Source organism: Xyrauchen texanus, chromosome 10 (assembly GCF_025860055.1).
Source record: "Xyrauchen texanus isolate HMW12.3.18 chromosome 10, RBS_HiC_50CHRs, whole genome shotgun sequence".
NCBI classification, from domain to species: Eukaryota; Metazoa; Chordata; class Actinopteri; order Cypriniformes; family Catostomidae; genus Xyrauchen; species Xyrauchen texanus.
Window position 1 is genome coordinate 9,998,879 of NC_068285.1, and position 72,089 is coordinate 10,070,967.

General features: G+C 39.4%; 3 protein-coding genes across 4 annotated transcripts in view; 2 read left to right on the top strand and 1 right to left on the bottom strand.

The window, feature by feature from the left end:
* Positions 1 to 31,700: 31,700 nt before the first annotated feature.
* LOC127650507 (transcription factor Sp4-like) lies at positions 31,701 to 46,654 on the top strand. 2 transcript variants are annotated; one of them, XM_052135959.1, is made up of 6 exons: positions 31,701 to 32,247; positions 32,572 to 32,654; positions 35,521 to 36,976; positions 38,980 to 39,184; positions 42,009 to 42,208; positions 43,787 to 46,654. In XM_052135959.1, exons 1-6 carry the CDS (start codon positions 32,241 to 32,243, stop codon positions 44,035 to 44,037), a joined length of 2,202 nt encoding a protein of 733 aa, XP_051991919.1. In that variant the 5' UTR covers positions 31,701 to 32,240; the 3' UTR covers positions 44,038 to 46,654. The 2 variants fall into 2 exon arrangements, with proteins under 2 accessions (XP_051991919.1, XP_051991920.1); XM_052135960.1 differs by lacking the exon at positions 31,701 to 32,247 and adding an exon at positions 32,331 to 32,413.
* A 2,964-nt stretch (positions 46,655 to 49,618) lies between these two features.
* On the bottom strand, positions 49,619 to 56,367 carry LOC127651007 (cell division cycle-associated 7-like protein). The gene is made up of 10 exons (XM_052136701.1): positions 56,255 to 56,367; positions 54,387 to 54,461; positions 53,897 to 54,016; positions 53,452 to 53,811; positions 52,742 to 52,804; positions 52,447 to 52,617; positions 50,513 to 50,656; positions 50,281 to 50,430; positions 50,053 to 50,189; positions 49,619 to 49,965 (listed from the first exon to the last, which is right to left on the bottom strand). Exons 1-10 carry the CDS (start codon positions 56,282 to 56,284, stop codon positions 49,944 to 49,946), a joined length of 1,272 nt encoding a protein of 423 aa, XP_051992661.1. The 5' UTR covers positions 56,285 to 56,367; the 3' UTR covers positions 49,619 to 49,943.
* A 14,255-nt stretch (positions 56,368 to 70,622) lies between these two features.
* Positions 70,623 to 72,089, top strand: part of LOC127650182 (hyccin-like) — a 51,294-nt gene continuing 49,827 nt past the window's right edge. Inside the window, exon 1 of the mRNA XM_052135433.1 lies at positions 70,623 to 70,757. The gene's annotated coding sequence lies outside the window, so the exon portion shown is untranslated. The remainder of the gene's footprint in view (positions 70,758 to 72,089) is intronic.

The following is a 72,089-nucleotide window of genomic DNA, read 5'->3' on the forward strand; positions in this document are numbered from 1 at the left end:
AACGTCCTGAATGGACATCCCGGTAACGTCCCCTAAACATCCTGAATGGATGTCCTATGTACGTCCCATTGAACGATGGCAAGGGGTCCCTACACATGGATGTTCGTGGGACATTCTGAGGACCTTTTTTGTTTTTTGTGTATATTGTTTTATCTTTTAAAACCTAACACATTTTTTGTGTCATGTTTTGCTTGTAAAGTGTGCTTTTGCTCTCTTTCTTTTAAAAAAACAAAATTTTATTACACACAAACACATTTATTTATGTGTGGCTTAAGAGTCTGAATACTTTTTGAAACCACTGTATAATGTTTATTAACGTGTAAACAGTGTTAAGCCAAAAAAGCTTCTTGAATCTTGAGCGAGAAACAGAGAGAATGCATGGAGTGGGAGGCATGACCGTTAAATATTCCACCTCACTGCAGTTGCCATGGTTTGGGGGTCAAGCCGCTGGGACACTTGGAGCCAATAACTCAAGAAACTTGTGTATTGAGTGAGTTTTGCTCTCTGGGCTTTAAGATCCTTGAGTTTGAAGGGTTGTTCCTCAATAACAGCTTAAAAATACCTCCTCTGTTGGTTGATTTCAAAGGGACGCAAGAAGTCACCTCCTCTCCTCTACTTGGTCTTTTATTCTGTCTTTTCCATCAAATGAGTCTGTACTGATATCAGAGGGTCTCTGTGATGTGTGCCAGGGTTGCAAAAAGTTTTTGTCGCCCCAGGCAGAGCTGGACAGGATGTGATGCAATGGATTAAGTTAAAAGCTAAACAGAAATACACAAAGACAGCTGGGTGGGACTGTTAAGGATTAGGAAGTTGTTTTGATGCTTCAGAAAGCCACTGATTGAGAGAGCGAGAGGATAGATGGAGAAATGGAGGCTGTCTGAGTAACGGCCGGTGCACTGGGCTCATAGGGTGCAGACTGAATGAACCTCAGCGCTCGTAATGGGCACAAATTGTCCCTGTGCTGTGTGACTAAACGGTGGAGTTTTGAGCCTTATGGAAGGCTTTTGTTTGGGGGCAGTAATGAGTCAAAAGCCCTCAGGGGGTCAATAAAAAGAAGGAGGGGGTTGTTGTAAAAGACGCCAGGGTGATAGAATTCATCAATCACTCTTCTGTCTTCTTCTCCTGTGTGGAATGAATGAAAATCTGTCGGTGAAGTCCTTAGAGTCAAGCATGTCCATTCATCACCTGCAACAGGGGTGAGGGGCTTGATATCCAAAGGGGTGGAACAGACATCCGCTAAATTCAGCTAATAATTAAAGACTTGCTTTACACCTTTTCTGCGAGCGATGCAACAAAGCTGTATACAAACTTATTGTGTGAACTTCCTTGCTGTCCGGCCCTGTTTACACCTGTTGTTCATATTTGTATCAGCTAATATGATTACAAGAGGTCAAACTGAGATGGATTTTTTTAACACCTGTTTTTTATGGTTGTCTTTTAAAACTCTGCCATGGCAGGTAAAGTTTAAAATGCTTGTTTTAATGCACATTTCCCCAGTATGTCTTGCAATGATTCACATTTATGCTGAAATACAATTATTACTCCAGTTATTGTTACTGCAGTAAAACTGGGGTAACTTGGGACTGACATCAAAAGACCGATAGGCCAACAGACAGATCGATAGACAGATGGACGGACCGACACACACAGACACATAGATAGACATAGATGGAAAGACAGACACATACACACACACACAGACAGATAGATAGAAAGACAGACACATAGATAGACATAGATAGAAAGACAGACACAGACACACACACTGACAGACAGAGACAGACACACACACACACACACACACACAACAGACAGACACACACCAGACATAGACAAACAGACACACGCGCACACACAATAGACAGACACACACACACAACAGACACAAAGACAGACAGACACACACAGACAGATAGATAGAAAGACAGACAGACAGAAACGCACAGAAACACACACCGACAGACAGACACACGCACACACATAACAGACACAGAAGACAGACAGACACACACTCACACAACAGACACAGACAGAGAGACACACAGACATACAACAGACAGACACACACAACAGACATAGACAGACACAACAGACAGACAGACACACACACACACAACAGACAGACACAACAGACACAGACAGACACTCACACAACATACACATAATGGTTTTTATACTGTACAAACTTTATATTCTATCCCCTAAACCTAACCCTACCCCTAAACCTAACCCTCACAGAAAACTTTCTGCATTTTTACATTTTCAAAAAACATAATTTAGTATGATTTATAAGCTGTTTTCCTCATGGGGACCGACAAAATGTCCCCACAAGGTCAAAAATTTTGGGTTTTACTATCCTTATGGGGACATTTGGTCCCCACAAAGTGATAAATACACGATCACAGAGACAGACACTCACAGACACACACACAGACAGACAGACACACACACACATATAGAAAGAGACACACACATATGCACACACACACACGATAAACACACACACACTCACACAAATACGCGCGCACACACACACACCCACACACACTGGCACACATAGATAGATAAACTATCTATAGATAGACAGACAGACAGACAGACTGATAAAAGATCTTCTGACACTTTTTATTATGACTGTACAGTTGAAACAATACACTGTATTGACTGTTTTTTTTCTTTGGCAGAAGCTGTTGGTAAATTGTTATTAAGGTCCTGCACCCACCCCAGCCCCCCCGTGTGTTAGTGAATGGAGTGTTTAATGTGAGGAATCACTGGAAGAGGGGCCATGAAGAGCTGCTGTTGTCCCTCACTGAAAGATTCCTCTGCCATTCTGCTGGAGCTCTTGTTAAGCACAGCTGTTTAGAGCCCAGCCCGACTGTTCATATGGATATATATGTTAATGAACCGCACTGGAAAAATACACAATCAATCTGGTTCACTGCTGCTCAACAAAGGGATGCAGTTAAGAGACCCGGTCGTGGTTAGGACGGTTCTGTGGAGTGTCCTGAAGGGGAGTTGCTAGCAAAACGTATTCACCTCTTATTAAGTTGATAAATAGGGCAGGTGGGTCACATGGAGTACATTTTCAAGTCCCAATCATACATGTTTTAATATACTAGATAAAATGATAATATCAACATATGTATAATATCATATAGAGTATATGTATAATGCCATTATATCATCATACACTGTATGGAAACATGGTGTGGATTTTAAAAGATTATATTTTGGTTTTAGCGTTCCTTGGGTGCTATATGCACTTTTTTTTTCATATTTCTGGTATACCCGTTTATAGCTTGAAAAGCTGTTAATACATGTATTTTGTCTTTAGAGATTTAGATGCTAATTGTGACTAATTTAAGCAGCAGATGGTGTTTGTTGTCAATATTTGTTACTGTAAGTAACCTGCGCTGGTGTTCAGTTTACTGTTTAGCATGTCTTTACAGCATCTCCTGCGATGGTAATAATCATGATCATTTTTCCCTTGAGGAATTCATTTCTCTCTTCCTCTAGAAACACTATAAATCAAACAGATTAGCTAAAACAAATTGAAAGTAAATGTCAGCTGCCTGAAATACACCACACAATGCTGATTTTGTTATTCTCGTTACAATCCAGGCTTGAGGTTTTCATCCGATTAAGCCCATTTTCGATTTGATTCAAGCTAACAGATGTGTCTCAATTTAACAAAATTGTTAAATTGACCAGAAAAATGCTACAGCAATTTTATGCTAATTGAAAGTTGGCTAATAGATTGTGAAAAGCCTGTTTTTGATTTTGGATGTGAAATGTATTTACGCTTCATTCTAAAAATGTGTTAGTCTTTCTTTGCCTAATCTGATCTCAGACAGTCTGAGACCACTATTCATTGCTTTAGTGTAAACCTATAAAACATTTATACCTTATAAGATACAGAAGAGAAAATATGTGTGTGGTAGCTGTGGTTCCTTGAGAAATTAGCTTCATGGTTCACGCATCTTAGTCAGGGATGCATTTGCCAGCGTGGGGTTTGGCACATCATTGCCTCTCTTCTTTCACCAGTACTCAACCATAATGGTGTAAATGTGTGTCGCTGTTGACCCCTACCCGGACTAAGACAACGGCCCCCCTGTGAGGCCAGCTGTGAGGGGTTAATGACAGCTGAACCGCCCCTCTGGGGGCCTGTAGGCTTTGTGTGTCAATCTACAGTTCACTCCCAGGAAGGAAGCCAAGCAGGAGAAATCCAGAGAGGAGAAATGTAAGACTGACCAAAAAGATGAGATTTTGGATTGGATTTGCCATGCAGCTCAAGCTCCCTTTATTATCAGTTCAGAAACACTCAAGCCTGTTCCTCACACAATGCTATCTTCTAAACACTTGCCAAAGCGCATGACATGTAATGTGATACATTTGAACATATGCGTTACATGACCAACTACATTTACAAGCTTGTTCGGAAACGATCAACTGACCTCGCGTTTGTCACAATCCCTTGTTATCTGCCCCATGTTTCTCTAGTCAGTTGTCACAAACTACAATTCCCGGCCCTCAACACTGCCTGCACTCAATCATTGTTCTCACCTGTGTCTCGTTTAGTCATTATTGTGTTTTTGTACTTAAGCCCGTTTGTTTGTTCAGTCTCTGTCGATCGTTGTTTTGCCGATGTTTGGATGTAGATGTCTTGCCTGTCTTGCCTGTCTTGCCTGTCTTGCCTGTCTTGCCTGTCTTGCCTGTCTTGCCTGTCTTGCCTGTCTTGCCTTGTTTGACCCAGCTCGTGTACCCCTGATGTTTTCATGTTTTAGTTTCAGTTTTCCCATCGTAGTTGTTTCCTTTGTTCCTGTTTGTCTTGTGTTCACCTTTGATCAATAAACCCGCGTGTAGATCCTCACTCCTCGTCTGCCTCCTCCAGCTAAACGTTACAGCGTTACACTTGCGATGCAAAGGACCAGGGTGCGAGACCGGAAGAGCACGCGAGTCGACACTTGAGCCAAAAGTGTCCTAGAAGCACCACAAAATGCTGTGGATGATTCGGTAACTTTATTATATTCTTTTGTAGCCTCTCTCTCTCACTCTCTCTCTCTTGCTCTCCCTCTCTCTCTCTCTCTCTCTCTCTCTCTCTCTGTCTCTCTCTCGCTCTCTCTGTCTCGCTCTCTCTTGCTCTCCCTCTCTCTCTCTCTGTCTCTCACTCTCTGTCTCGCTCTCTCTTGCTCTCCCTCTCTCTCTCTCTGTCTCTCTCTCTCTCTCTCTGTCTCTCACTCTCTGTCTCGCTCTCTCTTGCTCTGCCTCTCTCTCTCTCTGCTCTCTCTCTCTCTCTCTGTCTCGCTCTCTCTCGCTCTCTCTCTCTGCAGTAATTGTTCCCCTGGTGTCCTCAGTGTTGTTAAGTTATGTTTTTTTGTAGTGGTGAGTGTCAGAGAGTTTATTGATGGTTAAATGAATGGTAAAGTCGTTGGCGACCTGCATGTATAGATGTGGATTTATCGCTCCGGATACCTCAAACAATTTCATCAAAGGCCCATTGGCCTGTAGCGTCTGTGCTGTTGATAAATCAGCCTGGGGCGAGCAGTACGTGAGAAATCGATGAGAGAGCGGAGCAGAGGTCACTGTCCAACTTTCACCACAAGAACATGACAACTTTAACCGATTTTTTTTTTATAGATTTCTTTTTTGTTTTTGTATGAATCAAACGTGTTATAGGAAGTGTGTGTGTTTGGATCAAGTCAAAGTCTTTCTAGCAAGTCAGTCCACTGTCGGACATATTTGTTATGCTCTTGGGAGGCTATTTCCATTCGTGACAGTGCAGCTCCTGTATAACTGAATAGGGAAAGACCGAAATCTCAAAAACGGTTGGTCAAGATTACAATGATGTTTCAAATCGGCAATAAAATCGGACAATACTGAAGAATAGTGCTGAACTGGACTGAGCCGATGTTGAGACGGAGACAAAAAGAGCGAGAGGGCATTGTGAATGCAGGACAGGCAGCGGGCAGACCGGGCATTTGATGAGAGAGTGTGAGCAGCCGATGATTTACTGTTTGTGTGTGTTTGAAGTGGAGTGCTGTAATTGCCCCCCTGGATTCTCCCTGTGATCAGAGCTCAGCTCAAGAGATGGTAAACACACACCTGGAGAAATCACACATCAAATATAAACACAACTACTCACTACACCAGCCATTCTCAGATGGAGAGAGGGACATTACCATCTGACCAACAACATGGACAGACTCTCACAAACACAAAATATTCTATAGAAGACAAAGATCACAATTGTTTCTACTAGATAGAAATGTGATTCTGTAGAGAGTGATTGCAGAACGAGGACTGCCGATAGATTAAAATACTAAAATAAAGTCAAGATTCATTTTGTGATTCCAGAAGTTTCAGGAACTACCAGTGTACATGTTGCAGGGACTAAAAAAGAAATGTTTTTCATTTCGGCTCGTTCTGATCTAAAACTAATGTTTCAGAAGTTCTGCAGCCTCTTTTACAAAATGTGACCGGTTAGAACAAAATAAAAGAACGGTTAATATATATATATATATATCTATAAGGGGTGTGTGAAATACCAATTGTAATGTTGCCAGATCTCGCAATAGAAAAAAGCAACATTGTCTGGAAGAATAAGCAACTTGCATCACCAAAATAAGCGAAAATAAGCAATTTAGGGGCAGCTGTGTCTCAGGTGGTAGAGCGGGTCGGCTGCTAATCGCAGAGTTGGTGGTTCGATTCCCGGCCCACATGACTCCACATGCCGAAGTGTCCTTGGGCAAGACACTGATCCCCAAGTTGCTCCCAATGGCGTGCTAGCGCCTTGCATGGCAGCTCTGCGGTCATTGGTGTATGAGTGTGAATGGGTGAATGAGACACAGTGTAAATGCTTTGGTAACCTCTAAGGTTATATAAGTGCAGACCATTTACTAATATTTTTTTTATTTTCCTTTGTGGTGGATTTATCGGCATATAAATCATAACAAGCAGTTAACTAACAGTCAAGTATTATTTTCTTTACAGATCTGCTTCAGAGTCAAAACCCGGCAGCATGAAATCAGTATTAAAGCATCAAATCTAACAATAATTCAGTGAAGACTTGGGAACAATTGAGAAATATCCTTTTTACCTCTAATAATGTTGTCCTTGCACCTGGATTAGCCGTGCATGTATATGTAGTAATTATACAGTTGTTAAAATGGTCTTCATTCACTGAATGCATCATCAACAACGGGCAATTAGTCAAAGAAATGTGTGATGCAGCCGTTTCCTTCAGGTCCAAAACACATGTTTCATTTTTACAGGCAACATGAAGTGGTGTAATTACAAAATGTCCTGTGATAAACCCGTCGGCCGTTGGTTTCATGAAAAACTTTTCAGAACAAAATTGAACTGGTTATAACCAGTTATCAGCATTTAAAAATATAAAAAATTTCACTCCGGAACAATTGAAAATCACTTTGTTCCGGTTTTCGATTACGCTCTGCTAAACATTTAGTTCGTTTTCGGTTTCTGTTTTCGGTTTTCGTTGCTTGAACCGTTTTTAGTCCCTGATATGTTGTATGCAGCTTGATCTCAGTAAAATTACACGATTGTGGCGACATTTTTGCTTAATTATATTTCATGGTTTTTACTGTCCTCCCTTCATGTATTATCTTTACGAAGTTTGACAGCAAGTTAAACTCCATCCATCATAATCATAAAAATGCAAGTTGAAGTTCTAGCATTTATTAAATCTTGATGTCACAACATTACGATGGATCAGAGTGAAACTAAAAGAAAGAAATACAACCTTCAATTAGACTCATGACTAAACATAGCTTCAAATAACACAAATAATAATGCACAGATTACCGTAATACTGTTGATATCAAACACATATGCATATCAATATAGATTACTTGTGTATTTCCTAGAATATTCACTATTTGCATTGAAACTTAAGATAGCATGTCACATGCTTAAATTACACTTTCTAATAACTTCACATGTTAATGTCAAAATATACTTTTGAAATACTCAAGCAATTACATAAAGAAAACTTACAGTTATAGCTCTTCAAACTTCCAAAGCAAGGATTGATGAGGATTATCCACGAAAAAATAAAACACTCAGACGGAGCAACGTGAATCAGCCATGTGCCTAGCTGCACTTCCTGCTATAAAACCTGTAGTTTCTTTAAGGTCCACTAGATGGCAGTTCCGGAACAAATTAACTTAGACACATACTGTGAAACGGGTACAGAACATGGTTCATTACACATATTGCTGCAGTTCCAGGGTTAAATGTCCACTGTGTGCCGCTAAACGCGAGTGTGGGAGGGCGGGGCCGGGTCGGAATATCGTGCGCCCGGTCCCCAATTGGCCTGATGAGGCGCACGAGGGATAAAGGCGGCCGGTGACGACGGTTCCAGAGAGAGAGAATTACGGGCATGTCCGTCATGTGTGTGTTTGTTTATGCTTTTATCAATATAAATAATAGTTTAATGATAAACTTAAAAGAAGACACAAACACACACATGATGGACATGTCCGTAAACGATCTCTCTCTCCCGCACGATCCTCTGCAATCAACCTTTATCCCTCACAGAGGCTTGATTAGCCTAATACAGGACCGGGTGTGTAGGATCACGACTCGGCCCCGCCCTCTGCCCTGCCACAGCGAGTTAAATGTTCTCCCAAACAGATTTTTAAGTTTAATCAAGTTTTAAATCGACAAAACCGATCTCCCTACCTTAAACCTAAACCTCACCAATCGTTTCATAAACGTAATTGTGACATTAAAAAGCAATTGCTAAAGCAAACACGTCCTTTTGTGGTGCTGCTATGACACTTTCGTCTCACGTGTCAACTTACGTGCTCTTCATGACTGAACATCGGAAGGGTTGAACTACTGCGCAATTTAACGATCGTTAATGTATTTAATTATGTAATGTAAACGTTAAAATGCATCACCTTACAAGTCATTCGCTATGCTAAAAGAGTTTATATGTCATAAGATAGCATTGTGTGAGAAACAGGACAAAAAGTTAGTGTTTATGAACTGATAATCTGCCGTTTTACTGGTAATTTGTTCGAAAGTGAATAAAAGAAGTTGCTGTAGCTCAACCAGGAAACTGTCACGATACGTACACGAGCCATGTATATGTAGGTATAGTAATGTTTTTCTACGAGACCAGGTTGGCTTTAGGCCTTAATCTTGATTTTCAGCATTTTAATTACGTTTTCCGTCTTTGATGTTTGCTTCCAAGTTCCATGAAAGAAATGAGTTCAGAGTAAATTATGAGAGATTTTTCAAATTTGGGTGAATGCACGTCCAGACGGCATTTGAACGCAATGGTCAAATTCTCACGTCTACGTTTGTGCACTTGCAAAGTACTTGTTTCTAGCCTAATTCACCAAGACAAGTGCATTATGGTGTTTGAATGTGTGTTTTAGACAGACAGCACAGGAAAGACATTTTACAGGAGATGTAAGTGGTAGGTGCAGTGCGTATAATAAAGATCACCTTGAGATAAAGGCAGCGTGTGAGAGAGCAAGAGAGGAAAACCCCTCCTTTCTGTGTTAAGTGCTGTACAGGAATTGGCTTGCCCGAAGGGGTTGAGTACAAACGTCCTGACGCCAGCTCCTCCACTGTCTGTCTGCTTGTCTGTCACGCAGTGGCCACAGGCACTAACCTGGCTCCCTGCAGCCCCGGCCGGACGCGTTTCATCTCTGACAAAACCAGCCGTGGCCCACATAAAACACACTTCAAACAGCTCCTCCGCCAATCAAAGAGTCATGTAGAGTCCAGCGCTGGTGGACTTTACGGGCTGTAGTTTACCTACAGTATGTAAATAACAAAGAGGTTTCGTCTGCGCCTTTGTGCTTCTTTTTGGTCTGAAAATGTCTGAAGTTTACGCAATGACAGCCTGAAAGCATTTAAGCAAACATAAATTAAAATGCAAGTCACGTAAGTGACATTTTAATGCAATATGCAGAGTGTCGAGTCATCTGAACAGTGTTTTGAATTCGCCATGAAAACAAAACATCCACCTATAAGAAAGAATCATTTTGAATGGGTGTTTCTTCAACTTCAGGCACTTTTAGCACTTTGGACAACCATGTTCAACAGTGCAAGTACATGCATCAAAGGAGATCTATGTCATTTATTTTAATTTTTTATGGAAAGTCATGAGAATTCCCACCACAGTGTCATTTCCGGCACATCTCAAATTCTGCACTGTGTTTAATAGAATTCTGTGCTGGAAATGACACTGATGGAAATCACCTTTTAACGTTTTTGTAAATAAAATGATCAACTACTTTGTCTTGCTAAGGCTAATTTCATAGCTAACATTATATGTATCCTAAACACATACGGTTAAATACAATTTTCACACTATTTGTATAATTTGGCAAAATTACAGCTTGATTGGAAATATTGTGCTCACAAGTGATTTTTGCCTTGATTTGTTGTAGTATTCTTCAAACATCACACATCTCTTATTTTATCTCAAGCATGCTCTTTACTGACACTTTCGTTCACTTTGCTTTTATGCATTGGCAGACGCTTTTATCCAAAGCGACTTACAGTGCACTTATTACAGGGACAATCCCCCCGGAGCAACCTGGAGTTAAGGGCCTTGCTCAAGGGCCCAACAGTGGCATCTTGGTGGTGCTGGGGCTTGAACCCCCAACCTTCTGGTCAGTAAACCTGAGCCTCAACCACTGAGCAACCACTGCCCCATGTGTTAGTGTACTTTGTTAACAAGTACACTAACGTTTGAAAAAACGTTATGAGGGGCAAAATTGTTGGTGTGGTGGAAATGACGCCAAAACTGTCGTAATTGCTTAAAAATTTATTTATTTTGCACAATAAATATTGAAATGGTTTATGTTTACATCAGTCTTTGTTTAGATTATCATTGTTTTAAACATAATAATTTGTACTTTTTTATGGATTTTTATAGTTTAATATTGAAAGTCTGTGTCTGGGACAGGATAAAGCAGTCACATCTATGCATAAAAGGCATTTGAAAAGTACCAAAAATTATTATTTTCTGGTAAACGTTTCCAATGGAGTGCGTAGGAAAGGAGGTTTTGGCCCAAGTGAAGGAGTTCAAGTACCTCGGGGTCTTGTTCACGAGTGAGGGGACAATGGAGCGGGAGGTTGGCCGGAGAATCGGGGCAGCGGGGGGCGGTATTGCACTCGCTCTATCGCACTGTTGTTACGAAAAGAGAGCTGAGCCAGAAAGCAAAGGTCTCGATCTACTGGTCAGTTTTCGTTCCTACACTCACCTATGGTCACGAAGGCTGGGTCATGACCGAAAGAACTAGGTCGTGAGTACAAGCACCCAAAATGGGTTTCCTCAGAAAGTTGGCGGGCTTCTCCCTTAGAGATAGGGTGAGGAGCTCAGTCATCCGTGAGGAGCTCGGAGTAGAGCCGCTGCTCCTTTGCGTCGAAAGGAGTCAGTTGAGGTGGTTTGGGCATCTGGTAAGGATGCCCCCTGGCTGCCTCCCTAGGGAGGTGTTTCAGGCACGTCTAGCTGGGAGGAGGCCTCGGGGAAGACCCAAGACTAGGTGGAGAGATTACATCACTACACTGGCCTGGGAACGCCTCGGGGTCCCCCAGTCAGAGCTGGTTAATGTGGCTCGGGATAGGGAAGTTTGGGGCCACCTGCTGGAGCAGCTGCCCCCGCGACCCGACTTCGGATAAGCGGTTGAAGATGGATGGATGAACGTTTCCAAATCTGTTTAATGTGACCTTCAAATAACAAAAATGTTGAAATCTGTCCAGTCTGATCTCACAGTTAAATCAGAAACAGTAGGTTGACATTTCTTTAGGTAAAATCGGTCAGTGCTTAATGATTTAAGTAACGCTACACACATTCATTTTAAAATCTTTATACACTTAAGTCAAAAAATAAATCGCTTGTGTTTGAGAACTCCATTAAATCTTTTGAGCTGCAAAAGAGCAACATTTGAGCAACAGCATTTTCCTCTGAGCAGTGTTGAACCTGATCACAGACGTGTTCATTCATGTGAACTTACATTAGAAGGATGAATCAATTAACCAATTAAGGGCTTCATTACCTCCCTTTAAGCTTATGTATTTCCCGTCTTGCCCAGAGGTGAAGCAGCTTTCTCGTCCAGTGAGAGTCACACTGACGCTCTGAACAGTTGCTCAATTATTGAGATCAAAGATGCACCAAATTTGTAATTTTCTGAGGAAATACTCACTTTTCTCATAAAGAGGTTGGATTTTCCCAAAGATGGGTCTGATTCTTTGGGGCACTGACCTCCGTTTGACCTATTTTCTTTGTTCTAATCTTTCAGTTTCATCTCAGGACAAAACGTGTGAGAGGTCAGACCACTTTTAGGCCTTCAGGGAAACAAATTACCTGTGATTCTCATCTCAAGTATTGTAGTCTCTACAGACATGGACGTGGGTTTTCTCCTGCCTTACCTTTCTGTACTGCATGTCAATACAAACATTGGCTAAAGTCTTTCATGTGGATAGTTGCTGGTTTTTCATAGTTAGGCACACGTTTGTATCTGAAGCATTTTATAATGCATTCAAGCTGTTGCATTAAGGGCTGTTCAGACCAAAAACGTTATTGCAGCTCATATAAAATAGCACAGGTGTCTAGAGATGTCCTTTTAAAAGTTGACGTTCTGTTTATCCTGACAAAAAGCCTAAAAACGCGCCGGTCTTGCACGAGATGCCGAAAAAACTGCCGGACGTGGCGCAAAAGTCATGGACATCTGTCTTGCACATGTTTACATGGATTATTTTTTTTTAAATAGAGCAGACGAACACAAAACATGTCCAGTGTGAACGAGGCTTAAGTTGGACTTTTTGAGCTAGTCCAAGCTGGTCATTTATGGTCTTTAGCTGGTCTAGATGTTTGATTACTTGTAATATCGGCTGGCCATTTTTCATCCCAAAATCTCATTAAAATTACTTTGTTTTATTATTATTAATTTTGTTTAAATACTTTTTTAAAGTACTTTTTTAAATAAAGGAAATACATTTTTGCATTGTTAAATACAGTTTTATTTTTGAGTTTTTTGTAATTCCTGCTGTTCACTATTACTATAACAAAGTAATTGTATGTGCTTAAGTACAATGATAAAATACAATTATTAGCATGTAGTGCAACACTTACAACTATGATGTACAAATATTACAATGATGTACAAATACTACAATGATGTATAAATATTACCATAATGTACAAATACAACCATGATGTATAAATACTAGCATGAAGTACAAATACAGCCATGATGTACAAATACAACCATGATGTACAAATACTACCATGATGTATAAATACTACCATGATGTACAAATACTACCATGATGTACAAATATTACCATGATGTACAAATATTACCATGATGTATAAATACAAACATGATGTAAAAATACAACCATGATGTATAAATATTACCATGATGTATAAATACAACCATGATGTATAAATACTACCATGATGTACAAATACAACCATGATGTATAAATACTACCATGATGTACAAATACAACCATGATGTACAAATACTACAATGATGTACAAATACAACCATGATGAATAAATACTACCATGATGTACAAATACTACCATGATGTACAAATATTACCATGATGTATAAATACTACCATGATGTACAAATATTACCATGATGTATAAATACAACCATGATGTATAAATACTGCCATGATGTATAAATAATACCATGATGTATAAATAATACCATGATGTATAAATACTACCATGATGTACAAATACAACCATGATGTATAAATACTACCATGATGTACAAATACAACCATGATATATAAATACTACCATGATGTACAAATATTACCATGATGTATAAATACTACCATGATGTACAAATATTACCATGATGTACAAATACTACCATGATGTATAAATATCACCATAATGTATAAATATTACCATGATGTACAAATACAACCATGATGTACAAATATTACCATGATGTACAAATACAACCATGAGGTATAAATACTACCATGATGTACAAATACTACCATGATGTACAAATATTACCATGATGTACAAATATTACCATGATGTATAAATACAAACATGATGTAAAAATACAACCATGATGAATAAATATTACCATGATGTATAAATATTACCATGATGTACAAATACAACCATGATGTACAAATACTACAATGATGTACAAATACAACCATGATGAATAAATACTACCATGATGTACAAATACTACCATGATGTACAAATATTACCATGATGTATAAATACTACCATGATGTACAAATATTACCATGATGTATAAATACAACCATGATGTATAAATACTGCCATGATGTATAAATAATACCATGATGTATAAATACTACCATGATGTACAAATACAACCATGATGTATAAATACTACCATGATGTATAAATAATACCATGATGTATAAATACTACCATGATGTACAAATACAACCATGATGTATAAATACTACCATGATGTACAAATACAACCATGATGTATAAATACTACCATGATGTACAAATACTACCATGATGTATAAATACTACCATGATGTACAAATATTACCATGATGTACAAATACTACCATGATGTACAAATACAACCATGATGTATAAATACTACCATGATGTACAAATACAACCATGATGTATAAATACTACCATGATGTACAAATACAACCATGATGTACAAATACTACCATGATGTACAAATACAACCATGATGTATAAATACTACCATGATGTACAAATACAACCATGATGTATAAATACTACCATGATGTACAAATATTACCATGATGTATAAATACTACCATGATGTACAAATATTACCATGATGTATAAATACTACCATGATGTACAAATATTACCATGATGTATAAATACTAGCATGATGTACAAATACAACCATGATGAATAAATATTACCATGATGTATAAATACTACAATGATGTACAAATACAACCATGATGTACAAATATTACCATGATGTACAAATACAACCATGATGTACAAATACTACAATGATGTACAAATACAACCATGATGAATAAATACTACCATGATGTACAAATACTACAATGATGTACAAATACTACAATGATGTATAAATATTACCATAATGTATAAATACAACCATGATATATAAATACAACCATTATGTACAAATACTACCATGATGTACAAATATTACCATGATGTATAAATACTACCATGATGTACAAATATTACCATGATGTATAAATACTACCATGATGTATAAATAATACCATGATGTATAAATACTACCATGATGTACAAATATTACCATGATGTATAAATACTAGCATGATGTACAAATACAACCATGATGAATAAATATTACCATGATGTATAAATATTACCATGATGTACAAATACAACCATGATGTACAAATACTACAATGATGTACAAATACAACCATGATGAATAAATACTACCATGATGTACAAATACTACAATGATGTACAAATATTACCATGATGTATAAATACTACCATGATGTACAAATATTACCATGATGTATAAATACTACCATGATGTACAAATATTACCATGATGTATAAATACTACCATGATGTATAAATAATACCATGATGTATAAATACAACCATGATGAATAAATACTACCATGATGTACAAATACTACAATGATGTACAAATATTACCATGATGTATAAATACTACCATGATGTACAAATATTACCATGATGTATAAATACTACCATGATGTACAAATATTACCATGATGTATAAATACTACCATGATGTATAAATAATACCATGATGTATAAATACAACCATGATGTATAAATACTACAATGATGTACAAATATTACCATGATGTATAAATACTACCATGATGTATAAATAATACCATGATGTACAAATACAACCATGATGTATAAATATTACCATAATGTATAAATACTACCATGATGTACAAATACAACCATGATGTATAAATAATACCATGATGTACAAATACAACCATGATGTATAAATATTACCATGATGTATAAATATTACCATGATGTATAAATACTACCATGATGTACAAATACAACCATAATGTACAAATATTACTATGATGTATAAATACTACCATGATGTACAAATACAACCATAATGTACAAATATTTCCATGATGTTTAAATACTACCATGATGTACAAATACAACCATAATGTACAAATATTTCCATGATGTATAAATACTACCATGATGTACAAATATTACCATGATGTTTAAATACTACCATAATGTACAAATATTTCCATGATGTATAAATAATACCATGATGTACAAATACAACCATAATGTACAAATATTTCCATGATGTTTAAATACTACCATGATGTACAAATATTACCATGATGTTTAAATACTACCATGATGTATAAATACTACCATGATGTACATATACAACCATAATGTACAAATATGTCCATGATGTATAAATAATACCATGATGTACAAATACAACCATAATGTACAAATATTACCATGATGTTTAAATACTACCATGATGTATAAATACTACCATGATGTACAAATACTACCATGATGTTTAAATACTACCATGATGTACAAATATTTCCATGATGTATAAATAATACCATGATGTATAAATATTACCATGATGTTTAAATACTACCATGATGTATAAATACTACCATGATGTACAAATACTACCATGATGTACAAATATTTCCATGATGTATAAATAATACCATGATGTATAAATACTACCATGATGTACAAATACTACCATGATGTACATATACAACCATAATGTACAAATATTTCCATGATGTATAAATAATACCATGATGTACAAATACAACCATAATGTACAAATATTACCATGATGTATAAATATTACCATGATGTATAAATACTACCATGATGTACAAATAAAACCATGATGTATAAATACTACCATGATGTACAAATACAACCATAATGTTATTCCTGGTCTTCATGAGAATCATGAGAATCTGACCTAGTTTTGCCAGCAGGGGTTTGATCAAGTTTTCTGTATCCTAAATTCTTCCTGGAAGGTCCGGATGAGTCCGGCAACAACCGTTTGACATTGCACAGGATGAAGGTTAAATGCCTGCAGGGTAAAAAACGAGCATAAGATTGATTGAATACGTAGCCGATGCTTCAAAACACGGTTCTCGTAGTAGATGATGACATGACGTATGACTGCTGGAATTCTGAGAGATTACTGGACAGTCATTTGTCAGAAGATGAAATGACAACAAGAGTTTGGAAAAAATACAGCCGTTTTAATACAGAGCCGAGAGTTATTCAGCACTTTTTGGAGTTGACATCAGGGATCAGGCTTCAATTGGTGGGTTGCAACCCAAAGAATGCAAAAGGAAAGTATCAAATGTTTTGGGGAGCTTTCTCTTTAATCCATTTCATCTCCACTTGATGTCCAATGTAAAATCCGGATCCTGAAGCAAAACCGGTTCAGAGCCACTGGCTTATGTGACCTCTAACCCCCTCACATTATAACATCAGAGAGAAGTCTGGCGGCGACCCAGGCTTGCACTCTGTTCCTCTGTGTCTCTTTTGAAGTGGGTCGGGTTCAGATTACTGCTGTAAAATAACAGTTTGACACCCCCACCGCACCCTGTCTGTCAGGCTAAAGACCAGAAGGTGTCTCATGAAGAGCATGTAATTAGTCAAAGCTTTACTACCCTTTAGCGTCACAATGGGCACTTAACTTGTGAAAAGAGCTCATTGTTTCGGGATCGCACACTTGTCCAGATCTCCACAGCACCAGATTGCCTCTTATTGTAAGCGGAAACCCAGAAGTGGAAATGTACTTTAAAGCATGAGTCCTCTTCACACCCTGGGTCTTCGAGTCCTGTATTTACAGGATACAGCACTCTGGTTTTGTGAAGCGCAGGTGGAATAAACTGAAGTCTTACTGATCATACTACATAGTTACTGATGGAAATGTTTTTGAAATAAAATGACAGACATACATCGTTAAAGTCTATCATAGAAAAACAGCATTTACAGCGCAATGTTTACATTAGAAGTCAACCAATATTGGATTTTGCCGATACCGATAACTATGGTGGTTGGGGCGGTTGATAACCGATAATCATTACTATTAGTTACTAGTGTGACTTCTGCACACAGCTGTAATGTTATTAGGATATTATTATATCTCGTCTACCCGATCGAACATGTTTCTAATCAATAGCAGATCTGTGCATCTTAATATGGCCACTTTATCCCAATCTCAGCTGTAACCGAAGTTCATCAGAACATTTCCACCTGGTTTCTTTCTTTATATCTGGTATCTGTTTGTCCTGCTGGGGAGAGAGGCTGTTAGGACTAGTTCAGGTGCGTTCCCAGAGCAATTGACCAATCATGCCTTCACCTGGGGCTAAAAGGTGTCCCGGGGTAAAGAGCCCCCTGTGAACTGTAATGGGTGAGGAAGGCTTTTACTTGCATGTTGGACTGCTCTACAGATTTTTGTTGTTTGATCTAAAAATACCTCCGCTGATGAGGTCGCAGCAGCATAATTTGCACGCTTAGATTGGCCTGGCGGGAGTAATGGTACAAGATTGAGCCAAGTTTTCGCGAGCAAGTGCTCGTTCACCCTTCACACGGCGAGAGAGTTCAGGGGTGTGATTTTAAACTCATTTGGCTGATAACATTGGAACTGGTTGGTTTGGAGCACAAAGGACTGAGCTGTGTGTTTTTGGTAGCTTGATTTTTTTTTAGTTTGACAGATGCAGATTGAGGTGGAAGATGCATTCACGTTTGTGCGTTTTATATTTTATATTTTCAGCATAATAACTTAAGTGAAATGTTTGATTTCAAAACATCTTAGTATTTAATGACAGCATGCACTCAAGCAAGCATGAACAAAACCTGATGATCATGATATCTAAAGAGTTGACAGTAGTCAACATGGTCAATGTCCCAAAAAATAGCTCACATTTGATTAGTGACATAGAAATCGATTTTTCTTCTTCCTTTGATGTCATCATCATCGTCGTCAACTTTTCTTTGTTCTCCATTTTTCAAAGCCTAAAACTTCCACAGTCATTTTTTGATTCCCAGTCTTGCATTGTGGTCTTTTTGGACCCAACTGTATATTCAATTCTTGCATGTTCTCATTTATATTTATGAAAATAAATATTGTAAACAAATAGTTTCAACTCTGAAATCTGAAATCAAAGATGTGGCTAAACATTATGCACTTAATTACATAATCATAACAACTCCAACAGAGTCTCGTGACAAATCGTAATAATTAATACAAATATTGGTGACAATGTAAGATATTGTACGACTTGTGTACTAACCTTTATTCCCATAGAGACCAACCAATCAAGACAGATTTGGTTACTCATTGCATCATTATTTAATGCAATACACATGACTGATGTGTGTTAATAACCTGTAATACGCTTCCCTCGTCTCATTCCAAACCATGATGTTTTCTTTCTTCCATAGTACAATAGTGATTTTCTATTAAAATCATGGTTGGGTTTATCGTTTATGTACACTCAAAAATATATATAATTTATTTATTTATTTATCGACTTTTCAGCATCATTACAGGTTCTTCGAGACGTTTGTCAATGAATAAGAATAAGTGTCATTAACACTTATAAATTTAAGTCTATGGATTGTTAGAAAAATTAGTTCAAGGAACCTAGAAATTTGAGTTATGAGCCTAAAGCTTGACATTTCAAGTAATTTTATTTAAAACAACTTGATTTTGCCAGAAATGACAACATTAGGGTTTACTATGTGTTTTGATAGTTTGTGGAGTGGGGGCCTGGGTAGCTCAGCCAATAAAGATGCCGACTACCACTCCTGGAGTCACAAGTTTGAATAAAGGGTGTGCTGAGTGACTCCAGCCAGGTCTGCTAAGCAACCAAATTGGCCCGGTTGCTAGGGTGGGTAGAGTCACATGGGGTAACCTCCTTGTGGTCGCTATAATGTGGTTCTCGCTCTCGGTGGGGCGTGTGGTGAGCTGTGCGTGGATGCTGCGGAGAATAGCGTGAAGCCTCCACACGCGCTACATCTCCACGGTAACGCGCTCAACAAGCCACGTGAATAAGATGTGCGGGTTGACGGTCTCAGACACGGAGGCAACTGAGATTCATCCTCCACCACCAGGAATGAGGCGAGTCACTATGCCACTATGAGGACTTACAGCACATTGGGAATTGAGCATTCTGAAAAGGGGAGAAAAGAAAAAACCAAACATGCTAAACATACATTATTCAATTTAAGGTAAAAAAAAAATGCATCAATTACTCTCTGACAAATGCACTTGTCAAATAAAATCATTCCAGGCAATCATTCTGAGACACACCTCTTGGCCTGAATTCACAGCGGAAAGACAGAAAGCACTAAACATTTATGTTCAGCTGATTTGACGTCATTCACACAAGAAACATTAGTCAGCTCAGACAGATTGGAGACAGTCCAGCACCCAGGATACCAGGACTTTGACAAGAACACACACATACTCACACACACACATACACGCACACGCACACACTCACACACACACACACACACACACACACACACACACACACACACACAGTAGTGTTTCCATGTTTTATGGGGACTTTCCATAGACATAATGGTTTTTATACTGTACAAACTTTATATTCTATCCCCTAAACCTAACCCTACCCCTAAACCTAACCCTCACAGAAAACTTTCAGCATTTTTACATTTTCAAAAAACATAATTTAGTATGATTTATAAGCTAATTTCCTCATGGGGACTGACAAAATGTCCCCACAAGGTCAAAAATTTTGGGTTTTACTATCCTTATGGGGACATTTGGTGCCCACAAAGTGATAAATACACACACACACACACACACACTCACACACACTCACACGCACACACACACACACACACTCACACGCACACACACACACACACACACACACACTCACACACACACACACTAACAAATACAAACACTCACACACTCTCACACACACACACTAGCAAACACACACACACACTCACACACACACACACACACAAACACACACACACACACACACACACACACACTCACACACACACACACACACGCACACTCTCTCACACACACACACACACAAACACACACACACACACACACACACACACTCACACACACACACACGCACACTCTCTCACACACACACACACACAAACACATACTTCTATTGTTGTATACAAAGCTAATTATAGTGACACAAGACAAGTTGTACTTTTAGCATTTTAAAATAAAAACATTACACTTAATTATTAAAAAACATTATTATATTAATTGTTTTTCCAATCAGGGATGTCCCCAAATTTGCCCAAAAGAAGGTTTGGTCAGATTTTGTCCCGAAATTATAGCTCAGTAAACTAACAAGTCGTAATAAAAGTAAGAAATCGAATGAGTAGGCTTGCACAACGTTGTATAACTTTTAATAAACAAACAATGTCATTATGATCTTCCACAAGTGCAGTACAACCCCTTGTACTGCACGCTAACCCTAAACTAGGATTTTAATAGAAATTAACTTTGTGTGTCACAGATGAAAGAAAACTCCATAAAGGTATGGTGGTGTAGTGGTCTAAAGCACATAACTGGTAATCTGGTAATCAGAAGGTTGCTGGTTCGATCCCCACAGTCACCACCATTGTGTCCTTGAGCAAGGCACTTAACTCCAGGTTGCTCCGGGGGGATTGTCCCTGTAATAAGGGCACTGTAAGTTGCTTTGGATAAAAGCGTCTGCCAAATGCATAAATGTAAATGTAAATGTAAATGTAAGTTGCTTTGGATAAAAGCATCTGCCAAATGCGTAAATGTAAATGTATAACCAAATTTGTTCACTGGCATTTTCTTTCTTAAAATAAAGAGTTCAACCTTGTCTCATGGAATGAATGTTACTATAACTACATTTTTGCAAACTTATATTGCAAACTGAAAATATGCTTTTTTATCTCGTGTTTGCTTTATGACACTATCAGTAAGGTTTAGGTGTTGGTTTAGGCAGGGTAAGGATGTCTGTTTACCTCTGATATGCCATTAGGACACTATTTGTTGGGATTAGGTTGATGTTTTAGGTGGGTTTTACTGATTAAAACCATCTAATATTCACCTTAAAAACCTCGTTTGAGTACTACAGCATTTCACTCGCTTTTGGCGCCCCCTGCTGGACTTTTCACTGGCACATCATTTGTTGCATGCAATGTTCATGAGATCAGCTGTTGTAAGTGTTGGATAGGAGGCGTATTACAAGATGTCATGCATTAGACTATGTTGTGTGTACGAGATAAACAGTAGACAGACATTTAACACGCATTCTTTATTTTCACTTTAGGATGACTTCTGTTCCATAATAAATCACAATATTAAATTCCTGTGGTTACTGTCCAAAAGATGTGTCTTTTAACACCTTGCAAGCTTCCGTGTGTTCTTTGTCTCTCTTGCCTCAGTTTCTATGTCAGATATGAGCTTTCTGCTTCCCTGAGGGGCATAACTGTCTTATTACATCATATGGACTCTTGCATTTACAGGTAAAGTATGTTGAAATAATAAAAAAGCTCTATTTTAACAACATGATCACACGCAAAGTCGGCATGATGTTTCCGATTGTTTCGGTACCCATCGGCGACTGTATGCCAATGCTACTTTTTATGCCAACATTACTTTTTTATGCCACTAATGGTTAAAGTAATGTTTGGGTTGGGGATAGAATCTATAAATTAATGCTTTTCTCTACATTGTATAATGTCCTGTAAAGCTTAAAACAACTTGCTTCACGACTAGCTTTTGGCGACCTCTCCTGGACATAAATGGAGCTCACACGTGCCCTTATGCCCTACAACATTTACCGCTTTGGCCACTGGGGGCAGTGTTTCGACATTTCGGTCAACGTATACCGTTTTGGACGAAAGAAAAGTCGGTCTACTCCAAGGCTGGACTGGTAATCTGGCATACCAGGCATTGTAGCGGTGGGCCGGTCTACGCCAGGGCGGACTGGCCATCGGGAGAACCGAGAGGGACGGTGGGTCAGCCGCGAAACGGGCCGAACGGGCCGTGAAAATCTCAAATGTGCCACCACGTTAAAATTATCCCAGGCCGATTTCTCTTCCCAGTCCAGCCCGGGTCTACTCTTTCCGATTTCACTATGAGATCAGGCTGGTTTTAAACAATTGTGTTGAGGGATTTGAGTGGAACATAAAATCTGTTTTAATCTGAATTAATCTGAATTAATTTGATCTCCACTGAACAGAAAAATCCACTCATGAACCTGTTGACAAGATCAACTACACAATGAAGGTGAGACTTCTGACAAGGGGGTTTTTGTAGTACATTAAGGTTTAAAGGGGCAATTTTGTTAGCCTGTCAACACCTTTATGAGTGAGTAAACGCTCACTTTAGTGTGGCATGCCAAAAATCTCATTCACTAGAGAGGCAGTAAATCTGTCGTAGCTACACCCGCAGGATATAGAGACACTGAGACGCCTGTCATACACACGCAACTACAGCACACACAAATTAAAACACAATTTACAGAGAAGTGCACAAGATAACTGAGACTTTAACTAGAAACCTGTAGTTCTGTACAGGAAAGAAAAGTCACAAATGAGATTCAACGGAGAGATCTCAACAATGTTTCATATTTGTGCTAAGACTTCCCAAGACAGCAATAACACATCAGAGATCTCCATATGAAATCAATCATTCCTCGTGAAACTCTTCCAAGAGGAAACAATCTGAGCTTTGGTATTCACATTGGTTTTATAGCTCTATGCTCTTACTGAATCCCGAAAATGGTTTCATTTGTGTTTATTTCGTTTTTTTCCCCCTACAGGAGGTTTGAATACCATCATTCTGAGAGACTCTTAATGTCAAAAAGTACCTGGGAAAAAAGTTTTTGGTGACTTGCAGACAGCGTTGTGTGCTATTACCAATTCATCTACTGGCTCCTAGTGGTCACGAGTGCAACGCAACTGCCAAAACAGGTCTGGAATATTATGTGGGCATCACTTTACATCATTGGAGTCATTAATGCTACAGGATTTAAAATAATGTGGGCTGTTTTTTACATTCATAAACAAGGCATTACAAGACTTACAAAGAAAGTATAGACCTTATTCACAGCGGCGCCATCTTTGATTTTGAATGGGAATGGCAACGAGGCTTTGAGGGATAGATGTACAGTCTCTTCAATGGATTCTACTGCAGTTTATAGCGTATTTGGATCATTCTGCAGACAAAACATTGGGGGGGGGGACTCTTTCTGGGAACAAACAGTGGGACATAAAAACTCCAGACAACATGAGTTGTGGAAAATCAGAATTGATCAAGGAGCTTTTTACAAGTTTATAACATTCGTGCCATTGGAGAGATCACAGCCTCGTTGTCGTTCCCATTAAACATCAAAGATGGCGCGTGAATAAGTTCGCCAACACTTGCATTTTTTAATCCAAACTTTGTAGGTTGAATGCACAATGTTTCACACCATGTTTATGAATAAGCTACTTATCAAAAGTAGATATTTACAGCATATTAGATTAAAGGTTAACTCACATTTTTCCTCATTAAAACATTTACTCCTATATTTTGAATCATATGTATATAATCATGATTACTCTCATAAAATGAAGACTCCAGTAATATCAGTGACCTTATAAAAGCTGTTTTATTCCACAAGGGGGTCCCCTTAAGCGGGCTGCCATGTTGAGATCTTCTGCAGAGGAAAGTCATGCACACCTGTATGTGAGTAAATAAGAATTTAATTTTCATTTATATGTGAACTATTCCTTTAACCTGTTGATACACGCCCCCTTTTTGAGCACAAACCATGAAAATGACACACCTGAACTGAAATGGTTGTATTTACGGGACCCTTTGGAGTACGGACACAGTTGTGGTATCTTTTGAAAGAAGACACTTTGGGCTTTATTTCCCAAGTTTCAGAATTAATAGATGTTGTTATTTTGTAAAGTTAGAGAAGCTGAAGTTTATAGTAATGGAAATATTTTGTGCTGAACATGTTTTTATAATCTAAAAAACAATAATAAATGTGCCAATGTAGTGGTGTTTAATCGGTGTTGTGTTGTTGTCATATGAAATAAACTTCAAACTCAGAAATTGTTGTCTTTTGTCTTCTTTTAATGCCTGTTCAAACACATGAACAATCTTTGAGCACCTCTGCAGTACTTACATCACTCTCTCTGCATAAAAAAATATATATAAAAAAATAACATACCAAAATACATGACCTTAAACTCATTGTCTTAAACACAAAGAGTTACCCAGAGAGTTATTAATAAGATTAAGTATATAACTAATTAATTGACCACCCTTCAAATGCGACCTACCTGGGAAGCAGAAGAGAGCGCAGACTCCCCTTAGTCTACGTAGTGGGTGGCAGTGGCTCATGTGGTAGATCGGGTTGGCTGCCAATCGCAGGGTTGGTGGTTCGAATTCCTGGCCCACACGACTCCACATGCCGAAGTGTCCTTGGGCAAGACACTGAACCCCAAGTTGCTCCCAATGGCGTGCTAGTGCCTTGCATGGCAGCTCTGTCCCCATTGGTGTATGAGTGTGAATGGGTGAATCCAACACAATGTAAACACTGTGGTAACCTCTAAGTTTAAAAAAAGCTCTATATAAGTGCAGACCATTTATGTAGAGTCCCCAGAAGAAGAGGAAGTCTAAATATGGTTATGACAAGTGGAATCACTAAATCATACTATTTAATTATACCTGTTACACCAATACAACCCAATGTTCAGAGCCACAAGTCTAAATAAGTTACATTTCAAATTTGAAGATGATCGAACACAAAATGAGGTTCCTGCAGCTTTTGTCTCTGTAAAATCGCTGGAAGCGTACAGAGTAAAATTAAGGCTCCGCCTCTCAAGACAACACTAAACCTGACGGCACTGATCAGCTATTCTGAATAAAACTACACCACATTTTTAAAAATAGACTTTGCAGACGGCTGGTTTTGTTTAAGAGACTCTAATATATCAGATCATACACAGTTTTACAACATGAATGCTGCTCAGATTGCAGTTTGATGAAGAACGATGACGAAGGGTGATTCTTTCAGGAGAGATCTCATGTAAACAATATATCAATATTTCTCAGATTTATCACTTTTATGGACAAAAAGTGCTATTGGATGTTTTACAATGAACGCTTGTCATGGACGATTGACCCAAGTGTGTTGAACTGGATTCATCTGGCGATCGTGTTTTCATAATAAAAGTCCTGTTTTGATGTTGCATGTTTTCATTTGTACTCCTGCACAAATAACTCAATCGCTGTTTCTGGAGGATTGCTATCGTGAAACAGAGATCGGATATCAATGTTGAACCCTTAGACCTTTGAAAAATCATTAAGTTAACATTAATGACATTTATAGATGGTATATTATATATTAAATGTAAGCAGAGTGACGTCACCACCGAATGTGGGCGATTGCGTATCAACAGGTTAAAGCTGTAAAAAGTGTTTAATATCTGCACCACTTGTAGCGCCATGAACGGAAATGCAAAAATAGACATTCAAACAGCCTTCCGCATATGCCCCTAGTCTCCTGTAAATCAAACCACCAGATAGTCCTGTTTTATTTCAGGAGTAAAACAGTTTTTACTCATTCCATTGGTCGTTAGTTGTTGTCGGCCTGGATGGTTCATTCAAAACAAACAGGAATTTTCATAGAGCCACAGAAACACAGTATTTACGGTTTTCCAGAAAATTAACCTTTGAATCTGATCTGCATATCAAGTAAGGATAGGAGGAATTATTTTAACACTGAAAAAGTTACACACTTCAGCTTTAACAAAACTTTGGACACTGTTGTTACTGCCCTTGTGAATTTTCACCTTATGCCCAAGGTGCAATTTTTTACACAACCACCAGAGAGCATCAGTGACACCAGTTTCAGCTATAAAACACCAACCACAGAATTCAATGCAAAATGCTTTTATGTAAATGTCTTCTAATTGCAATATATATATATATATATATATATATATATATATATATATATATATATATATATATATAATTATTATTTAGTGCACAGGTAAAAAAAAAAACAAAAAAAACAATAAAAATAGATTGAAACACTTAATAACAAAATTAAGAACAATTGGTGACAACAAGAACAGGATATGTTTTAAGAAAAAGCAGTTAAAAATAAGTGGGTCTTTAATTTATTTTTAAAAACCTCTATAGACTGTGAGCCCTCAGGTGATTAGGAGAGCATTCCACATTCGAGGCAGCTACCTGGAAGGCCCTATCTCCCACAGTACGGAGTTTGGACTTAGGAACCTGGAGTTTGTAGCTGTCAGAAGAGCGGAGATGTCGGTGTGGATTATGCAAAGTAATGAGTTCTTTAAGGTACACTGGTGCGCTACCGTAGACACACTGATAGGTCAGGAGATAATCAATCCTGAGTCTAACAGGGAGCCAGTGAAGTTTTTGGAGGATGGGTGTGATGTGCTCAATTTTACGAACCCCCATCAGGACCCTGGCAGCGCAGTTCTGAATGTACTGCAATCTTTGTATGCTCCTGCCAGGGATCCCAACAAGTAGTGAATTGCAGTAGTCAAGCCTGGAGGAGACAAAGGCATGCACCAGCATCTCTGCATCAGAAAAAGAGAGGGAGGGGCGGAGTTTGGAAATGTTCCGGAGATGAAAAATTGCAGTTTTACAGGTGCGTTGGATGTGAGTGTTAAATGATAGGTGGGCATCAAATCGAACCCCCAAGTTTATTATAGAGGACGTCAAGGAAATATCGTGGCCAGCAAATGAGTAGACTGTCAGGGGGGAAGATCGGAGTTGGTGTGGGGTCCCAATGAGGAGACCTTCAGTTTTGGTGCTGTTTAACTGGAGGAAGTTATCCATGCCCTTGTCTCCTCCAGGCAGGCATTTAAAGTGGAGAATGAAGTTGTAAATGATATGGGGTCCAGCTTGACATAGAGCTGAGTATCATCAGCATAGCAATGGAAGGCAACGCCATGCTTGCTGATGATGTGGCCCAGTGGGAGCATATAAATGGAAAAGAGAATAGGGCCGAGAACAGAGCCCTGGGGCACTCCACAAGTAACTGTGTAGGGCCTCGACCTGGCTCCCCCCAGGGCCACATACTCAACTCTATCAGTCAGGTAGGATCGAAACCATTGAAGTGCTGTATGTGAAATGCCAATGAAGTGTTGCAGACGATGGAGTAAAATGGTGTGGTCAACAGTGTCGAAGGCGGCTGTGAGGTCCAAGAGAATAAGGAGAGATGGAGAGCCCTGGTCAGCAGCCACAAGAAGATCATTTGTGACTCTGACCAGGGCTGACTCTACGCTGTGGCCGGAGGGGAAACCAGACTGAAATTTTTCATAGAGACTATATGAATGAAGATGATTATGAATTTGAGTTGAAACAACTTTTTCAATGACTTTAGAGAGAAATGGAAGGTTGGAAATGGGCCGATAATTTGAGAAGATATCCGGATCGAGGGATGATTTCTTAAGCCGAGGGTTGATAAGCACAGTTTTAAGCGAGATTGGAAAATGACCCGATTGCAGGGAAGAGTTAATGATAGTAGTGATGCGAGGACTTAAAGAATTAGTATTTGATTTGATCATGGCAGTGGGAAAAGGGTCCAATGAGCACGTTGAGGGTTTCATACTGTGTATGAGAGTCTCAACCTGTCTATGTGTGGGAAGAGTGAAATGAGAGAGTATTGGTACAGAGGTTGGGGTGATGGATGGAATGACATTGCGTTGTATTAGGTTAGCGCGGATGGTAGTTATTTTTGTGGTGAAAAAATCAAGGAATTTGTTACACTGGTCGTCAGTATTGTTTTTATGCGTCAGGGCAGGTGGACTGAGAAGATCATTTATTGTTTTAAAGAGCTGTTTTGGATTTCTTGGATTATTGTTAATGATATTGGAATAGTATTGTGACCGTGCCTGACTGAGTAATTTGGAATATGATCTTTGGTGCTCTCTATAAGCGATTTTATGGACAGTGAGCCCAGTGGCAACATAAGCCTCTCAAGGACCCTCCCAGCCGCCTTCTGTCTACGAAGCGCATCAGTGTACCACGGAGCAGGGCGTGTAAATGTTACAGTCCGTGTCTTGAGGGGCTATGGGCATCAAGTATCCCTTTTAATCCACTATTATAATGATCAACAAGAGCGTCAGTAGTAGAGTGATCGGCTGATATGATTAGTTTTCAGTAGATCATGTGACAGATGTTCAAGGTTAATTTCTTTTGTTCTCGCGAAAGCAGATTTTGTGATTAGGTTTATTGAGTGAGGTCAGCAATGAAAAGTCAAATGATATGGCATTGTGATCAGATATGCCAAAATCATGTACATGAACATTGTTAACTGGAAAATTTGTTACAATGAGATCCAATGTATGCCCTTTGGTATGTGTAGGGACTGTCACGAGTTGCCTGAGGTTGAGTGAATCAAAAAGTTGTAGTAGTTCTGTAGTATGTAGACTTGTTGGAGAGTTAACATGAATGTTAAAATCTCCAAGAATTTCCACATTGTTTGATGTGGTGCAAACTGGCAAAAGTAACTCAGTTAATTCTGCAATAAAACACGGGTGTGATTTTGGTGGTCGGTATATGAGGATGGTTGTAAATGGAATGGGTAACTCACATCTAAAAGCCAGACATTCAAATGACGACAGCTTTGGCAAGGTCACCAAAGATAGGTGAAAATCAGAGCGATGAATGACCGCCAAACCCCCTCCACGACCATTACCCCTAGCTTTTTCCAGATAAGTATAGCCAGGTGGGCAAGCTTCATTAAGTGCAGAATACACTTCTGATTTATGCCAGGTCTCAGTGAGGCACATAAAATCAAGCTTCTGATCAAATATATAATTGTAAATGAAAGATGCCTTGTTGGTAAGTGACTGACAGTTTAACAGTTCCATTTTAATATTTGAAGATGGAGTCCCCTTTATCAGAGAGCGCAGCACGGTAGAATCCACTCTGCGTTTCTCAGGACGCACAGTGCATAGTTCCTCCGGCAGGGGGCGTGGGTGTGGTCGGTTACAGTTTTTGAAACGTGAACCATAGGCGCTCTGATGACGCTGGTTGTGCAACCAAATACTTCTGATAACGTGAGATCAGTCTTTCACAACGCTGTGGGGGAATTTTGTCCCACTCTTCTGTGCAGAACTGCTTTAGTTCAGCCACATTGGAGGGTTTTCGAGCATGAACTGCCCATTTAAGGTCCTGTCACAGCATCTCAATTGGGTTCAAGTCAGGACTTTGACTAGGCCACTCCAAATTTTTACCACCACCATCATGCTTGACCGTCCAGTGTGTTTCTGATAGTGGAGTCATGAACAGTGACCTTTATTGATGCGAGAGAGGCCTGCAGTTCCTTGGCATTTTTGTGACTTCCTGGATGAGTCGTCGCTGAGCTCTTGGAGGAATTTTGGAAGGTCGGCCACTTCTGGGAAGGTTCACTACTGTGCCAAGTTTTCTCCATTGTGATTTAATGACTCTCACTGTGATTCTTTGGAGTCCCAGAGACTTTGATACAGCTTTGTAACCCTTCCCAGACTGATGCATTTCACTCACCTTTTTCCTCATCATTTCTGGAATTTCTTTCGATCTTGGCATATTGTGCTACAGTGTGAGACCGTTTAGCCGACAACATGCTGCTGAAAAACAGAAGAAATCAGGGGGCAAATACTTTTTCACAGCACTGTATTTTGCTAATTGTTATTGTATGTACACACATCCCCATTCTAGACCACCACACCTCCCAAGAGCAGATTGTGTGCACACACACACACACACACACACACATACAGACAGACACACACACACACACACACACACACACACACACACACAGACACACAAATGAACAGAAATCTATTATCTTTCTGTGATGTGCGACAGACATGAGCCTAATCGGCAGATAAGGTCTTTATTTTTTGTGCAAATGTGGATGTGTGTTCTGAATATTACAAGAGACAACAGTTTTAAAATATGTATTTGGAAGAATAAGAAATGATCTTGTCAGATAGCTTTCCATTGAAAATGTTGGTTTTACCTGGTAAAGCTCATTTCAAGGGAACGTAAGAACCAGATACATTTTCTTATATTTGTGTTCTGAACACTTTTTTATAAGATATTTTCATGTTAAGTGTAGGCCTACTAGTGCTGCTTTTTTTAGTTTTGCACATTTTTAAGTGTCCTAATGCATTTTGTGGGCATCTGAGGTGCAGCCATGAAACCTATGTATAGCAGTCCTAATTATATTCGACAGTTATTTGCAGTGTTTGTTTATTTCCGTTATTTAACAATTGTGTTGGGCTGTGTGTTGTTAAGGGCGTGTATTTTGAGTGGGTTGTGTGTTTATTCGACCGAACTGGGCCGGTGGTTCGTGTTTCTCCACCCGTTTCCACTCGCCCAACCCCCACATGCCACAAGAGCCCGCCCTTCTTCATTCCAAGCAACCGAACGTGATAACACCCCCTTACGGAACGTCAAGCACGTCAGCGTAGAGCGTCATTGGAGTTGTAGTCCTCTTGCAGCTGTAGCAAACGGGCTTCGCGTTCTATTAAACTACAAGCCCCATAAGTCACCGCGCCGGCAGTCGGTTCGCATCCAATCTGAATATGTGGGCGGGGAGCATCCGCCCACAAAAGCCATAGCAATTTTTAGTGAGGCTCCAAAGGCAATAGTGCACTAAAAAGTGAAATTTCGTGAGAGAATTCCGCGGAATAATCCCCTTCAAACTACTCCTGGGCCGATAGAAAAGACAGAAATAGACCGGACGTGATGGTTTGGCATTCGTAGATATTTAAATGAAAGTGGGTGGGCCTTCGCGCGCACGGAGCTCTCTGACAGACCTGCAAATATATATGCGGAGGAATATCATTTAATTCCGAGACGCGCAGCACAAGTAGGGCGGATTATAACGCGCACAGGACCGGTTCTGTTGGACCCGACCGCTTGGACTCCATTGGCATTTTGTGCTCCGTTATTGAAGGGTGTTTTTGCATTGGCACCGCCCTTCCTGGCGGGGTGGGTCCGTGCGTCAGAGCTGCGCCACAGTCTGCGGCCGCTGGAGAAAATAGGCCGTCCTTCTTCTGGGCCGCTGCCTGCCTTCCTTCCACTGCGTCCGGCCTTTTTTCTCTTAAACAACTCCTCTCCGGGTTTTATTAATGCGGAATGAGTGGTACGTACCCTCCCCTCCTTATGCGTCTCCACCCCTTATTTCTCCAAGCGTGCATCTGTGCCATCTATCCATCTGTGTCCCACCTTAGGTTCATATGGGATCTGCTGTTTATTTGTGCCCATTGATCAGTTTGGGGGCTTGTGCAATGCTTGTTAAGGAGATGCATGTATGTTTAGATATCTAGGAAGGTTTTGCATTGTAAAACTTTATATTTTTATCAAGTTGTTTGGTGCTTTCTAAGTGTAATGTGTTAATTGCATTTATTTAATGTACAGTTCCCCCCACACACATTTCTTTGAGTCTGACATAAAACTCTTTTTACAGAGCCCAAGAAGGAAGCAATGGCCACAGATGGGGGGGAAACCAGTGGGGAAGGGGGTACGAAAGGGAAAAGTTCTGGATCACAGGTATTAGAAATGCAAAGTTTTGATTGAAGGGTTGTTGCTTCTGTGCCAGCTCAGATTTTGCACTGAAAGCACTTCCTGATTATAGCTTAGGCACAGTTACATGCTGTTCCTGTCTTGACTTGTTATGCCTTGCATGTGCAATTATTATTTAGTCTTAGATGAAACATTTGTGAACTGTTAGTTACACTTTTAAGCATTTTAGAATTGGTGCACAAACATTGAATTGTGATGCATTTGTACAAAATGTGGAGGCGCTTTTTAAAATATAATCCTGGAAATAAAGAAAGTTTTAGGATTTTGAAATATTTAAAACAAAGGTTGAAATGTAAAATGAATTAGAAGCAGTATGCACTGATTCTAGATCACTCATCTAAGCAAACTTGTGACATGTTAGCTAGTGGTGCACCGATCAGGAAATTTGGGGCCGATACCGATCTGCATTATTTAATAACAGTTCTGTAGTTAACATAAACTAATGAATTAAAGTCAAAAGTTGTATTAGTTAATGCACATGAATGCACTATAAGCTAACGATGAACAATTGTATTTTTATTAACTAACATTATAATGAATAAATGCTGTAAAAATATGTTGTTCATCGTTTGTTCATAATAACTAATGTTAACGAATGGAACCTTTTTAATAACTGTCAACCAAATTACATTAAAATTACATACATTTTAAATTGCTAACATTTATTTGTATTAAAAACAGTTATGCACTGTTCTGTTGTCAATATCAAAAGGTCATCGTGACATACTGGCAACCAGTAAAAACCATGAGAGCATCACACACAGCAGAGATACATTCAAAAATACGAAAATATATCCATTACAAGCTCTAATCTTCAGTGAGAAATCATTAATATCTATGATATGGTTACTGTCATTGGCGTTTTGTAACACAAGTCGCTAATTATTAAGCAAATGCGTGAAGCCGCGGTGCCGTTATTGAAGGTGAAACAGTGCGTGCATGTTTGATTGATACCGCAAGTGAGCATATTAATTAGTGATTGGTTGTTCATGAACGATTCGTTCATTTTGAACAAATCTTTTATGTGACTCAGACGAACGTGTACTCTCAGAGAGTGATTCGTTCATTTTGTGTTAGCCGTGCATGCACATTGCGCAACCTCTGTTTCTTTGATACATGAAAACTGCATTGGCGCTGTACATGAAACAGTCACGTGACCGCCGTATACGCTATGCATTGCTCTCACAGGAAACAGAAATGATTAGTTCACTTCTCGAGTCATCTGGTACGATTCGTTCGTTCTTTTGTCACGTGACCGCCGTATACGCTATGCATTGCTCTCACAGGAAACAGAAAGGATTAGTTCACTTCTCGAGTCATCTGGTACGATTCGTTCGTTCTTTTGTCACGTGACCGCCGTATACGCTATGCATTGCTCACACAGGAAACAGAAAGGATTAGTTCACTTCTCGAGTCATCTGGTACGATTCGTTCGTTCTTTTGTCACTTGACCGCCGTATACGCTATGCATTGCTCTCACAGGAAACAGAAATGATTAGTTCACTTCTCCAGTCATCTGGTACGATTCGTTCGTTCTTTTGTCACGTGACCGCCATATACGCTTTGGTCCTTAAACAGCTGTCACATGACAAAAGAACGAACGACTCGGACAAGAAGATTCCAGAGGTGAACTAATCTTTCTGTTTCTCATAATTTGTTCTTGATTGCATTATAATTTTTTCCTTATTGGGACAATAACCAAAGCTTGCGTAAGTAGACGTGTTGGGGGGATTTGGCTATTGAAAATGTTACATTTTAATTTAATTCTGCTCAAATGAACGAAATGACTTGAATAAAGATTCATTAATTTTGCTGAACAAGACTCAAAGATCCAAGTCAGCAAAATTATCCGATGTTCCCATCACTAATATTGAAGCTGAAAGTGCTCATGATCGCACAAACAGTCTCTTATCGCTTCACACGCCTGATTGTCACGACATCACGAGTCACATGTTTATATGTTGTTTAATTCGTTTCTATACCCGTTAAAAACGGGTTTTTACTACCGTAATGATTCTAGAAAACACGCAACTTAATGTTCATACACGTGTAATTCTTACACATTTTTAAAACCGAAATGGCATATTCATGTGAATTACATTATATCTGAAAGTTTAATTTCGTGAATGCTTAGAATTGCCAACAGCTCACCAACCAAAGGCCACTCTGTCATGCTTCAAGGGCTGAGCAAGCGCTCATTCATTAGAGTAGCGGTGTATGTGTGATTAACTGCATGCTGCAAATAAGATCAGCTCTGTTTCTAGGCACGATCGCCAATCACGGATTTAAGACAAATATCGGCTGATTTCGATCAGTGGCCGATCGATCGGTGCACCCCTAATGTTAGCTTATTTGTACAGATGGTCGTATTTCTATGCATTTTTTAATCATACAGCATAACTTGATTTTTTATCCATACCAGCTCAAGTGCATATTGAAATGTTTGTTAACCTTACAATTCAACTTTGCACAAATTGTTATGCTGACAGTATATTTTGTAATGAGAAAAAACTGTATTAAATTCGAAAAATGCTAAAAAGAAGCATTTTCACTTGTAGCCCCAAACTTTTAGGCCGCACTGTACTTAGATTGTTGGATATTGTTATTTATAATAACTTGGTTTTATCTGAAACGTCTTAGAATTAATTTTGCAATGAAGAGATTCATTTCTAATGATTGTCTATCGAACCTGTGAAAGAGAAATGGAGAGATTGTGGTTCATACGCCCACCAACTCTTCCTGTAAACCCGCCCACAACTGCTGAAACTGTCATCACACTTATTTTGTGTGTTTATTTGTGTGTGTGTGTGTGTGTGTGTGTGTGTGTGTGTAGGATGCACAGCCGTCCCCCCTCGCATTGCTTGCAGCAACATGCAGTAAAATAGGAGGTGTTGGTGGCGACAGTCAGAGTGCCACACCACAGCAGATAATTATCGACCCGAATCAGGGTCTGCTGCAACTCCAGAACCCTACGCAACAACTCGAGCTAGTTCCTGCGCAGTTAACAGGAAATGGCTGGCAGATTATTGCAACTTCCCCTGATGCTGCGACCACAACCAAGGACAACGTTCAGCAGTCAGGGGTTGCAATCAGTGAAGGCACAGCTGGACGAAAGATCAAGGCGGTCACTTCGAATAATGCATCTTCCGGACAGCAGCAGCAACAATTTCAAATCATCCAGGTGCAGAATTTGCCTAACTCAACGGGCGGAATTCAGTATCAGGTGATTCCTCATTTGCAGACCGCCGATGGACAGCAGATCCAAATAAATCCAAATAACCCAGCGACCTTAAGCGTTCAGCCGGAACAGATCCAGCTCATCTCTACTGGAAACAATCAAGCCATTTTGGCCACGCCCCAGAGGGCGGGGTCGGCCAGCATCGTCACGCAGAATCCAGCCAATCAGACGATTCCGCTTCAGATCAGGCCATCATTCCCTCTCCAGTTGCAAACCATTCAGGGTACGCAAGCGCCCATGGTGACTACGTTGCCCATCAATATTGGTGGCGTAACTTTGGCTTTACCGGTTATCAACAATGTTGCTGGAAGTGGTGGGTCTGTTCAACTAGTCCAATCAAGTGACGGAAGTATTTCGAATGGCAGCCAGTTGATAACGTCAACCGTCGCTAGTACTGCCGAATCTTGCACAACGACTTCGTCGGGATCCGATTCAATTGTTGCATCCTCTACGGACGGTATGACGTTAACAACTGCTGCCGTGGTGTCCACTGGATCTACAGAGGCCCAGAAGGACAATCAAGGCCAGTTGAGCGAGACGGACGCCCAGAACATTGCTCAATCCAACGGGCTTCAACTTGCAACAGAACAAGCTGGCCAAATCCAGCAATTCCAAATCGTGGGCCACCCCGTTTTCCAACAGTTTCAGATCCAATCGCCCCAGCAGCAGGTGGTCCAGGGATCCATACAGATCCAACCGGGCCAGACTTTACAACCAGTTCAGCAGAACCTCCAGCTTCAGGCCTTCCAGAACCCAACGCAGGTTCTGATCCGAACGCCAACTCTTACGCCCTCAGGGCAGATCAGCTGGCAGACCGTTCAGGTGCAGAATGCGGGTGTACCCCAGCAGCTGACTCTCGCCCCAGTGGCATCAAACACGAGCGGGGGCACTTTCGCGAAAATTGCCCCACTGACGCTCGGGGGGTCGCCCATCACACTGAGCGCAGCACAGCTGTCCTCCGGGACGGGGGTGCAGATGTTGAATATTGCGGGTTTGGGTACAGCTGGAGTCCAGTTGCAGAGTGTACCGCTCACCATCACCGGTGTGCAAGGTAAGAGCACGTCTTAGCATATGGCCTGTTCGAAAGTACCGATACTTTGGTACCAAGTCAATACTTAAATAAAGATTTAACAATGCCAGTGTTTCTCCAGTACTGGTAGCACAGAGCACCAAATAGTAGATGACAGAAGAGAGCGCACATTTACTGTAAAGCATGCAGACTATATATTTAAAGAACTAAATCGCAGCATTCTGCACTTTATTAATCACACTTATACGCCAATAACCAACGTCTTATCCGGAGGTGTGAAACTACCGTCAAAAACACAGAATGGAAAAGCCTTCTTATCAAAATAAAAGTTTGATTCAAAATAAAAATGTAATTGAAAATATAAGCTTGATGGGAGAGTTGAAGAAATGTATAAATATATTACTACTGCATAGTACATTGTAGTATTTACTGTAATAATAATAATTATTTTTATATTTAAGGAATCTCTCACAAGCTATTGTATGCATATATATACGTTGCAATACATATTGCATGCATGCATAGAAGTTTAGGTCCTAATTAAACGTGAAGCAATGTTCGCCTAATTGAAGCTCTTCAAGGACGCAAGCAGTTGTTTGAATTTATACATAAGCTATTTACATATTATTTACATTAGCTTTACATTAAGCACAATCAACAGCATTTGTGGCATAGTGTTAATCACTGCAAAAAAACTACATTTCTAATTGTCCCTTGTTTATTAAAAAAAGAAAGAAGCAAAAATCGCTGTTACACTTACGATAGAAGTGAATAGGACCAGACAATAAATGTTATAAAACACATTGTTCTAGCTCAAAACGTAAACATTATTCATGTTCATTTGAGTTTAGTGTGACAAAATCACTTACCAGCTTTATCTGTGTGAAGTAATATCAAGCACCTGGATTACAGGGGTTCATTGTCATGACAACGAAGTTGTAGTTTTTACTATAACTTTACACAGATAAAGTTAATAAGCGATGCTATCATAATAAAACCATGTAAACGTGTGTTATTTGTGTTGTTTTGCATTTATGGACTGGCCCCCATTCACTTCCATTGTAAGTGTCCCACTGTAACAGCAATTTGTGCTTTTTTTTATTATTAAAATGATTATTATTTGTTTCGTAATCAACATTAACCCCACATATGCCGTTAACTGAGTGTAACTTTTACTGAACGCAGATCCTTCCTTTAATGTGCTTTGATAAATAAATGTTTATTTAATGGTTTAATTGGTATTATGAGTCACTTTGAGTCAGCATGAAAATAAAATGTGTGTCTATATATATATATATGTATGTATGTATGTATTAAAAGTTTAATATAAGTTCCTATTTTTATTGTGAATGAATCATCGGAGCATGTTATCCCAAATGAAACATTTTATATTTTCATATTATTTCATATTACATCCAAATTCCTCTGGAATGACTTTTAGGATGACTTTTTCACTTTACCCCGTCCCTTTTACAACCTGTCATTTATAGACCATCAATTCCAGATGGAAATAACAAAGTCCGGCCCTACATTATGAACTCTGTTTCATGTTGACTTCATGAAACATGGTTGTGAAATTCTCAAATAATATTAATGCATTTTGCAAGAATGATCACATCACAAACGTATTCTTATTGGTGTTATTTCCTTTTCTTTTCCTGTAAATCAGCTGTATATTAAAATGCAGTTATGTCTTTTTCCATGGTCTCTTTTGAACTTGTGCAGCAAATTAAGACATTTATATTTTATGAGTTGGAGTCTGAATGTTGTTTCCGAATCCTTCGTTTGGTGTCAGATTTCAGACTCTTTGTTCAAGTTCGTTCCTACCCTTCTCTGGTTTTAACAGATTCCTGAGATGTACTTTACCTAGGTAGAGGTCTTTTTGAGGTCTGAATAAAATCTCTTTTTTTTTTTCCCTAAACTTGCCATTTATTGTTTTCATCCATTTGACATTTGAACCAGTTCTTTCATTCAACCACTCAGAGCATGATTGAATCACCTGCACTGTTTCATCATTCCCACAGGTCAGCAGCAGGGTCAAGAGGGGGTCAAAGTTCAGTCGGCCCCAATGACGGTCACCGTTGGCAACATCAGCAGCACGACCCTGAGTGCAGCGAGTCCGGATCAGATGGGCCAGGTCCAGAGCCCGTCTGACCAGGAAGGTCAACCCAGCAAGAGACTGCGCAGGGTGGCCTGCTCCTGCCCGAACTGCAGAGATGGAGAGGGGAGGTACGGCCGAGAAGAAAAGAAGAGGGAAAGTGGGAGTAAATGAGTGTAATATGAGAGTTTTCAAGAGGAGGAGTGGTACAGAAATAGATTAATAGAACGGAAGTTAATGTAGTTTTTGGTTTACACTCAAATATTTGGCTTTTTATACAGTTTTATGTAAAAGAAAGTATAAAAATGCCAAGATGTACTTACACTGTAAAATAGTGGTGTTTGCAAACTAGGGCTGCAACTAGCGATTATTTTTGATAATCGATTAATCTAACAATCGAACGGTTATTTGATTATTCAGGCGATTATTGCAACGATTAATCATTAGCTCTTAACCAATTATTCAGCTTGTGCCCCGACTTAAAAGGTTGTATTAAACGTGCTTGCTAACAATAAAGAGGACAAAATCATCTTTTAGAAATGCCCCTAAGGGGGTGTTCACACTTGGCAGGTTTGGTTCGATAAAAACTAACTCTGGTGCGATTGCTCTGTTAGTGCGGTTCATTGAACATGTCACCTGAACCTTGGTGCGCACCAATCAAGCGGGCCGAGACCACCTGAATAATGGGTCTCGGTCCACTTCAAAATGAACTCTGGTGCGGTTCGACTGATATATGAACGCAACATGGACCAAAGACGTCTAAACGGACCAAAAACAGGAAGTAATTTGCCTAATACTGACCTCAAGCATACCTGGGTCTTCTCATCATAGGAGCTATGTTGCCCATTACAGTTCGGGACAGGCGTCTGGACCACCATCTCCTTGCAGCATATCTTCGTTTGTGTGTACAACGGAGGAATTCCTGGCACTGTTTTGACTCCTTTACACATTTTATTAACTCTTCGTTTGTTCTCAGCTGGTAAAGATGATACATCCAACGAGCGCATTTCGCCCAGCAGCAGCATTGTTTTGGATGATCGGTAAGTTACGTCACAAAATATACATCATCATAGAAGCTGTCCAATCAGGTCGTGACTTTTCCCTGATGCCTTTGGTTTTGTATCATGAGGTTTGGTGTTAAAAATGCCAGTGTGGACGCTAAACGAACCAGGACTAAATGTATCATTTTCTTTTTTGGTCCGTACCAAGAGAACCGAAATACAAGTGTGAACACACCCTTAATGACATTCACGGAAATATAGGGGGGAAAATACTTTTGATTGTATAATAAATTCACTGAAAAAATTATATTGTTATCAAGTGTTTTTGTCTACAAATCCTTAAAACAAGCTACATTTGCTTGAGAAGCAACACAAGATATTTAGACTTAGAATATATGTGTATTTTATATATAAGTGTATTTTTCCACTTGTTTATATATGCAGTAAAGCTCAAATATACTTATATTCAAGATCTATTCTCTAAACGCATGTCTAAATATCTGATATGCTGCTTCTCCGGTGAATGCATCTTTTTTAAAGGATTTTTAGATATTTAAATATATTGAATATAATGTTCAACATTGTCAGATTACATTCTTTTCATCTGCAGTATAGCGGCTAAAGTAAATGCACGTTGTTTTAAAGGAGTTCTAGATATTTAGATTGGAAAACAAGCCAAAACAACAACAAATCAAAAACTCATCCATCTTTAACTTTCTGTTCTCTTATGGAGCTGCGTATCGCCGATTTCTTCACGAGAAGATTCACACCTTGACAAGTATATTATCATTCAATACGGCGTGAGCCATCACTTTATATTCTAGCCTGCAGCAAGAGTATTCATCAGCCGGGTGAAGTCTCAATCCCCCCCCCTTTAGATCGGGTCACTTCACGCGACTTATAGAAGAGGCGCTAACCTCAGAGAGAAATGCCAGAGTTTTGTCGGAGTTTGTCCGTATTTACATTACATGCGTCCTAATCATTTTAAATTTAATAAAGGATGCATTAAAGATATAATGCCGGGGTGTTGCCTTTAAAGACACTTTGTATTGTAAGTTTTGCCTAAGCTCTGGCTCCACTACGAGAGTATTTACTATATCGTACTTTGCGATCTACATCACCTGAAGCGGTTCGGAAAGTTTGGAGTCATCTGGACCGAGCTGTGTTTTCTTCCTCTCCTCGATCAGGTGTGAGCTGCAGTGCTGCTCTCACGTGTCATCATTACATTTACATTTACATTTATGCATTTGGCAGACGCTTTTATCCAAAGTGACTTACAGAGCCCTTATTACAGGGACAATCCCCCCAGAGCAACCTGGAGTTAAGTGTCTTGCTCAAGGACACAATGGTGGTGACTGTGGGGATCAAACCAGAGACCTTCTGATTACCAGTTATGTGCTTTGACCATTACACCACCACCACTCCATTAGAGTCTAGTGTGATCTCACCTGAAGTTAAATGAGATTAAACGACTATTCGACAACAAAAAAATGTGTTGTCAATTTTTTATTGTTGATGTTGTCGATAACGTAGATGAATCATTTCGGCCCTATAGCGAAGGCGTCACTACAAAAGCCCTAACCCCAAGGATTAAACTTCCCATAACTTGTGCAGACATGTGTGTTAAGGTCAAATCAACTGGACTAGCAGATGATAAAACAAAAATTCAGAGACCTAGCAACCACCCAGAACACCCCAACAACCATCTAGCAACTGCCCAGAATACCCTAGCAACCACATTGCAACGTGCATGCATCCAGTCAACGTACAGTACATGCAAACTCTTAACAACACCCTGGCATCGTGGAGCACCACTCAACTTTGCAAAATAGTCAAATGCAAAAGACCCGTTTTTACATACACGTTTCGAGTCATTTTAAAGATTTATTGCGGGTTAAATGTGTGTTTGAAAGGGTTCTGTAAGTCCATTTTCTGTATTGTGCTCTTATAACAGAAACAACAGCGACCCCTCAAAGAAGAAACAGCACGTGTGTCATATGGAGGGTTGTGGGAAGGTTTATGGTAAAACATCTCACCTGAGAGCTCACCTCCGCTGGCACACAGGAGAGAGACCTTTCGTCTGCAACTGGATCTTCTGCGGAAAACGCTTTACAAGGAGCGACGAGCTACAGCGACATCGCAGGACACACACAGGTACACACACCTGAACAGATCAATAAGCATTTAGGAGTGTTAGCATGCTTAACAACTGCTAAAAGATCAGTAACTCGCACTAGTGATGGACTGTTGTAGCGTTAATTTTGAGATGATCTGCTTCATATTTACCTCATATCTACAATCTATATCCTAGTGTGGATAATGCACGTTTTTGTTTTCATATATTTTAAACAATTTTAAATAAATGCTAGCGCTCTTCCATAACCTAGTGAGAGGCCTTGTTGTCTACTGCATATCTTCTTAGGGGCCGTTCAGTCCGAATGCATCCTTGTGTAACAAATATAACAGTGTCTCCAAAACTCGCTTTTAAAAGTTTACATTATTTTTACCTGACATGGTGTTAAAATCCATGGCACTCCTGCACAAGATGATGAAAAGTCGATCAAAGGTGTCCATCTAGCCCGTTTAGACAGACAAACCGTTGGAAAGCGGCCCCTAAAGCCTCAACATAAATGAAGTGTGTCCTCATGAGTGAAGTGAAACGCACAGGACACTCGATTCACTATTGATTCCAATAAGATGACAAAACTCTAATATGCATACACATAGTACACACAAGCATTTATAAAAATAGACCATTTTTAATTAGAATAAACTACCTGTTGTTAGTTTTCAGTATTTAATAAAATTGAAGTATAATTATAATCGAATTTCAAGCTTTTCTGCATAGGAATAATGCAACTTTTCTTTATAGTTTGACCAGAAATGGTATTATAATTGTATTATAGCTTTATATAATTTTACAAAACTCAGTTTTAATAAGATTGAACTATTTATGGATGGACTTTAGGATTGAATAAAACTGGTGTAATTATAAGTGAATCTCAAACTTATCTGCAACTGTTCCTTACAATTTAGCCAGAAATCTTATTATTATTTATCATACTGTAATATATTTATATAGATATAATATAATACTAATTAAATATAGATTATTATATACAGTATTTTGTGTTATAATTTAGAAATACATTTTTATTTTTATATAAGTTGATTATTCTAAACAGTATATAAGAAATTGTATATATATATGTATATACAACGATCAGCCACAACATTAAAACCACCCAGAAATACTCAAATTAGCCCGTCTGGCACCAACAATCATGCCACGGTCCAAATCACTGAGATCACATTGTTCCCCATTCTGATGGTTGATGTGAGCATTAACTGAATCTCCTGACCCGTATCTGCATGATTTTATGCACTGCACTGCTGCCACACGATTGGCTGATTAGATAACCGCATGGATAGTTGTTGGTGCCAGACGGGCTGGTTTGAGTATTTCTGGGGGAGCATTTACAATATTGGTGAGAAGAATAGCATCCGGGTTGGTGCTGTTTTGGCGGCACAAGTGGGACCTACACAATATTATATCGGTGTGTGTGTGTGTGTGTGTGTGTGTGTGTGTATCAGAATTAAAGTGGCCACCCTGCTCTCTAGGTGTCAGCAATGGGCATTTAAATAACAGTATCTGTCAATCACTAACAGACACAACTATTGTCTTTTCTTGCTTCAGTCTACATAACTAACCATTTTCCCCGTCCTGCTCAGGTGAAAAGAGGTTTGAGTGTCCAGAATGTTCCAAGAGGTTCATGCGGAGCGACCACCTTTCAAAGCACATCAAAACCCACCAGAACAAGAAAGGTGGGGCGGCGCTTACCATCATCACCACAGAGGACATGGAGGAAGAGGTGGACGAGGTCCTGGGCTCGCCGCAGATCGTGACCGTGGCGTCACTGTCGCAGGATTCAAACCCGGCCACGCCCACGACGTCAAATAATTTAGAGGAGGAGTTTGAGTAGTTTTCCCTGCAAATATTATTAGAAAAAAGCACCACGATATTGTTTGTTTGTTTATATATGTTAATTTGTTTGTTCTTTTTCTATTGAGCGTAATCAATTGTTGTTGTTTTTCTCAAATGGAAATTTATTACTATCAAATATTATGACAAAGAATAATCTAAAGAAAGTATGGAAATAACAGCTGTTAGAAGACATTACGCATCGAATGATGGAGTCTGTTTTTATTTCGAGTAGCACAAGAAGTTCCCAGATGACTGAAAATGTGTGGCTATGCACAAAAAGATGTTTTCAAAATCGCTATGAATTTAATATACACTTCGTTCCAGTCTTGGAGCCTCGCATTTCACAGCTGCAATCGTGCATTGATCTGCCGTTTTGCATGCGATCTGGCTAGGAAGTTGCACACGACCTGTGTTGGTAGCGACCAGACACGTTAAAGGGATAGATCACCCCCAAAAATGTAATTTGTCATCATTTACTCACCCTGATGTTGTTCCAAACTTCTCAATTCAACTTTCTTGCACCTATATGTTCCATTCAATGAAAGTGAATGGTGACTGAGGTTGTCGTTCTGGCTAAAATGTCCTAAAAACAACATGAGGCTGAGTACATGATTTCAGAATTACATTTTTGGTTGAACTATCCCTTTAAGAACCTTAGCACAAGCTTTTTGAGTGACCTGGTCTGTGATTGAGCCAATCATAACCTCACATGCAGAATGGTTTAGGGACGCCGTGCGTGTTGGATGCTCGACTGTTCTGCATTGAACCTGACTTACAGTATTTAATTATAATATTTTGCACTGCACAAGAGGAACGTGGCCCGACAGATTCACCTTGTGCAGATTTGCAGCAGTTAAAGCTAATATATGTATGAGAAACTAGAGTATATAAAAGGATTTATGGGATTTAAAAGAACAACAAAAATAAGCACATTAGATTTACAATCGATGCATTCCATTTAAAGGGATAGATCACCTAAAAATGACAGGTCTTTCATTATTTACTCAGATTTACCTTAAATTGTTCCAAACCTGTATTACTTTCTTGCTTCTGTGGATAAAAAGATGCAACGAACGTAAATGGTGAATGAGGCGCTCGGTCCAAAACCTTCTGCTCCTTTTGTGTCCCGCGGAAGAAAGTAAGTGACATGGTTTGGGTGAACTATCCCTTTAAGAATAGATTATGATTTGAAAGACGTTTATGTTTAAAAAACAATAGAAAGAAAAAGCTTTCTAAGACATGCTCAATGTTCAACGAAAGCAATACTATAAAGACAATCTTCGTAAAACCATGTTTACATTACAGAGGGGTAGAATAGGTGTCTTTACGGAAAAACATCTAGAGACGTATGAACCCTAGTCGTATGAACTGTACTCTGATGCCTTAACAAAGACTGCAGTATCACTACGTTACGGCTGGGTGGCGACGTCGGCTTCGTTTTGAAATATGTTTATGTGCAGTATTGCCCAGCGGACCACATCATCTTTTTATACAGCTGAATACTGTGGTCAGTGAAGACGAGGTTATCAGAGTCTCGATTATCCGCTTGAGATGTAGATAAACAACCCTCGACCCACGTCAGTGCTCGGCTCTTCAAATGTGTGTTCACCTGTTACCCATTGACATTCCTGATCACTTCAAAGAGATTCAACCCTGTTACACGCAGAAATATCCACGGTACCGAATGTCTTTATTCACTTTTCCACCATCAGGTCGAACTGTTTCGTTGCCGAGCGGATTTATACGGATAAATCCAGGCTTGACTGGGACTGACTGGGCAAGTGACAAATCGTCGCTATGTACTAAAGAGGAACCGGAAACCGGAACGGTTTTGTATCGTACCGAACCGTGCTCAAGTGCAAACGCAACTCAAACCGTTCGGCCCGATAACGGAAAAGCTTTGAGGCGGAGCACACCCCCTAAAGCCACTCATTTCAGTTCGATGTTCAGAAATATGTGTGGTGGCGTTCTTATTCGTGAGTTCTTTATTGTTATCTTCATTTTTTTAGCTTTTAATTTCAGGCCCCGCGTTTTGGTTACCACACAGCACAAGAAGACGCCGCTGTGTGTGTGTAATTTATTATTTATCCTAAATATTAGTATTTGCTAATGTGTGTTGTGCCCTGTTAATGCAGATGACGTGCTGCATGGTTCATTTTCGCTAACAATCTATTTAGTAGCGATCTGTTATTTCTAAACGTGGTCCTTTTAGGAAGTAAAACCATGGCTTTTAATTTATATGACTTTTTCACACCATAACATGTTTCAAAGAGAGAAAAAAAATGTTTAAAAAGTGGTTGATACCAAACAATTATAAATAGATGTTTTGTTTTTTGGTAATGTTTTCTGTGGCGACCGATTTATTATTATTATTTTTTTTCTTTAATATTTTCTAGTGACACCTCATTTGTAAATCATTTTTCTAAGATGTTTCTTTGTCCTCATGGCATTTGATAATGGGTTTTTAGCCAGGTTAGCCTGAAAGGCTGCAGTTTATTGATATTTTTAAAATACCTTTGTACAAACGTGTTATGGTAATGGGTGAATAAAACGAGGAAAAAGAATACAAATATTTGCCTGCATAACACTTGAAATTAAAGTGAGTAATTCTGTCTTAAATATTCCATGTCTAGTCTAATTCTTGATTATTTATTTTAATCTGCACAGGGGACATTTATGCACCTAAACTATCCCATGTACGGGTATATCAGTATTTCAGGTTTCTGAAAGAGAGGTAGCCAAATTAGATAAATATTTGTTTATATATATTGGCGGCCAAATGTTTGGAGTAATGGACAGATTTTGCTCTTATGGAAAGAAATTGGTACTTTTATTCACTAAAGTGGCATTCAACTGATCTCAATGTATCAGGACATTAATAACATGAAAAATCACCATTACAATTTTAAAATAAATGTTCAAAACTTCTTAAACTACTTCAACGTGTTCATCAGAAAATCCTCCATGTGCAGCAATGACAGCTTTGCAGATCCTTGTTATTCTAGTGGTCAGTTTGTCCAGATACTCCGGTGACCTTTCACCCCACACTTCCTGTAGCACTTGACCTTTCACCCCTCACTTCATGTAGCACTTGACCTTTCACCCCTCACTTCCTGTAGCACTTGACCTTTCAACCCACACTTCCTGTAGCACTTGACCTTTCACCCCACACTTCCTGTAGCACTTGACCTTTCACCCCACACTTCCTGTAGCACTTGCCATAGATGTGTCTGTCTTGTCGGGCACTTCTCACACACCTTACAGTCGAGCTGATCCCACAAAAGCTCAATGGGGTTAAGATCCATAACACTCTTTTCCAATTATCTGTTGTCCAATGTCTGTGTTTCTTTGCCCACTCGAACCTTTCTTTTTGTTTTTCTGTTTCAAAAGTGTCTTTTTCTTTTTAATTCTTCCCATAAGTCCTCCTGAGTCTTCTCTTTACTGTTGTACATGAAACTGGTGTTTAGCGGGTAGAATTCAATGAAGCTGTCAGCGGAGGACATGTGAGGTGTCTATTTCTCAAACTAGAGACTCTGATGTACTTATCCTCTTGTTTAGTTGTACATCTGGGACATCCACATCTCTTTGATGGGCCTGTCTAGATTTGATCAAAGATTACTTCTTTTTTTTCTAATAGTGATGGTGCTGTTATTTACATCAGTAATGTCCTGACTATACTTTATGGTCAGTTGAATGCCACTTTTGTGAATTAAATTACCAATATCCTTCTGAAACAGCAAAATCTGTCCATTATTCCAAACCTTTGGCTGCCAGTGTGTGTGTATGTATATGTGCATGTATGTATATATATATATATATGATAATGATGCATTCATGCTGACACCAGAAACAAACGCAAAAAAAATTATATTCAAAATGTTTCTCTAAAGTGCTGTGAGTGAAAGCTGCTGAAATGTATTGACAGGAGCACAGAAGTGAGGGGTGTGTGGAGGCAGAGATGAGCTCAGGTGGGGAGGTGGGCAGTGCTCTTTTGTCTTTCTCTCAGTTTGATTGACAGCTCTGCAGTGCTTCACCAAAGGGAAGCTTTTATCCCGCTTAACAGCTGCTGAGCCTGTCTGACAATTTAGCAGAGACGGGCCACTTCTATTAAAATTAATGGGAGAAACTGGAACGCCCAATGGGTGTAAAAGTCCCGCCTTACAGTTAAGAGTCAATTACCTTAGATACAGACATCGCCTGTCAATCAACACTAGCGCATTAGCTATACAAACCGGGAAAATGTTGAGTAATATGAGGTAAAGAATCACAATTTGTGATTCAAGTATTGTCAGATTTTATTGCTGATTTGAAAAATGTTCTTTGATTGTAATCATGACCAACCATAGTTGGGATTTCGGTATTTCCCCATTCAAGTAGACAGGAGCTGCACTGGCATGACAGGAAATAGCCTCCCGAGAGCGTTCCAAAGATGGCAGACAGTGGACTGACTTGCAAGAAATACTTCCTAGTCGAGACTTCCTCTGCTGCAGCGCACCTGCCTCTCTTTGATAAATGTTAATTTGACAGGTCTTACCCAGATTTAATGTTAATATTTCTCATTATAGGAGAACCAGGTGAAGGTGGCTTAAAGGTGCTGAAAGCAAAAAAAAAATGGTCCTACTCCCTTAAAGATATCAATAAAACAAGTGTCCTGAGATATCTCACAGGTCTCGGTGACAGCTGTAGACTTTGTAAACAGCAAACACAAATGTGACAGCGGACATTGAGGCTTTTCACTCGTCAATCATTTTGCTAGTTCTCATAGTGTTGTATTTGAAGCGGATCATTGAGGCTGTGATTCATAATGTTTGTCAGTTGAGGGCGCTATTGTGCCACTGTTGAATTTGACAGTCACAGGAACAAACAATGCTGCTCTTTTGCTTAGTTTTGGTCTCAAAATTATGTTTGGAGGGCGGGGTTTTGGAATAAGGGGGCGTGGCTAATTCAATGGCTCAGTCACGTATATGGGGGGTGGGGGTTGTCTACCCCCTTGCAAGTGGCTAATTTTGGGCTCTTTTTTTTCCAGACCATGTAGCTGGTTTAACTTGCAAGATCTGGCAACACCGCAATTGGTATTAAACCCACCCCTTATTGCGTAGAGTACTGTCATTTTACATATAACGTAATTAACTGTTCTTTTATTTTGTTTTAATGGTTATCTTTTGGAAAAGAGGCTGAAGAACTTCAGAACCAGATGAAAAATGACAGTTTTAGCTCAGTTGCAAATCATTTCAACTCATTATTTACAGCTAGACCTCCTTTGGATTGCTCTCTGCAAGTTAACGTAACTTTGCAATACTTAGTGTTTCAACCGGTGGTGTAGTGGGCTAAAGCACATAACTGTTAATCAGAAGGTTGCTGGTTCGATCCCCACAGCCACCACCATTGTGTCCTTGAGCAATGACACTTAACTCCAGGTTGCTCCTGGGGGGTTGTCCCTGTAATAAGTGCACTGTAAGTCACTTTGGATAGAAGCATCTGACAAATGCATATATAATGTCTAATATTACGTTTTGCCAAAGCATTTTGGAAATGTAATTGGAAAGATTGCAAAATGTGGCAAATTTGATGACTGAATCTGAAATGAGAGGACCTTTATTAAAACTTAATTTCCAAAGCAACAGTTTACAGAGAGAAAAACTCAAACAGTGCAAATGAGAGAAGAATATACAATCTTAAACATGTTTTACCTGCTTTACTCATTTAAAAACGTCAGTAGAAAAGTAGAAAATCAAGAAGTATAATAAAACTACTGATTTGCATATCTGTGCTGAACACTTAGTCAGTGTCGCTGAACTTTAAAAGTGTCGATAGTAAAACATCAGATGTGGGGCAGTATCAATCCTAATCGGTTTGCTTCCAAACAAGTGCGTCTCTTTCACAAGACGGCCAGACGATCCGCTTTTACTCCAAGTTCTTCTGTAGACTATAAACCAAGAACATTGAGACATTAAAACACTATACGGACTCAATCATTAACACTTAACTCAATTAAACTGAAGTGCATTATTACCTCTCCAAGTACTCCTTCACGTTGTCATGGCCGTAATATTTGGCTAATCTCGTGAGAGCGCCCGTAGCACAGCGTCCGTCACGCTTTCTGCACAGACTGCAGTTACACACGCCTCGACAGATGGGGCATTCCCACGACTGCAACGAAACACAACAAACACACAATTATCAGCGGAGTGGCTGACAAACGGCATTAATGAAATGATTCAATTCAGACATTTGGACTCACAGGATCGAGTAGGGCCGCGCGGACGTCTTCTCCGTAGCGGTTACGCAAACAGGGGCCGCAGAACTGACCTTTGACCCCCTGGCAGTACAGGCCCCTGCATTCGGTCTTCGTGTCGAGAGTCTTCTGACGACACTGATGACACGTGCTGCCCTGAGGGAGATTAATATCTCATATTTAGCGTGCAAATATGAATTAAAAATAAAACACTTAATATTGAATAACTCCAATTTACATTCTCTTTATCAAGGATTTTGTCTTTGGCGCGATCTGCCACGTTCTCCAGTTCTTCTTCGGTGATGTCATCGGGCATACGGATGGACTGACGAGCACGTCGTTTCCTCTGTTTGGGTCTGACGTCTCTGAGACCGTCCTCAACCTAGAGCGAAATCAAACCAATTAATAAGTAATCATGAATAAGAAAAACTCAATCTTAAAGAGCTGGAATATATTGAATATTCAATATCGTTATTTTACACGATTTCTAGTTGGCCATTTAAGGGATCACATGGCATGAGGAATTTAAATTTGCTTAATCTTTTCACATGCAAAAGTTCACTATAAAAGCATACTTTAAGTTTGAAGTCATTTGTGTCTGAAGACGTGATCCACGCGACTCATCCGACATTAAATAATGTCTCGTTTAATATCTGTTCTGTTCTTTACAGTCTGTTGTTGATCAAAAATAAACATTTAATTGTACTCACACATAGCACAATACATAAAGCCATTTGAGTCCTCTCTCATTAATATGCGCTCATTTACAGACGCTCTTTACAGAACTGCCAGTTCTCTTAAAGAGACAGTACCGGTTTTAGCACATGTTCAACAAATCAATGTAAATACTTGAAAATGGAACCAATTATGCAATTAAACAAACATGTCACAAACAAAATAACATATACAACATAATATCATATTAATTGATTGAATACATGGATTTGTTCATTTTTCAAAAGCTAAAATGTGACCAAAATGATGAAATACTAATCAAGTAAAATTAGTCAAATTAATATTTTCATAAATGTACCTAGTGAGATTATCTCCTGTTTAATTAACAGCTTTAGCTGGGAGAGAATTTCTTTCATATGTCAACAAAAGGGGCATTATAACTGAAATAAACCCATATGTATCGAAATCGAATCGAGAGCTTGTGAATCAGAATCGGATCGAATAATCTGCATCAATACTCAGCCCTAAACAACACATCAACGCCTACTTTTCCTTATTACTTCCGTAACCCCGCCCAGTAATAGCGAGTAGTGAGAAGGCAGGCCGAAGAGCAGAGAGCCAATCAGAACAGTGGGCGTTTATTGGTAAGTCTTAAAGGGGAAGTAGCCCCAAGTAGTCTGTCAGAAACTTCCCCTTTAAGACTGTCAGAAACACTTGGTTTTGGAGCTACTTCCCCTTTAAGAGTCTGTCAGAAACGCTTGGTTTTGGGGCTACTTCCCCTTTAAGACTCTGTCAGAAACACTTGGTTTTGGGGCTACTTCCCCTTTAAGACTCTGTCAGAAACACTTGGTTTTGGGGCTACTTCCCCTTTAAGACTCTGTCAGAAATGCCTGGTTTTGGGGCTACTTCCCCTTTAAGACTTGCCAGTAAAAGAGGATGGAAAATGATCATGCTTTACAAATACGTGACTGTTTTTTTTTGTGCAATGTTTTTTTACTAATATTATAACTTTACTAATATTTCTTTGAGCCTCAAGGAACAGTTTAAAATAATAAAAAAGGCATGTCATGACCCTTTTAAAATTCCTTAATATCGTACCAGTAGACTCGTTGTGCACCAGCTTCTTGTATCTCAAAGAGCTTTGATTTATTTCTGCATTTTAATCAGTCAGTTGTTCACAGAGGCGCTTGCATATTGACATAAAACATGTCGTTATTAATATGTATTGTTATATTTGTGCATATCAATACAATTTTATAAATAATTTAGCATGCAATAAAATTGCATTCATTTAGTGGAAAAAAAAAAACCATGATGATACTGTATTTTATCTCTTGCTTTAAAAATGTGAAATCTGTTTGGTTATATTAAATATGTGTTTGATTAAAATGATGAATTCTCTGAATGAGATATAATAGCTACACACACATACATTAGCCACAAGCCGTTCCAGAACAAGTATAATTCATCTATTGTGTTTATAGATTTGTTTCTCACCTCCATCAAGCGCTTGATGTCGATTTTGCCGATCTCTCTTTTTTGAGGGGCTGGTTTCTCCTCCACCTCCAACCCGAAATGTTCCGGAGGTCTCGCCTTGCGGCTTGGGTTACGTCTCTCGTTTTGAACCTCCGATAAACGGCGTTTTGGAGTGGATGGCTTCTTTTTCTTCTGTTTAAGGCACACACAACAAACATCAGATCACATGTTTTAAGTTATTTGTTGTAATGCATTAATTGGTGTATTCTGTGTGGTTTGAGCTCTTTGTTTGGTGCAGGTGATTGTGGCTTCTTACCGTTGGCGTTGTTTTAGAAGGAAGTGAAGGTAAAGCACTCAAATCTGCAAAAAGTTTTGCAAGCTGCAAGATGTAAAGATTTTTAAAAAAATGAATCAAAAAGCAAAAGTTATATATTCCCAACAATGAATTAAAACAATTGGATTTTATTTTAAATATTATACTAACATTTATTCTAGCATTTGTGGGATAATTTGTGGGTTGATTACCACCTAAATTAATTTTGGCTCACCCCCTTTTAAAAATAAAAGCAAAAATCGAGGTTACAGTGAAGCACTTACAATGGAAGTGAATGGGGCCCATTTTTGGAGACTTTAAAAGGCAGAAATGTGAAGCTTATAATTGCATAAATGCACACATTAATTCTTCTGTTAAAACTCGTGTATTATTTGAGCTGTTTAAATCTGTGTTTTTACTGTTGGTTTAGCGTTTACGGCGTTATGTTGTCATGGCAACCAAGTTGTAAAATTGGCTAGTAATTCTATCACACTAAAATCATGTTTACACTCACGTTTTTGTCTTGTGGCTATACGTTTACTGATTGGCCCCATTCACTTCCATTGTAAGCGCCTCACTTTAACCCAGATATATATAAGAAGCACAAGTCTAAATTAATTTTTTGGGTAATCAACATTATGCCACAAATACTAAGCTGAACTTGTATTAAACCCGGTATATTCCTTTAAGACAATAAAGTGGCTTGAAAATACCATTGCTTTATTTTCTTCAATGTTTTTGGCTCTTTTGCTCAGTATTTGCATTTCTTCATCCGTCAGTAGACTCTCAACATTGTCCGTTTGATCAGAGGGTTTGGACTGGATCTCGGTGCGTTGCCTGTCATGTAAATCTAGCTCTTTTGCTTGTCCTGGCTCGTGCTTTCTGTTTCTCCCTGCAGGTTTGCTGCTGATGGGCGGGGCTTGTTTGGCCACTTTCCGTTTAGGGGTGGGGCTTCTTTTGGTAGGAAACTTGAACATGACACACAGTCCAGAACTGCGCTGCTTTTTCGACACTGGCTCCTCACCATCGGAATAAAATCCGATGTCGTCACTGTCTTTGTCAGACCCTGCAGTCTGCCAGCATGAGAAATAAAGAGTTATTTCATTATATTAGAGACGACTTTGTTTTTTTTAGATTATGGAAGACAGATATTTGTACCACAGATTTCCTCCTTTCAGAGTCGTCGTCGGAGAAACCCTCAAATTCCCCCTCGCTGTCCGTGTCCATAAAGATCTGAGCCAACTCATCTGTGATGTCTCCGGACCTGAAGCAAAGATCCTGCACGAGAGAGAGAGAGAGAGAGAGAGAGAGAGAGAGAGTGCAACACAACACATAATTATTCCTGGTTTGTGCGAAAACCAACTAAATTATGGATAGCACTGTGTTACTGCTACTGGCAAACCCCAAGAGATAAACAGCATTAAGGAGACCTGTCAGCGTTCTGTAGTGTGAATATTACACATAAATCTTGAGATTAAGGCTGTTTTAAAGAGTTCTGCTTGAGTGAATCATGCCATGCTTATTCGTGGACACTAAAGAAAACTAATTAAATTCCCTCGATCAACCTTCAAATTAAATGTTGGAAAAACATAACATGATCGGGTGAGAAAATAAGGCAAAAATGCCACCGTAACTTGATGATACTTACAGGTTTCCAGGATCTCTTGGACTGGATACTGTCTCTGCTGTCCTCGGAGAGATCGGTCATGTCCAGATGCTTTGCCTGAAAACAAGAGGTGCATAGGAACAAATATAGTGGTCATTAGTAACATTATAAGTATATTGTAACAATTGATTCATTACAAGGGCGTAGATTTGTCTTGAACATTGTCATAAGCTCAATTGACAGCATTTGTGGCATAAATTTAATTTAGGGAACACTCAAGCAACCACCTAGCACTGCCCTAGTGACAACCAGAACACCCTAGCAACCACCCAGAACACTCTACCCCATCCATCCGTCCATCTAAATACATAAACAATTCCTCTGACTTACGGTTAGGGCATTTACAATGGAAGTGAATGGGGCCAATACAAAAACTTAAAAAGTAACGATTTTAATGTGAGAGGTTTTTCTTTTTTGTGAAAGGTTATATCCAATTTGACAATTTCGTTGACATGACGACATATGGCTGTAAACCCCAGAGATTATTTAGCAGAGACAGGCCAATCCTATTAAAAATGAATGGGAGAAAATGGAGCGCCCAAAGGTCAACAACGGCTGTAGAAATGAAGTCCCGCCTTACAGTTAAAAGAGCCAATCACCTTTTAGATACAGACATCACCTGTCAATCAATTCTAGAACGTGCATGCACATAAGCTATAGAAGCCAGGGAAATTGAGTTTTTAGGCACAGAACCATTATTTATGATACCAGTATTGTCAGATTTTATTGCTGATTTTGAAATATGTTCTTTGATCGTAATCTTGACCAACTCTTTTGGAGATTTTGGTGTTGCCCCATTCAAGTAGATATGAGCTCCATGGGCATGACTGGAAATAAGTCTCCCAAGAGCGTTCCAAAGATGGCCGACGGTGGACTGACTTGTTAGAAAGACTTTGGTAAACACTAAAACGACGGCAAATATAATGATATAACTTTACACTTAAAATGATACACAAGTGTTAGCAGAAGAATTAATGTAAGTGGTTTTATCAAATTATAAACTCCAAATTTCTGCATTTAAACCTTCCAAAAATGGCCTCATTTACTTCCACTGTAAGTGTCTAACTGTAACCTCGATCTTTGCCTTTTTAAAGAAGAGGAGGAATGAGTCTAAATAATTTTTGTGGTCAAATATGCCATAAAGGCTGTGGAGTTATGTATGTACCACAATTTTGAGCACACAATAATGTTCTGCACGTGCAAGATAAAATTGAGCACACAAAACGTTATTTTGCACATGCAAGATGATATTTTGATTGCACAAAAAAATTGTGCATGTGCAAAATTATATTTCGAGTGCTCAAAAAGTTATTTTGCATGCGCTTGAACTCTGTTTTGTAAAGCAGTGCATCTTCTTGCAAAAATAAATTAATTTTGAGCAAATTAAAATCAATTTTGCACTTGCATAAAGTTTATTTGAATGTGAATTTGATCAGAATTCTTACATTTTGCTTTCTCCTACCCACTCAAAATACCTTTTTACATGCTCAAAATATCATCTTGAGCACGCAGAAAATTTGTGTGTGCTCAAAATAGATTTGTGTAGAATTGTGGCACAAGTATAACTCCATATCGATTGAGCTTAACTTGCATTGAACACGAAATATTAATTTAATAGCATTTTCAAGTATTAGTTTGACGATCGGTATATGCATCTCAATAGATAAATACACATTTGATTTAGATCGGTCTTTATCTGCCTTATTAAATACTGTTTGCATGTTTGGAAAGTTTAAACTTTCTGCATGTAAATGTCTGCATGCGGTTTCTCAACTCTCGCTCAAAACTATCATCGTTGTTTGTCTTTAAATATTCTTATGAAATTAACAGGCGCTTCCTGTCGCTCTTACCTCCATGGACGTTTTGCGGGTTTCGATCATTTATGAGAAAATAAATAATATTGTTGGTATATATCAGTGTGTGCGATTAAAAGTCTTCAATGAATGACTGGTTTAAAAAACAACACGAGCGGTCTGAATGCTGTGGTAGGACGGAGGGGTGACTGAGCCCGATCCTGAAGATTTCACCAGTTTGGATAGGATTGGTAATTATTGAGAAATTGTACATGAGATAAAGGTCCATAATATAACGTCATTTCCAAGTAATATAGAACATAAGAAAAAAATATGGACTTGAATTTGAGAGTTGGTTTCACCGCATCCCCCCTTCACTCTAAATGGAACAGTCCAAAGAGTTTCGCGGGAAATGTGGCACGCCCATTACATTCCCAACCCTCCCTCCCTGGCTGAGTAGCACAACGTGGCTAAAGGCACATTCGATTTTATTGTCTCCCAAAATATTAAATGGAAACTAAAATTACCTCAGTACTTTACCAACATGTTTAGTCTCCACTCACTGCAACATTTTCTTGATCGATGACATCACCGCGTGCAATGCCTAAAGGTTGAATTTGAGGCAATTTAATAATTTCTATAATGTTACAAATGTATTGAGCTAATGAAAATCCCTGAAATTATCTAATTTCTGCGATAACTCCAGAAATTGAAAGGTTAGTATTTGGTGTAAAAAGCGCTCCCTGTTATGAAATCCCTAATGTGATTGAAATTAACAGAAATGCACTCATTTCTGAAGAGATTATTTTGAATATGCATTATCTTAATTTGTTACTTAAAAAAGCATCTTTCCATCTCAAAATTACACCAGATTATGATGCCAAAAAAAAGCTAGTAGACAGTTTACTAGGTGTTTGTGCTGCCCAAAATGCTGTGCCGGTCCTCCCTATAAGCAAGTTAAGCAAGTTTCTTAGGGCCCCTGATCCGCCAGGGGCCCCCAGATTTTCAAAGACATTACAAGTAGTGTTACGAACATACTGACAGAGGGCCCCCAAAATAGTGTTACAAACATACTGACGGGGGCCCCTACAATAGTGTTACGAACATACTGATGGAGGGCCCCTACAATAGTGTTACGAACATACTGACGGAGGGCCCCTACAATAGTGTTACGAACATACTGACGGAGGGCCCCTACAAATAGTGTTACGAACATACTGACGGGGGGCCCCCACAAGTAGCGTTACGAACATACTGACGGAGGGCCCCTACAAACAGTGTTACGAACATACTGACGGAGGGCCCCCACAAATAGTGTTACGAACATACAGATGGGAGGCCCCCACAAATAGTCTTACGAACATACTGACGGGGGCCCCTACAATAGTGTTACGAACATACTGACGGGGGGCCCCCACAAGTAGTGTTACGAACATACTGACGGGGGCCCCCACAAGTAGTGTTACGAACATACTGACGGGGGCCCCTACAAATAGTGTTACGAACATACTGACGGGGGCCCCTACAAATAGTGTTACGAACATACTGACGGAGGGCCCCCACAAGTAGTGTTACGAACATACTGACGGGGGACCCCCACAAGTAGTGTTACGAACATACTGACGGGGGACCCCCACTAATAGTGTTACGAACATACTGACGGGGGGCCCCTACAATAGTGTTACGAACATACTTACAGGGGACCCCCACTAATAGTGTTACGAACATACTGACGGGGGCCCCTACAATAGTGTTACGAACATACTTACAGGGGGCCCCTACAATAGTGTTACGAACATACTTACGGGGGACCCCCACTAATAGTGTTACGAACATACTGACGGGGGCCCCTACAATAGTGTTACGAACATACTTACAGGGGGCCCCTACAATAGTGTTACGAACATACTTACGGGGGACCCCCACTAATAGTGTTACGAACATACTGACGGGGGCCCGTACAATAGTGTTACGAACATACTGACGGGGGGCCCCTACAATAGTGTTACGAACATACTGACGGGGGACCCCACTAATAGTGTTACTAACATACTGACGGGGGACCCCCCACTAATAGTGTTACGAACATACTTACGGGGGACCCCCACTAATAGTGTTACGAACATACTGACGGGGGCCCCCACTAATAGTGTTACGAACATACTGACGGGGGGCCCCCACTAATAGTGTTACGAACATACTGACGGGGGACCCCACTAATAGTGTTACGAACATACTGACGGGGGACCCCACTAATAGTGTTACGAACATACGGGGGACCCCCACTAATAGTGTTACAAACATACTGACGGGGGGCCCCCACTAATAGTGTTACGAACATACTGATGGGGGGCCCCCACTAATAGTGTTACGAACATACTTACGGGGGACCCCCACTAATAGTGTTATGAACATACTGACTGGTGGCCCCCTGCACAAATGTTTTGCTTTTGGCCCCCAAAAGGCTAGGACCGGCATTGTCTAGGTAGGTAGCTCACTACCTATGTTGCTCAAAGTTTCTATAGGTAGACATCTTATGGGGTATGTGCTAATGATGCACAAAAATGCTGTGGAGTCTGTTTGTTTTTTGAGACATATGTCTTGAAATGTCAAACATTTTACTAGCTCAGAAATGCTGTCTAGATAGGCATCTCATTGGGTGCCTATAATGCTCAGAACTATTGTTAGACAGACAGCACACTAGTTCCTTTTAATGCCCAGAAATGGTGTCTTAGTAGATAGCTTGCTAGGTTTTGAGTTTCATGCCTAAAATAGTTTTCTAGATAGGCAGAGGTAGCACATACAAGACGTCTGTTTTAGATCATTTAATCTGGAATGCATTACAATCTAATTAAGATCTGCTAGATCAGATATACAAATATTTACAAACATCTGCGGAATGTCTTGTTGACATCTGTCTGAGACTAGATGTATTGTAGATGAGCAAACAACCTTAAAAATGCATCTTCCAGTTGTAAACACACACGTCAAATACACGTTTGGGAGATGTAAGTGTGCTATCAGGGAAATGTTTACTAGGTGCCTATGACCCAGGTAGCATCAATGCTCATCTTTGCTGATTAGGTAACTAGATTATGATGTCCCAAAATATCTTACAAACCAGAAAAACTAGCTTGATATACTACAGCAGTATAATATTGCAATTTATGCATTATGCAAATTATATGTAGCCAATAATATGTATGATTTTCTGTTTACATCTATTTTATAGTCACTACATGGAAGCATGTTTCTCTTGTAAATGAATTGGATGATTTATAAAGTCATTGGAAGGTAAAAACCAATCCAGTCTAAGCTAAAAGTTCATCAGCTGTTGAGTTGCGTATATTTGACATGTGATTGCTGTCGTTGGATTGAAAGAGAATCTATTCGCCCAAAAATAATGGCTGCCTCACGCTTCTTGTTCATTTTATCTGCTCAATTAGTACCTAGCGGTGCGCTTTTTCTTGTTTGTCAGCTCAAACACCTGCATCCGGAGACATCCCCCATCAATACTTCTTTATTCCACAAACCTTCACTTATGCGCTCAGCAAACGGGCGCGTGGATGACAACGAAATGATATGGTACAGGCGCAATCTGCGCGGGAAATCACAGGGCACGCGGGCCACCCGCGCAGCGCGCCAGTTTCACAGCAGGTAGCGGCTGTTTGTGAGCAGCACATAAAGAAGGCAAATTACAAACAGCTGGTTAAGCTTTGTTTAGCTCACTTTCCTTTGTGTTTTCAAGCACTTGGCAGAAGTTGGCACTCAAAGTTAAGACTCCAGGGGCTCTGTCTGCTGCTTAACATTTGTGGGCGTGGTAGTAGGCACCTAGTGAGCTCCCTACATAGACAGTATTTTAGAAATCATCATGGGCACATACTGAGCTGCTTTCCTAGACAGCAGTTTGGGCGTGTGTGTGTATCATGGCCGGGTCAAAGGGTGGACAATTGGGTGGCCAATGCTCCCCCACCCACCTTGCCCACTTAGAAAAGTCACTAGAAACAGCCTTCTTGATGATCTGCCTACTTAGACATCACATTTGGACATAATAGACTCATAATGAGCTGTCTGTATAGCAAATATGTTGGACATATGTTGGGCACCTACTTGATCTGCCTACCTAGTCCTTTTAGGTAATTTTGCATAGTGAGCGGCCTACCTAGACAGCATTGTGGGCATCATTGGCACCTAGTGAGCTGCTTACCTTGGCAGCATTTTAGGGCATGTGTGCCAATCGTAGTGAACTGCCTGCATAGAACAGCATATTTGGGCATCGTAGACACAATGAGCTGTCTATCTACTGTAGCAAGTATTATGGGAACCATAGGCACCTAAATGATCAGCCTACCTAGGAAACATTTTGGTTTCCTTGCGTATTTGGCTGCCTACCTAGATAGCATTGTGGGCATAGGCATCTAGTGAGCTCCCTATGGGCTATCATAGGCATCATACTGAACTTCTTACCTTGACAGCAGTTTGGGCATGTGTATCAATATCTAGTGAGCATTTTGGGCATCACAGGCACATAGTGAGCTGCCAACCTAGACGGCATTTATAGGGATCATAACCTAAAGATCTGACTACTGAGACAACATATTTAGTCATCATGGACAGCTAATGAGCTGCCTATCTCGCAAGGTTTTTGTCATCGTAGGCACCTTATTGATTTGCCTTCTAGACAACATTTTGGATGTCCTTGCAAATTGAGCAGCCTACTTAGACAGCATTGTGGGCATCATTGACACCCTGTGAGCTCCCTATGGGCAATCAAAGGCACCAGCTGAGCTGCTTACCTAGACAGCAGTTTGGGCATGTGTATTAATATTTATTGAGCATTTTGGGCATCATAGACACGTAATGAACTGCCTATCTAGGAAGTATTTTGGGCATCACAGGCAACTAACTGACCTGCTTACCTAGACAACATTTTGAGTATGCTTACATTTTGAGATGCCTGCCTACTGTAGACAGCATTGTGGGCAAAATATTAGGTCCTAGTAAACTCCCTACCAAGACAGAATTTGGGACATCAAAGGCACCTACTGAGCTGCTTACCAAGGCAGTAGTTTGGGCATGTGTATCAGTATCTAGTGAGCATAGCCACATAGTGAGCTGCCTAACTAGACAGCATTTACTGCCATTATAACCTAACGACCTGCCTACTTAAACATCATATAAGGCATCATAGACACCTAATGAGCTGTCTATTTAGCAAGTGTTGTGGACATTTTGCACTTACTGAGCTGCGTACCTAGACAGCAGTTTGGGTATGTGTATATCTAGTGAGCATGTTTGGGCATCTTTGGCACCTTGTAAGCTGTCTGCCCAGACAGCATTTTTGGGCATCACACCCAGAGAGCTGCTCACCTAGAAAAAGCATTTTTGGGTATCTTAGGAGCCTAGTAAGTAGACTATGTCACCCAGACAAAAAATGTGGTCATCAACATCTAACAAGCTCCCATACCTAGACAGCACTTTGGGCACATGGATCAAAATCTACTGAATCTTTTTGGGCATCGTAGGCACCTAGTAAGCTAGACAGCATATTTCAACATAACCCAATGAGTCACCCACTTAGCATCTTTGGGTATCCTTACCTGGTGAGCTGCCTACCTAAACAGCTTTTTAGGGAATCGTAAACTGGTGAACTGCAGAATTTTGGACATCTATGGCACATAGTAAACTGTCTACCCAGACATCATTTTGAGCATCACAGGCACCTATAGTGATAATTTCTGGGCACCTTAGGAACCTTGTAAGCTGTCTCCACAGACAGCAGTCTACCCATTCTGAAATATGAACTTTGCTTGGGGCCACAGAAATTATAATGCAGCATAGGCACATAGTCAGCTGCCTACCTAGACAGCATTTTTGGACAAGTGGCTTAAGTGCAGATTCTGCAGTGATATTTGTGTGGATGTTACCTTTGAGCCCTGAAATCATCACAGCATTCATTCTTGATAGTTCACTGAGACATAGAGATACGGTTTCATACTACTCATTTCGATTTTCATGATGATAATTCATCATAGATTGGCCAAAGACATTTAGAAAAAAGATTTTACTTTTCGTGGCAAGCAAAGAATTCCCGTTCAGTGCAGAATAAACTTAGAAAGTAAACACTACATTTAGCAAAATTCCTAAATTAACAATAAATGTTTTTTAAAGGATAAATTAAGGATGGACAGTGTATATAATATACCACCATGAGCAGCAGAGCTCAATAAAAGTTCAATGGCGCCCTCTAGACATCAAAATAAGGAATAGTTATTTTCTTGATGCCATGCATAACATGTGGGGAAACGACAAAATACCGAAATCATTTATTCGGACACGAATGTAGACAGAAATATAAGTCCAAACAATTTATTTTATGCATTTCAATTGTGCAATTAAATTAAGAAACTTTCTCTACATCTCAAACTGTTGCATAAACAGAAAATGAAAATAGCACGTGACAGGTGTATGGCAAGCCGAATTGACTTTTATTGATCCTCAGGATCAATATTACTATTGATGACTATTGACATCAACAATTCAATTTTCTAATATTTTTCTTGATATCAAGAATGTCATTTTCACTAGTTGAAATGGTATTACATTTTCACTAGTAAAAACGTGAATTCTTGATATAAAAAATGATTTAATCATATTCTTGATATCCATCCATCCATCCATCGTCAACCGCTTATCCTGTGTACAGGGTCGCGGGGGGCTGGAGCCTATCCCAGCTAACATTGGGCGAAAGGCGGGGGACACCCTGGACAGGTCGCCAGTCCATCGCATGGCCACACATAGACAGACATACACTCACACTCACCTCCACATCCACATCCACATCCACGCCTAGGGCAATTTTTTTTGGAGACACCAATTAACCTAGCCTGCATGTCTTTTGGATGGTGGGAGGAAGCCAGAGTACCTGGAGAGAACCCACGCAGACACGGGGAGAACATGCAAACTCCACACAGAACGGCCGGGGCAACCAGGGTTTGAACCCACAACCTTCTTGCTGTGAGGCGACAGTGCTAACCGCTGCACCACCGTGCCGCCCTCATTTATTCCTATTCAAAACACAATTATTTATATAAAAATGTGTATTTAAGTCCAAAGTCCAATTTCACATATTAACAATTATTTTTTTCACTAGTAAAAATATAATTTTTCATATCAAGAATGTAATTTCTACAAGTGGAAATGCCCATTTCTGATATCAACAATTGAATTGAATCTGCAATGTAAATGTTACTATTAAGAAAGTCTTTTTGGATATCATTAATTACACACCAAATTATTGATATCTGAAATCCACTTACAGATATCAGAAATTCACTGATATTAAAAATGACTGTTTTCACTAGTTGTAATTCAGTTGTTGATATCAAGAATGAACATTTGAACGAACATAAAGGGAGCTCGACTAGTAACATTGCCTTCATATCTAAAATAGCCTTTGCAACTAGTGAAAATAGAATTACTGATAATTTAAATGTGATTTTAACAAATAAAAGTACTATTGTCGATATTATCGATAGGTATGGTAATGAGTTTATGAATATTAATAGGACCTGGTTTTCCATGAATCCACTTTTGGCACCAGTAGGAAATGCAGGAAGACATGTGGTTAAAAACAGCTTTTTTTGTTGTTTGTTTGTTTAAGAAATGTATAATGAGAATTCATTTGAATGTTTCTTTTTTGTTTATTGTTAAAAATAAAATACAAACCGTATTAGATGCACATATTTGAACTGCACTGCAATGTCTCTTTCATCGGACTGGCTAACACGCACCGTTTTTTGCACTGCCTTCCAGTGTTGCCAACTTAGCGACTTTGTCGCTAGATTTAGTGATTTTTTTACCCCCTTAGCGAGTAAATGAGACATCTAGTCACTAGCGACAATTTATGCGACTTTTGTAGTCTGCTTTAGCAACATTCTTACACGTCTGGTGACTCAAAATCATCAGCTCTGTTGTGAATGATGCCTCATTTGTAGAACAAACCAGAGCATTTCACTTACTGTAAAAGTAGGTCATCTGTAAAGCAGGATTGACCAACAGAGGAAAGTAAACATTAAGCAACAAAAATTATTATAGTACACTCAAAGTATGTGGACTGCAAAGTTAAATTGATTTGTTAAATCATGTTTTGTAATCTGAGCATGTGTAATAGTCTTAATGCATTAGTAACAATGACTATTATGGCCAAAACAATTCAAAACTGTTACCTTATACCAAGCCACCAGGGGGCCCTGCAAAGCATTTTTTCCCTCAAATATACTAAAAGCTAAGGGTGAAGGCCCCTGCACACTTCCTGTGAAATTGAAGAATGAACAAGTGTGATGTCAACAAAATCTGGCCAGAGAGAATGTGCTTTTAAGGTCTGGTAGCCCATCAACTTTGAAAACAAATGTTTATATATGCTTAAATATGTGGCCCCAACAGCTGTCAGCTTATATAAGGCCCCCTCAATAGCAGGGCCGGACTGGGAAGAGACATCACAGGATTTTACATAGCAACTGGCCCAAATGTTAAGCGGCGTCCATTTCTGCTTATCGCAGCTCTGTTTTGTGGTCCGGTCTGCATAGCGCGGCGGTTCATTTTATCTTATCGCAGCCCATTCGCCCCGTTTCGTGACTGACACACCAGCCTGCTCGTTTCTCCCAATGGCCAGTCCACCCCTGATCGGCCCCAAAGTGTGTCGGCCCACCTGGAAAATGCCCGGTATGCCAGATTACCAGTCCAGCCCTGGGGCCCTGTGACTATGAGGGCTCCAGCCAGGACCCATTTTCCTTCATATTACTAATTGATTTTTTTTTTTGAGCCACTCTTTAAAAATGTGAAATGTGACTATTATTTCATACTTTAGGTTTTATAATGTTTGCAGTAGAATCGGTGTCATCATAAATTGTAATAACAGAGTGCAATCGGCAGATATTATGGCCGTATATTATGGTGTATTGCGTGTTAGTACATTAGCTCCATGAATTCAGAATGTATACAAGACAAATGACACATTATATACTGTATTACCTTAAATCATCATCGAGTATTTGACTAAATGATCTCGTGTGAATTCTACTCATAGAATGAGGCATGAAAGCATTAATGACACACTTTAATGTCATATTAGTTGATGTTTTAAAGTCAAGATGTTTAAAGTTTGCAAGCAGCAGGTTGATGCTCAGCTGTTTCAAACTTCTGAAGAAGAATGAAGAAAAACTCTGTAAGTGTGCTGGGACCTTCTTATGCTCAGAATCTGTCTGTCTGTCTGTCTGTCTAGCTAGCTGTCTGTCTGTCTGTCTGTTTATCTGCCTGTCTGTCTAGCTATCTGTCTGTCTGTCTGTGTAGCTATGTGTCTGTCTGTCTATCTGCCTGTCTGTCTGTCTGTCTGTCTGGCTGTCTAGCTATCTGTCTGTCTAGCTATCTGTCTGTCTGCCTGCCTGTCTGTCTGTCTAGCTATCTATTTGTCTGTATAGCTATCTATCTGTCTGTCTGTCTGTCTGTCTAGCTATCTGTCTGTCTATCTGCCTGTCTGTCTGTTTGCCTGTCTGTCTAGCTATCTGTCTGTCTGCCTGCCTGTCTATATAGCTATCTGTCTGCCTGTCTATCTGTGTGTCTGTCTGTCTGTCTAGCTATCTGTCTGTCTATCTATCTATCTATCTATCTATCTGTCTGTCTGTCTGTCTGTCTGTCTGTCTGTCTATCTGTCTGGCTGTCTAGATATCTGTCTGTATGTCTGTCTATCTGCCTAGCTATCTGTCTGTCTGTCTAGCTATCAGTCTGTCTATCTATCTATCTGTCTGTCTGTCTAACTGTCTGTCTGGCTGTCTAGCTATCTGTCTGTCTGTCTGTCTAGCTATCTGTCTGTCTAGCTATCTGTCTGGCTGTCTAGCTATCTGTCTGTCTAGCTATTTGTCTGTCTAGCTATCTGTCTGTCTAGCTATCTGTCTGTCTATCTATCTATCTGTCCGTCTGTCTGTCTATCTATCTATCTGTCTGTCTATCTGTCTGTCTGGCTGTTATCTATCTATCTGTCTGTCTGTCTGTCTGTCTATCTATCTATCTGTCTGTCTGGCTGTCTAGCTATCTGTCTGTCTGGCTGTCTAGCTATCTGTCTGTCTATCTGTCTAGCTATCTGTCTTTCTGTATATCTTTCTGTCTGTCTGTCTAACTATCTATCTGTCTGTCTGGCTGGCTGTTTAGCTATCTGTCTGTCTGTCTATCTATCTATCTGTCTGTCTAGCTATCTGTCTGTCTGTCTTTCTGTATATCTGTCTGTCTGTCTGGCTGTCTATCTGTCTGTCTGTATGTCAATTTTTTGAAGTATTAATTAGTTTAGATTACTCAGTTAATTTGTATCAGTTACATTCATATATATACAGTACAGTTCATAAATGTATTAATAACCAAAGCTCAATATAGTGTCTCTAGCACACAGAGCTCAGAGGACAGGCAGATTTACTGCCCAGAATATTGACGTTTCTGACCTCAACCAGCGTTTCAAGGATGTTGCGGAAACGTTCAGTAAACAGCAAGAGCACTATAACATCATGAAGGAAAAACCTCAGAGCATCGCAAAATGCTACAACTGCCATACAAATGACAGTCTGTCACAATGCTTGAAGAAAAAACCCCAAAGTAGAACATGGTGAGACCCTCATACATGAGTCATCGCCTGCAGGGGGCACAATCTGCCCAGAGGACAAGCACACATCAGAATATGATGAGAGAATATGAGCATTTTACCCAACAGATATACATAAATCAGGTGTTTCTGGATATATATCAAAGCACCATGCCAACATCATCTGATAACATGACTGTACCTCCACAGTACTATTTGTTTGGGAATGCAATTGCTTTTTTTGTATATTGTCTTTCAGTTTTATTTCAGGTATTTTTAGTACAGTTATGCATTTAATTAGTTACTTGTTTTTGGGTAGCATGATAATACCATGTTTATTTGAAAACATACCATGTTATCACCAAGTAATGTGGAGTACCATGTAAATATCATATTAAACGAATATGGTAATCATTCAGTACCATGAATACATATTAAAGTACCACAGCACCAATCATCTTTTTTATGATTTTTGTATTATTATTATTTGTGTGCATTTAATTAAATACATTGATAATAATCTTTTTATTTTAGCCATTTTTTGCATTTAATTAGTTGCATGTCATTCAAAAACTAATTTTATAGTCAAAGTAAATAAATGCACAATGGTTTTAGTGCAATGGTGAGACGGGTGCTCTAAAATGTGTATACATAAAATGTTGTACTTTACAATGTATTATAACTTGGGCTGTCAATTTATGTAATTTTCTTTATCAAATTAATTAAATGAGATGCTGAATAATTTATCAAATATATATATATATTTGCTGAGAAATGCCCCCAAATAAAGATAATTCAATATATAAAAATCTAAATATTTTTGGGGTCTGTGTAGTTCAGTGAGTATTGATGCAGACTATCACCACTGGAGTCACGAGTTTGAATCCAGGGAGTGCTGAGTGACTCCAGCCGGGTCTCCTAACAACCAAATTGGCCCGGTTGCTAGGGCGGGTAGAGTCACATGGGGTAACCTCCTCGTGGTGGTGATTAGTGGTTTTCGCTCTCAATGGGGCGTGTGGTTAGTTGTGTGTGGATAGTGGAGAGTAGCATGAGCCTCCACATGCAGTGAGTCCGCACCACCACGAGGACCTACTAGTGGGAAATGGGCATTGCAAATTGGGAGAAAAGGGGATAAAAACACTAATGGTGAGGTCAGAGGCTGAAATTCCAGACAAACTAAATTGAACGCAGGAGAACATCAGGGAGTTTAGTAAAGCAGCCAAGGCGGTCATGTCCGTGGTCACGAGATCATTGACTCTCTTCTGAAGAACATGGTCAAATAGGCTGAAGTTGCTGCTAAATCCCAACATCAGGAGTGGAAAAGGCTGGAAGACAACCTGAAGGAAAACCTCAGAGAGACCAAAAGAGCCAAAGAAAAGTGCAGGAAGGAGGCTGGAGAACTTCTGAAGGAGGCCGCTCTGCTGTCTGGAATCACTCCATGAAATGGGCTATACTGTTTCCCTCAGTATGATATGAAGTATTATATATTGTGGTCTTATTAAAACCGGGTAAATCAGTTTGGACGACCAATGGAAGGAAAGGGAATTATTGGAAACCTGTTTGAAAACATAATTTTTACAATCAAACCACATACTTCATTGTGAAACAATGCATCAGCAAAAATGTGCAATATACAGAAAATAATAATATTACCATAGAAAATAAAATCTAAACAGTTTAATACATTTATTTTATTTTAAATATTATTGCATTTTAATTTCATAAAATTCCATCAAATTAAATTGAGCAATCTTTAACAAAGGTGTTATTAATTGAATATTTTTATTTATATTAATATTATATATATATAATAAAATTAATATTATGTATATATCATTTTAATTTAATATAAAATTACATAGTTTAATTAGATGTAATTTTGTTATGAAATTAAAATACATAAATCTTAAAAATAGGACATATATCTGATGATATATATATATATATATATATATATATATATATATATATACACTCACCTAAAGGATTATTAGGAACACCTGTTCAATTTCTCATTAATGCAATTATCTAATCAACCAATCACATGGCAGTTGCTTCAATGCATTTAGGGGTGTGGTCCTGGTCAAGACAATCTCCTGAACTCCAAACTGAATGTCAGAATGGGAAAGAAAGGTGATTTAAGCAATTTTGAGCGTGGCATGGTTGTTGGTGCCAGGCGGGCCGGTCTGAGTATTTCACAATCTGCTCAGTTACTGGGATTTTCACGCACAACCATTTCTAGGGTTTACAAAGAATGGTGTGAAAAGGGAAAAACATCCAGTATGCGGCAGTCCTGTGGGCTGAAAATGCCTTGTTGATGCTAGAGGTCAGAGGAGAATGGGCCGACTGATTCAAGCTGATAGAAGAGCAACTTTGCCTGAAATAACCACTCGTTACAACAGAGGTATGCAGCAAAGCATTTGTGAAGCCACAACACGCACAACCTTGAGGTGGATGGGCTACAACAGCAGAAGACCCCACCGGGTACCACTCATCTCCACTACAAATAGGAAAAAGAGGCTACAATCGGCAAAAGCTCACCAAAATTGGACAGTTGAAGACTGGAAAAATGTTGCCTGGTCTGATGAGTCTCGATTTCTGTTGAGACATTCAGATGGTAGAGTCAGAATTTGGCGTAAACAGAATGAGAACATGGATCCATCATGCCTTGTTACCACTGTGCAGGCTGGTGGTGGTGTAATGGTGTGGGGGATGTTTTCTTGGCACACTTTAGGCCCCTTAGTGCCAATTGGGCATCGTTTAAATGCCACAGCCTACCTGAGCATTGTTTCTGACCATGTCCATCCCTTTATGGCCACCATGTACCCATCCTCTGATGGCTACTTCCAGCAGGATAATGCACCATGTCACAAAGCTCGAATCATTTCAAATTGGTTTCTTGAACATGACAATGAGTTCACTGTACTAAAATGGCCCCCATAGTCACCAGATCTCAACCCAATAGAGCATCTTTGGGATGTGGTGGAACGGGAGCTTCGTGCCCTGGATGTGCATCCCACAAATCTTCATCAACTGCAAGATGCTATCCTATCAATATGGGCCAACATTTCTAAAGAATGCTTTCAGCACCTTGTTGAATCAATGCCACGTAGAATTAAGGCAGTTCTGAAGGCGAAAGGGGGTCAAACACAGTATTAGTCTGGTCCTTTAGGTGAGTGTATATATATACATATAGTGGCCGGATATTTCTGATGACCTGAACACTTAGACGTTTTATTGATGCAAACAGAGGCATTCAAAGGGTATTAATTGTTGTTTTGTTTTGAAAAGCAATTACATTGGTCAAAATTGGTCCTCAGTGGCTCTTTCTGGTGTGAATGTGAATATTTAAATATTGATGTATGACAGATTAAAGCAAAAACAGTAGTATTTTATAGTCAAATTATTGTTTTTGTTAAAATCATACCAGTGCACCTGATAAATAAACATTTTTTTATTTTTTATTATTGTCTTATATAAATATATATGCGTTTACATTCCATATTCCAGGTTTGGGATTTATTTTAATGCATCTTATTAAATACTTCTAGTTTTACAATTGAATAGATACACTTATCATAATGTTATTTTGGTAATGAAACATGTTTATTCCTTCAAGAATTACACACAAAACATTACTGCACACATTTCACGTTACTTACAACAGACACAACTTTCCTCGCTATTGGAAACTAACAGGCCCCGCCTTCAGGATCATTTGATTGGCTGAAATTTGCGGATGCGAGGTTTGTTTTTATAGCTCCTCCGCTATTGGCCCGTATCGCTGTCAATCAGAAATCCGAACTCGCGCCATGTTAGACTGAGGTGTGTGAAAGTACAGTCGAAGGACTCGCGTGTGTTCAGTCATTTAGCGCGTTTATGGTGACGTAACTGAGACATAAACACGACGAGCAGGTGGATATAGCATGATAAGTAAGTAAATATAATAAAGCAATCTTTATATGACCTTTAGTTTGTATTTTGCGCATTCGCTGATGGCGTGGCGGCATCTCATGCGTCTGTTTATTCAAACGGAGGTTTTAAAGGCATCTCTGATCGTAAAACTCGTGCATGTGAGTGCGTTTGCAAACTTTGTATGTGCATTTACATACATGGGAAGGTTAGATGAGAAGGTCACCTGAAGGATAGTTATTGCATTTTGGTGTTTAAACTACAAAAGTTGACAACGCATCTTGTAGTGCACGAGCTGTCAGACTGAAGAGTGTGTAGTGTGTGCGCGCGCGCGTGTGTGTGTTTTAACTCCTTGTTTGTTTGGGAATTCAAGTGTTTGTTTATTTTGACAAAGTGTGTGTGTGTGTGTGTGTGTGTGTGTGTGTGTGTGTGTGTGTGTGTGCATGCGCGTACGTGCGTTTGACTGTTTATGTATGTATGTATGTATGTATGTATGTATGCAGTGGGGTTGTTTGAGTGCTTGTTCATATGTGAATATGTATGTATGTATGTATGCATGCATGCAAGTGTGTGTTTAAGTTCTTGTTGGTTTATGTGTGTGAATGCATGTATATGTTTTGGTGTGTATGCACATTTAAGTGCTTGTATGCACATTTAAGTGCTTGTATGCATGCAATATGTCTGTGAGTGTTTTAATGTGACTTGGACACACACACACACACACACACACACACACACACACACCAGTCACACGGTTTGCTTTCCTTTCCCAGTAACTGAAAGACATCTGATCAGCCTGTTTTCAAGGTGACGAGATTATAAAAAGAAATGAGCCCTATCATTTGAGAGAAAGCACTCATAAAGCGCTATGACTCCTGTACAACGAGTCTGGTCTGTTTGCATAACTGCAGAAAATCACAGTCGTGTCTGCTCATTATCTGACTCTAATATGCATGCTCAGATGTGGCTGATGCTTTGTGTACTTCTGACTGAAAGTGCACCTAATCGTGTTACAAACATGTGTTTTCTTTTACAAAGAAAGTTTGTGATCTCCTGGAGAGGATCTGACAATATTGCACAGAAAAAAGGCAGTTTTGCATTATGCAATATGATTGGCCGGCTTTACGCAACTGTAAGCAGTCAGAGTGCACGAGCTTTGGAGGAGGGAAGTCATTGAGTTTGTCAAAGTTTACCAGGTGTCAAATACCTGAAATATATATATATATATATATATATATGAGTTTTGTTTGGGGGATTTGGTAGCAATTAAGTGAAATATCCACAATCAATTGCATAGTTACGGTGATGTAATGTTGCCACATACCTATTTTTTTCACTCCGTTATGTTGTAAA

Excerpts from the sequence above, each read along its gene's own strand:
- LOC127651007 (XM_052136701.1), bottom strand. The coding sequence starts at position 56,284 with ATGATCGAAACCCGCAAAACGTCCATGGAG. Across the intron at positions 50,431-50,512 it reads AAATCCTTGATAAAGAGAAT|GGCAGCACGTGTCATCAGTG; the intron begins GTAAATTGGAGT and ends AATCTCCCTCAG. Across the intron at positions 49,966-50,052 it reads GTGAAGGAGTACTTGGAGAG|TCTACAGAAGAACTTGGAGT; the intron begins GTAATAATGCAC and ends CTTGGTTTATAG.
- LOC127650507 (XM_052135959.1), top strand. Across the intron at positions 36,977-38,979 it reads CACCATCACCGGTGTGCAAG|GTCAGCAGCAGGGTCAAGAG; the intron begins GTAAGAGCACGT and ends TCATTCCCACAG. Across the intron at positions 39,185-42,008 it reads TGCAGAGATGGAGAGGGGAG|AAACAACAGCGACCCCTCAA; the intron begins GTACGGCCGAGA and ends CTCTTATAACAG.